Source organism: Nicotiana tabacum, chromosome 18 (genome assembly GCF_000715075.1).
Source record: "Nicotiana tabacum cultivar K326 chromosome 18, ASM71507v2, whole genome shotgun sequence".
NCBI classification, from domain to species: Eukaryota; Viridiplantae; Streptophyta; class Magnoliopsida; order Solanales; family Solanaceae; genus Nicotiana; species Nicotiana tabacum.
This window is the reverse complement of record NC_134097.1, coordinates 721,006-793,094: the sequence shown is the minus strand read 5'-3', so window position 1 is coordinate 793,094 and position 72,089 is coordinate 721,006. Positions and strand designations below refer to the sequence as shown.

The following is a 72,089-nucleotide window of genomic DNA, read 5'->3' as shown; positions in this document are numbered from 1 at the left end:
TCAATTGATGTAAGATAGAAAATGAGATCCTCTTTGAAAGTATATGAAGTAATTTAATGTTGTTACACCCCGTACTTCATACATCACTGTCATTATAGGATTATCTAATGTAAGCTCAAAAAGGACGAAATCTTTCTAGAAGGATAAGAAAGGTTTACCGAAGTCTTAAGTAAGTTGAGATGAATATGAGACTTGTTAATCATGATTTCAATGATTTTAAAGTCATGATATGACTATATATGATGTTTGTATATGAAATATAAAGTTTGAAAAAATTCGGATTTAAGTCACGGAAAAATTGAGCTAAGATTTGCTTTGTAACGAGCCGTTTTGAGAAATTAATTTGTAAGCTTTATGATATTATTTTGGAACATATATCATACAAAAATAAAGGTATTTGAACCTAGTTTCCAACGGTCTAAACCATTTATTCATATGATATCGGGGTAGAGAAATATGAATTTTTAAACTAGGGTCGCCAAGTCACGTTGTCGCACTTCGGAAAAACTGGCAGATTTATAGGCCAGGTTGCAAGGCCGTTTTCTCCCAAAATTTTGAGAGTTACAGGTAGATATTTATATGGAATTAAAGCCCCATGTGTCTATTTTCTAACACTACAAACCGTTCATCAATACAATATCGGTGTAGAGAGATATTTGCGTTTTTGCGAGACTGCGCAGGAGGTCCCTATGCGACCCACTTGGTCGGGGCCCGACCTTCACTTATTCTTATCTCGTTTTTGGGATGAGCTTTGCTCATTTTTTGTCTTACTTCCAGACTCACACTCTCCAAACCCTCCCAAACAGTTCCCCAAAGGCTCCAAACAAATTCCAAAGGAATACACTATAAACAAACATCAAAAGTTAGCCTAAGTGAAGAAGAGACTCTCTATGGTGTCGTGATGTGATTAAGGGTGGTTGTAAGATAAGGGAAGCTTTGATTCGAGTTTTTTCAAATTCTGTAAGGTATGTATAACACCCTATTTCTTGGAATTAATCTTATCTATGTGTTGATTAAGTTATTGGATGAAGATTACAAGATAATACTTGAAAGGGAAAGAGTTGTTGTTATCTTTTGTGGGTTATTTTAATGCTCTTATAGTATTGTGGTGTGATCAAGGGTTGTTGTGAGCTACACCAGCTAGGGATTTCAAGTTGTATGTACTGCCTAAGATATGTAAATCATGTTCTTGGTTGTGCATAAGGTCAATCATGTGTTGGTTGAGTTGTTTGAGTGAAAATTTGCAAGCATAAGGAATCATTATCTTTTTTTTTGTGGGCTGTGTTGAGGCTATATATATGGTTTGTTGTGGCTGAAAATTATTATAAATAGTTTGATTATGTTGTGGCTGCTATTGTTAAGCTTATATATGTGCTAATTCAGTGGATTGAAGAAGATAACATGAAAAATAAGAGGTTGGCGATAAAGGTTAAGGTGTTAGGCGTGTGGACTATTTTGAAGATTATTCTTATGATGTTTTGGGATGAAACTGCTATGGTAAGAATAAGTTAGATGTTATATAAGTTGTAGGCAGATTCATGGAAAAGGAATTGGATTAAATTATATTTTGTTAATTGTAAATCTAGCTTGCCGCTCAAAATAGTTGTTGAAGTAATCAAAGACCTTATTGTGAATTATATTATTGTTGTTTGGGTTGTTTGGTGATTTTTATTAACTTATGGGATGTAATAAAAATAGGGGAGGCGCTGTCCGTTTTCTTGTAGAATATTAGTTTTGAAATATGAGAGTTACAATGCTTATATGATGACGACGAAGTCGGGTTACTCATTGTAGACTTAAGAAGATCATATTGAACTTGGTTGACGATTGGAGAGAAGATCGCAAAGGTATGTTAAGACTATCCCTTCTTTCCTCTTGGAATGATTCATATGATGCAACGAAACGAGCAAGCACGTAATTTTCACAAATGATCCTATTCTTAGAAGTACTAGGGGTGCCTATGTTCTTGATTCCCCATGTGTCCTATTATTCTATCGTCTGTTCACGGGTCTCAGAAAATATGTAAGTTGATAAAGTTTATTTCAAGATATTAACCGAAGGCATATTGATCTTATGATATTCTGAGAGATCTTACTGACTTACTTCATTATGCATTGCATTCATTTATACATGTACATTGACCCATGATCAGATGGCGTTATATACACGTATATTATATGTATATGGGATATGGGAAAAGGTTATGGCGTTATATACGCACCACCACCTGATCAATTGGTCTACGTTGATGATTTCGCCCCAGAGGCTTAGATGATATGATGGAATGCCCTCAGAGGTTTGATGATATTATGTACGCATATACCTATGCATGGTATGACATATATACGCACATGCACGACATTATAATTTTTTTTTATAATTCACAGAGCTATTCAGAATTACAGGTTGAGTTCTTTACTCCATGTTTCTTTCATGTCTTTTATATACTACTTTCATGCCTTACATACTCGGTACTTTATTTGTACTGACGTCCCTTCTGCCTGGAGACGTTGCGTTTCATATCCGCAAGTCCCGATAGACAGGTTGAGAATCCTCCTAGTAAGCTATCAGTTCAGCGGAAGTTGCTTGTGCACTCCACTTGCTCCGGAGTTGCCTATTTGGTCAGTATAATTTAGACATGTATTGATTGGTATGGAGGGACCCTATCCCGACCCTTATGACATTTATGTACTCTTAGAGGTTTGTAAACAAATGTCATGTATATGGGTACTTGTATGGCCTTATCGGCCTATGTTTTGAGTATACAAATGATTATGTCGGCCTTATAGGCCCGTATGTCACGTGTATAAGTTTGTATTACATGTTGGGTCGTCCTATGTCGGGTATTCCCTCATATTTTATTCTAGTTATCTCACGATAGCCTTTCCGGCTCATTTACTTATGATAGTATTATACGAAAGATACGTTACGTTAGTACTCGGTTGCGTAAGGTACCGGGTGCCCGTCACGGCCCATCGGTTTGGGTCGTGACAACAATGTGTGTATCAAAAGAAAAAACCTCCCTTTTATATAGTAGGAGAAATTCATCCCTAGTACAAGTCTAAAAAAGATAAAAATCTTCCTTTCTCCTTAATTACTGATCTGTAACCGACTTCGAACGATATCCGCACCGTGATATCCGGTCATGTACGAATATCACGGCCCTTTATCCGTCGTGTGTAACTGTTTACCATATTTTCCGATGTTTTATAACTCGTTCTGGGTCCAGGGAGCTTCGCTTTATCACGTCCGGTGATGAACACATCGTTCTTATTTCGTGGATCTCGATATGAAAGGTTCCCTGCCTCGATTCCAGTCTCGTGCGTCCATGCCCTTCTTCCGTTTTCTTCACCGGAAAATCGGAGTATGCTCTATCCCCGATTTTATCCGTATACAGTTTGACCCAAAATTTAGATCTAGGTTTAAACAATTAGATTTACTAATAAAGTAGAGTTAATCTTAGCCAATATTATTATTCAAAAAGATATTTTAACCGATTTTGTGGTAAGATAATACGGTATCTAAGTAGCAATAAATTGTGGCAATATAGTTATATTCTATGATCCAAAAATGAAGGAAGTAGCATTAAATAACAATAAGCAGCAGTGAATGGCATTTAATTAAAGAAAATCATGTGAGTCACCCGAAAAGGGTGAGATTCTTTGATATTCTTTCTGACAATGATGAATGATTGATGAACCTTTGAATATTTGGATTCTCCTTGGATCATGGGAGAAAAGTTAGACAAGAATCTCAAGAAAAATGTATATTTTGTATGTGTATAATAAAGCAAGAATCTTCAGAGAATGTCAATGTGTTCTCTTACAAATGAGTGTTCAATGCCCCCTATAACTATGTCTTTTTCTATTTATAAGGGAATATATGCCACGAAACCCTAATAGTATAGATACAGAGAATATTTACTGGAATATTCTCTTTAAAGTCTTATCCTAAAACTAGCCGTTATTATTCTATTTAAGAAGAGTGCTCGTCCTCGACCTTGATCTCTGTTGACTCCTTGACCCCGCCTTTCGTCTCTTATTAGATCACTTCAATCTTGAATATGTCTTGTGTTGAACTCATACTGGTGACACGTGGCAGTCCTCGAAGGCTCTCTTAATACTGATATAGTCTAAACATAACTAAGATAATTTTTAGCCCATACAATAATATCTGTGGAGTAATTATATTATGAAGAGTCCGTAAATAATTATGAAATCTTCCCAATACTTAAGAAAATCAGAGAAAATAATTATGAAATCCCTCCGTTCATTACTGAAACAACTGAATGGGACAATATTCGGAAAGGAGAATCATATTTATGTTATATAATATTGTATACAAAAGATGTGTTTCGTCACTTACGAACTTCAACTCACCAAATAGCTCAAATCTTTATGAGTTTTCAAGCTTTTAAAACCTCAACAATGGAGTTTTTAGTTTTTTACGTTAATTCACCCAATAATATTTAAATATATGATGATAAACTTGAATATCACTCTCAAATCAGCTTCTAATATAGATATTCTTATTACAGATCTTCTTATTATCATGTTGGGGCAGCCCGGTGTACAAAATATTCACATTCACGCAAGGTCTAGGAAAGGGTTACACCCCAAAAAATGTGATATAGACAGTCTACCCTAACGCAAGCATTAGTAGTTGCTTTCACGTTTCGAACCCATATTACACTAAGCTCCCGTTTGACCATAGATTTTGGCTTTATTTTTTCAAATTGTTTTTGAAAATATTGTTTGTTTATATAATATGATCATGTTTATGGAAAAAAAAACTTCAAAAATTTTTAAGTTTCCAAAAACTGGTTTAGGGCAGTTTCTGAGTGAAATTTTTTCTTCCACTCATAAAATTTCAATTTTTCTTCAAATAAAATGGATGTCCAAACACAACTTTAAATTTCAAAAATTATTTTTCAACACAACTTCAAAAACCTTTTTTATCAAGTTTCAATCAAATTTATGTCCAAACGCTAGCTAAGTTCCAATTTCAAAGTGGCAATCCAAACATGACTAGTTTTATTCATAATTTTTTACTTTTTTATATTAAAATTATTAATTTAGTCTGTTTTAAGCACTATTTATGTTTTTTATAAATGTTATTTTGTTATAAATAGTATCTTAGAGTTTGTTCAATCTGTTAAAATTTAAATAAATAATTAGAGTTTAGTATCCTTAAAAAGATAAAGATCCAATCTCATTAACTTCCTAATGCTGTTGGACTTGGAAAGGGAATCTTGTATAAATATCCCAAATAAATCTAACTTACCTACCTTTAGCCATTAATCATAAACTTACTAAAACTAATCAAGCACATATAAAAATTAAAAATTCAAATAGTTAAGTCTTTCTCTCCAAAAATCACACGCAAAAATCTTCTTCCATATTTTTAAGCGTGATCAGCAACATTAGATGCAAGACGGAAAGAAAATCTCATAGATACGGTAGCAAATAAAGAGATGAAATACAAATATATATATATATATATATATATATATATATATATATACAAAATTTCAAAAATCTAAGTAGAAAAGGATATTTTTCAATGGGTATGGTTGAAATTCAATTGGAAACATACAGATGAGTCACTATACAAAATTTGAGGAAGATTGAAGGTGAGTTGGACTAATTTGGTATCAAAATTCGTAGTTAAAATCGAGTTCAAAAAGTTCTTCTGCGACACATGTATCTCACACACAGGTATTCATGGATATACATGTGATACACATTTGATGTAAATACTATACATATGTGATACACAAATGATACACAGTGTGATAAATATTTTTTTTTTATGTTCATCTTCTACTTCAAATTTTCAATTCAAACCACCTCAAAACTCCACCAAATCATCCCAAAATTGAGATTCAAGCTCTTTAAGATGTACTCAATTTATTCTAATAACACCCATTCAAACGAAAGCAAAAAATTGATATTTTTTTGCTACAAATAGTTAATTGGCTAATATTAATAATATTTTATGAATTAACTAATTTTTATAATGAACTACTTATAAATGGACATAGCTGATAATTTCCTAATTAGAAATCCAAACGACTATTTCCTAATCCTATAGGAATAAGAAATGCAATATCCTAATTCCTAATTCTATTGCCTTTGGGAATTACTACTAAGCATAATTATAAAAGGAGACTCCAACTCGGCAAAATTAGGGCTTGCAATCTTCCGTCTTTCTTATATTTTCCAATCGTCTGAATCTCCCTTTCCCTTTCTCGTAGTATTTCTGAATCTCTTTTTAACCATATTGTATTTTTCTGGCTTGGAGATGGAGGGAAGCATAGAGTATCAGAAGAAGAGTTGGATTGCTCTTAAAAAGAGCATAAACGGGCTGCTGAATAAAATCAATAAGGCCAACATAAAACACATAATTCCTGAATTGTTTGGCGAAAATTTAATTCGTGGTAGGGGTTTGTTTTGCAGATCAATTATGAAATCACAATTGAGTTGTCCACTTTTTACTGATGTTTTTGCAGCTCTGGTTGCCGTTGTTAACACGAAATTCCCACAGATTGGTGAACTTGTGTGTAAAAGGATTATTCAGCAACTGCAAAGACCTAATAATAGCAAAGCTCAGACATTAGCAACCGTTAAGTTTATTGCTCATCTTGTGAATCAGCAAGTTGTTAACGAGCTTGTCGCTCTGGAACTAGTTACACTTTTACTGGAGAAACCCACTGATGATAGTGTTGATGTTGCAGTTGGTTTTATTAAGGAATGTGGTTCGATGATTCAGGATTTGTGTCCCTTAGGGATGCACGGTATTTTTGAACGACTAAGAGGAATACTTCATGAAGGAGAAATAGATAAACGGGTTCAGTTCTTAATTGAAGACCTTTTTGCATTGCGAAAGCAAAAGTTTCAGGGTTACCCAGCTGTTCTTCCAGAACTTGACCTTGTCGAGCAGGAAGATCAATTAACCCATGAAATCTCTCTCAGTGATAACGTAGACGTGCAAGTTGAATTAGATGTTTTCAAGCCGGATCCCAATTTCGTGGAAAATGAAAACAAGTATGAAGAATTAAAGAAGAGGATACTAGATCAGGAATTGTCCGAGGACTCTGAGCCTGAGGAGGACTCTGAGTCTGAAGACGAAGAATCTGAGGACAAGCAGCAGTTGAAAATTAAAGACAAGACACAGACAAACTTGATCAATCTTCGAAGGACTATTTACTTAACAATTATGTCAAGTGTTGATTTTGAAGAAGCAGGGCATAAGCTGTTGAAAATCAAACTAGAGCCTGGTCAGGAGATGGAGTTATGCATAATGTTATTGGAGTGCTGCAGTCAGGAGAGGACTTATCTACATTACTATGGACTTTTGGGGCAGCGGTTATGTATGATCAACAAAGTTCACCAGAAGAATTTTGAGACATGTTTTTTGCAGCAGTACTCTATGATCCACCGACTTGAAACTAATAAACTGCGCAATGTGGCTAAATTTTTTGCTCATTTACTCAGTACTGATGCACTGCCTTGGCATGTTTTGGCTTATTTAAGATTGACGGAAGAGGATACTACATCTTCTTCTCGAATATTCATCAAAATCCTATTCCAGGAAGTTGTCAGAGCACTTTGGCATCCGTTTGCTGAATGAGCGACTTAATGACCCCACAATGCAAGAGTCGTTTGAGTCAATGTTTCCAAAGGATAACCCCAAAAATACGAGGTTTGCTATCAACTTCTTCACTTCCATTGGCCTAGGTGGGATAACTGACAATCTGCGAGAGTATCTGAAGAACATGCCAAGGCTTATCTTTCAGAAAGAAAAGCCTGTTTCTGGATCAAGTGAATCAGACAGTGAAAGTGATGCTCATCGAAGGAAGAGGAGGAGGAGAACTTAGGTAGATCACCAAGTTTTGTAATTCTAGCATTCTAGTTTTGACCAAAAGGTGGTTAGTCAATTGATGAAATATATATGTTTTGGAGGTTTGGGTGTTTTTTGTATTCTTATATAGATACACACATTGTCTGTTAATGAGCAAAAATGAGCATGGTAAACAGAAGAAAGATTGTCCCTTTTTCAGTACAACAATGATAAACATGTATTGATATTTTTCTATTGTGTCTTGTTCTTTTAGGAAATGTCTAGTATATTTGCCCATCAATTCTTTTGCCTCTTTTCTTAGAAAAACGCAAAGTGTGACATAGTCGCCCAGGGGAAAAATTGCTAATGACATTACGTTATGAACACAACAAACGGGCAGATAGACATTGCATCAGCAATTCTAATCACAAGTTCTCCAACATTTGATTAGGCAGCGGGAAAATAATTTCTTAACATATAAAAGTAGTTTCCAGCGACCGCTAGACACATCTTTTAATCCATTTAGATAGTTCATACAAGCTCATTATGTGACTGGCAGTAAAATAGAAGAAGATAAGACTTACAGTGGAACCAGAATCCTACACTAACTGGTGTAAGAGAAATTGCAAATATTAGATTGTAACTCATCTCACATCATCCATTTGTGTCTGTAAACTATGAAAAATTACTCTACATCATCATATTTTTCTTTTCTCACCACTAAAAGAAATTCAGCTAGCATATTAGTATCTGGCACTTGAATTCATAAACAAAATATCACACTGAAAAAACATCATGAAACCTGATCCGTTGTTGCATCTTAAGTATATATTTCTTCACAGTTGAAATCAAATACTTGTAAGAATTCAGCTTTTCACATGTTAGCTTATTGGATGTAAATTTTGTGGCTTACTAGAACATCTAAGGTCGGTTGCGGGAGAGTTGAGGTCTCTTAATTGGTGATATGAGATTCCTAAGGGCCGCTGGAGGATTGCTTACTCCAGTTCCAACACCAAACATAGGATGTGAACTTGGCCTTCTGTTTCCAGCATCCACTGGTATTGCTGATTGTCTAGCAGGGGAGTCACTCGAGTAACCGGAAGGGCCAGAGTTGGAACTTTTCTGTCTTGCTGGAGCCATATGTCTTCTCTTGGCCCTGGAGTTTCAAGAGTGACAATGAGTCAACTAATATTTTGCTAAAAGATTAATGCAGTTTTGAGAGCGATATATGAGTATTCAAATACTAAGCTGACTTCATCTTGTAAATGCAAAAGAATTTTGGCAATGAGTATTCATACACAGAAGAAGAAGAAGTCTTGTTTGCCAAACTACAGTACCAGCCTCGCATATGCCACATGATTATTCTAAATACAAAATGATTACCTTTTCTCATATGTGATCTCTGTTGTCCATCACATTAGCAGTACATACTTTTGAAGTTCAGTAGATTTTTTTTTCGGGGGGGGGGGGGGGGCAAATAGACACTGACATGGAGACTGCGAGGAAGAGAAACCTGGATTTCTCAGAATTGAACACTCTTAAATTTCCTGCTTGCCTTTAGATAAGCTCTCAATCTCTTGTTGCATCATTTGGCACCTTTTGCCATCTTCTGGTATGCAGTAGTCACTTGGTCCAACTTTTCACAGATTTTTCCTTACATCAACTCATACTTATGACGACATTGAGCTACTATCCTGTTCATCTTGAGTTGCATTTCCAATCACACTTCTGTAGGCACTCTTCATAAATGGGTATGCCTATGGAGAAAGTAAGGAAACTAATGTAAATACCACATTTCTGTATAAGTAACGTTACGATTCAAGTAACATTACTCAATTGTGTGAAGACAGTCTCGTACTCAATTGTTATAAATGGAGGTTGTCTGAATCTTTTGAGGCTAAGAGAGGCTTTTTTTTATTCTATGTTTTGAAAGTGCAAAGGTTCTCATGGAACCATAATTCATTCAACTGTTAATAAATCAGGAAAAGATTGAATGTGCTGGGAAATCAGGAGAGAACTTGAACATACAAGGCTTGTGAGCATCATTCATCATGCCCTCTCCTAAATTGAGCATTTGAAAGGAACAAGTCTAAGACACCAACTTCATAACAAACAACTAAAAAATAGATATTTATCGGCTGAGCACTGCTATTTCAAACTTAAATATTCCATAATCTGTGGCCTTCATCCAAGATTTTAGTAAAATAAGGCACTAAATAACCTGACATCCCATCACTTCAGAGGAATGAACCTTGATGAGTGAGTAGCACCAATATCGGGTCTCCCGTGCTTGACAGGCTTGTATGAGATTGAGAACTCAGCCAGATAGTGGCCAATCATCTCAGGCTTGACCTCAATCTGATTGAATGTCTTTCCATTGTAAATTCCAATGACACTTCCAATCATCTCAGGAACAATAATCATGTTCGTCAGATTAGTCTTGACAGGCTCTGGCTTCTTCCCTGGTGGAGCCTCACGTTTCGCCTTGCGCAGCTTCTTGATCAAGGCCATTGGCTTCCTCTTCAGACCTCTCTGGAACCTTCTGCGAGGACGAGGATTAAAGAGCTTAACAAGCTCGTCAGTGGACGTGTCAAGTAAAGCATCGAGATCGACCCCTCTGTAACTGAACTTCTTGAACGTCCTCTTTCTTTGGCTGTCCTGCTGTCATATTGGCTTCAACATCCGCCATGATTGTGGAGATGGAATTGGCAACCTAGCAACGAAGCAGCTCGAGCATAGTAGGGGCTAGGGTTTTGTATTGTCTCCCTATTTGTTTGTCTTGGCTATGGAATATTTAAACAGGTTATTAAAGAATCTGAAACAAGCAGATGGATTCAAATTTCATCCAAATAGTGTGATGCTTCAGGTGGTGCAGCTGGGATTTGCGTATGACTCGATGCTATTTTGTAGGGATGACCTCAATTCAGTTAAGGTTGTGCTTGATTGTTTCCAGAAGTTTTCTCAAGCATCTAGTTTGATAGCAAACTTGAGCAAGAAGTGTACTTACTACATTGGAGGGGTAAGTTTCAGCAGCAAATAATTGATGTTCTGGGGTGTCAAAGGTGAATTGCATATCAGGTATTTAGGAGTCCCACTAAGTACTAAGAGATTATCGGCTATTCAATGCCAACCTCTGCTTGAGAAAATGTTGCACAGAGTGAATTCCTGGACAGCTAAGGTCCTGTCCTAATGCTGGCAGCGTTCAATTATTAAAGAGTGTACTGTCCTCCATTCAAGTCTTTTGGTCACAAATGTTCATTCTACCAAAAACGATTGAGCTACTAATAGAAAGGGTATGGGATAAGTTGCGGACTGTGGTGGCATACAACACAACAACAACAAACCCAGCTCAATCCCATACGTGGGGTCTGGGGAGGATAGTGTGTACGCAGCCTTACCCCTACCCTATAAAGACAGAGGGGCTGTTTCCGATAGACCCCTGACTTAAGGAACGGTAAAAATAAAGCAACAAGCAATAACAACAATAATATAATAAGGTAATGAAAACGAGTGGCATAACAAGTAATAAAGAACTAGGAATAAAAGAATACAAGAATAGTATTAGTACTACCGGTAAACCAAGGAGAAATTCACAACTACCTGTCAACCGACCACCATAATCCTCGACCTCCACACCTTCCTATCGCTAGTCATGTCCTCGGTTAGGTGAAGCACCGACATGTGCTGCCTAATCACCTCTCTCCGATACTTCTTTAGCCTACCCTTGCCCTTCCTCAAGCCCGCCATGGTCAACCTCTCACACCTCCTGACCGGAGCATCTTCATCTCTCCTCTTCACATGTCCAAACCATCGTAGCCTAGATTCCCGCAAATTGTCTTCCACGGATGTCACTCTCACCTTGTCCCTGATAACTTCATTCCTAATCTTGTCTTTCTTGATATGTCCGCACATCCTGACTTTGTCATAAGCCTTCTCAAGGTCAATGAACACCATGTGCAAGTCCTTTTTCCTCTCCCTATATTGCTCCACCAATTGTCTCACAAGGTGAATGGCTTCTGTAGTTGACCGTCCCGGCATAAATCTGAACTGGTTCTCAGAGATAGATACACCTGTCCTCACTCTCTTCTCCACCACCCTCTTCGAAACCTTCATAGTGTGACTCAACAGCTTGATACCCCCATAGTTGTTGCAGTTCTGGATATCACCTTTGTTTTTGTACAACGGAATCATCAAACTCCACCGCCAATCTTCGGGCATCTTCCTCGTCCTGAAAATGACGTTAAAAAACTAGTAAGCCACTCCAAGCCTACCCTACCCGCTTCTTTCCAAAATTCCATCCGGATCTCGTCAGGCCCAGTCGCCTTACCCCTGCTTCTCTTCCGTATTGACACATCAATCTCCTCACACTTAACACGCCTACAAAACCCAAAATCTCTCTGACTCTCTGAGTTCTCCAACTCACCCAGCACGATATTCCTATCCCCTTCCTCGTTCAAGTGTCTATGGAAGTACTCCTGCCATCTACGCCTGATACATGACTCTTCCACCAATACCTTACCATCTTCGTCTTTGATGCACCTCACTCGACCCAGGTCCCGAGCCTTCCTCTCCCTAGTCTTGGCTAACTTGTACAGTTTCCTATCCCCTCCTTTACTCCCGAGATCCTCATACAATCTTTCAAAAGCTGCAGTCTTAGCCGCCGTGACTGCGAGCTTCGCCTCCCTCCTTGCCTTCTTATAACACTCCCTATACGTCCTCCACTCTTCCTTGTCCGTGCTCCCCACTAGCTTCAAATATGCCGCTTTCTTAGTTTCCACTATTCCTTGGACCTCCCCATTCCACCACCAGTCCCCTGTCCCCTGTGTAATACTGCCCAGGACAGCATATCCCATCTATTCTTAAGTGTGATGTTGCAGCAGCTATATGGGAAAGGTTACTCCAATGGTAAGGGATAAGAAGACAAGCACTAGACTGGGAAGCAGAATGTAACACATTGCAAAGGGATGGATGTCACTGCTGAAGTATTCAGGATGACACTAGCTGGAAGCATTTACTATATATGGCAGTAAAGAAGTAGTAGAGTCTTCAACAAATTCACCAGGTATACTGCTACTCTTGTGAGGGTAATTGTTCTGGAAGTACACTCTAGAGGAAGTCTTAAACCTAAACTAGCTAGGAAGTTGCAGGGATTAAATTTTTATCCAATTAGCATGGGCTGGTGGAATGGGGAGTTAAATATGGAGAAGTTGATAGTAGCTATTTAGCCAGTCTTTGTATTAGCTAGGCAGTGCTATAAGAATTCTATTGTTTTAAAAAAAAAAAATGAAAATGGTAACATTAAATTCTATTGTTTGTTTCTTTTGAGCTGTAAATACTTCCAGTTGGTAATAAAAGTTTTTAATTACCAAAAAAAACGATGTTACAATTCAAGTAGACACAAGTTCAATATGTTATAAAAGTAAAATTGAATATCACAGGTGTTGCAACACAGGACAGACAATGAAGGATACAAATCTGTGGAGCCATGACCATTTGCGTATTAACATTATTATGGAATCATAGCATTTGTACACCAAAATCATGTCCAAAATTAAGAAACCTGCATATATATACATGACTATATGGAACATACTATTTTTTTTGTGATAACGGGGTATCCATGCTAGCTTGCACGCATATTGACTAATCCATTAGATACTTGCTACCTCCCACCAGGATAGGTATCGGATAACCCCGTCCACCAAAAGTTGGGTAGATGGGAAGAATTCACTTGGTCTCGCCTATGTTGGATGCGAACCCTTAGTTCCCAAGATTGTCGCTCCAGTTCTTCAACACTAACCCACCCCGTTGGGGGCTGGACCACATAAAACAAATCCATGTCTATATGGAACACATACAAAACTAGGACATAGAAAAGGTGGCCACAAGTTGTGGCGATGGCCTGTCCTTCCGATTCTAGCCAGCAAGCATTGCATCTCATCTCGACCTTCAGAAATGATTGTTAATTTCATATCACATCATACAAAGTTCTGGAATCATTCAAAATTCAAAATTCTTATCACATGCACTCTACACCCATAGGCACGTAGGGATAGTCAATAAAAATGACTAATTATCCCTATGACAAAGTTGACAACATTGCTGAACAAACTTTGCATCTCTAATGACACAAAGAGACATCAGCCAATTGTAGCTGGCTAGTCCAATTTCAAACAGATTTTATGTGAAGAAGAACAGTCTAATGTCAGCTAGAATATTGTACTGAAACCTCAAGATGCTTATAAACAGCTCAAATATCAGGGTTCATACTTGGATAGCTGAAGGGTCCTAACTGGAAACACACAAAACTCATTTTGATAACTACCATAGAAAAGTGAGTTAACTATCCCACGAAATTGCTTGGTGCTTATTTGTTGAAAAGTCAGGGTTATCATGTTGACCCATCAGGGTTCAATGAATCTTTATTTTGGTTTGGGTTTAAACTTTATATGCTTAATCATCTCCACTTACTCGACACATCAAAAGCAAAAGTAAAACCCAAACCAAAATAAAGATTCATTGAACTCAACTCCTTGGTAGAGAAATATGTTAAGTTTCTAAGAAATATGTTATAATAGCCCTTTACATCAGTTAAACCAAAATGAAGAGTTTACTAAAATCAACTCTTTTACGCCAGTCTTTTAGCGACAAAAAATAACTCTTTCATTCGCATCAAGCTATCCCAACCGTCTGCTAGGCGTATCAACCTATCCATATAGTCTTCAACAGCAATCCCAACTCTTTTTCACCAATCTTCAGCAGCAAAAAATAACCTCCAACAGCAACAACCAATCCTTTTAAGCAGAAACTTACATATCAAAAAATATATCTCCAGTCACTCTACTTTCTTGAGTTGCTTTCATATAGTCCTGGCAGCTGGCAGATCTTCTTCTTACCTACAATAATTTTTTTTTATCATTACTGTATTATTAATATAATTAAATAAAGTGATATGTGTAATAAACTCATACCTGAAGCTTTACTTGAGCAGAAGATGCAGTAGGAAATGAGGATTCTTGTCGCACTGTCTCATCATCATGAGAATCTGGATACACACGATTTAACTTGCAGGTTCTTTTGTTATGGCCTGGATTATGGCATAAGCTACAATCCAATTTTGTTTGCTTCCTTTTCATTTTTTGTCTACTTGCTCCAACTTCATCAGGCTATTTTTTGCGAAGCTTTTGTTTTCTTCCTTTGGCACTTTGTCTTTCCAATCGTGGAGGTAAAGGAGGAATATTATTCGACTTAGGCCACATTCTTGACCATTCATAGGTAGAATAGAAAATGCATAGATCGTTCTATAAGTTTCTACCTTATAACAATCATCCATATATGAATTAATGTCATCATGTTTAGCCCAAATCGCGGCAATGGCATGCTTGCAAGGAATTCCTGTTAGATCCCATTTCCTACAACTACATTTTTTATTTAGCAAATTTACAGCCCAGTTGTTCATTATGCTTGCTCCTATTATCTTATAATTCCATTCATTTGACTTTCTGGGAATAAATTCAGCTGTTTTAGCTTGATTTTTGTGCAATACATCCTTAATCCTAGGGCAAATATCACCATCATTTCACTTGGTACCTTTATCCATATTTGCTTGCATCCTTGTCATAAGGTGATACCTTAACTTCTCCAATAGAGTGATAATTGGCTTATCTCTAGCCTCAATGATCATGCTATTAAAACATTCACACATATTATTGAGTAAGGTATCACATTTCACAATTTCAGAAAAGTGAGATTTAGACCATTCAGTAGGTGACTTCTTCTTGAGCCAATGAATAACTTCTGAATCTATATCAAAGATGTCAACCATGCAATCCTCAAACCACTTTACTGTTGTAGCCTTTGTAGCCTTCCAAAGGGCATTCCTGAGTGAAATACTACTGAATCTGGCCCTCTTGAAGTTGTTATGGAGGTGTCTCACACAGAATCGATGAGTAACATATGGCAATACCTCATTGAACGCTTCAATCAAACCTTTTTGCTTGTCTGACATGAAGGTCCAAGTACCATCGTCATCAATGTCTAAGTCAAGCTTCAAATAATTCAAAAACCATTCCCACGATTCCTTTCTTTCCTTCTCTACAACTGCATATGCTATCGGAAAGATATTGTTATTCGGATCAAGCCCAACAACAGTTAACAATTGAGTCTCATACATTGGACCCTTAAGCCAACAACCATCCACCCCAATTATTCTTCTACAACCGCTCTTGAACCCCTCTTTACAACCACTAAAACAAATATAGATTCTTTGGAATCTCTTAGGCTTGTCGGGCACCTCATTTTCAACAAACTTCATATAGACTGATGTATTTGGATTTGTCCTCCTAATTTCATTGCAATAGTTCCACAATACCTTGTATTGAGCATTAATATCTCCATCAATCAGTGCAAGTGCTTTTTTCTTTGCCCTTCTGCATTGTGATAATGTCACTTGAACTCTTAGTTCCACACTAACGTGATCTCTGAATGCACCGATTGCCCAAGACCTATTTGAGCTTATGGCCTTAAGATATCTTTGTGCAATATAAGAAGATGTGATTGCTCTGTTACGATGGTTCCAAATCTTACAATCATGAGTGGGATTGTATGTTCTGATCTGAAATGTTCTATCTCGATGCATTCTTGATGCTAGAATCTCCCATTTGCAATCTAGATGACCATAATTTGCTTTAACTCTTGAGTTATCATTCTTACACCACTTAATGTACTTTCCTTCATTAACTTCATGAGTTAATACAGCATATTTGAACTCATGCTTATTTTCAAATGTCAATTCTAATGCCAACACTGGTTTATCCCCGTCTGTTTTAGGATTGAACATCGAAAAGTTGAAGCTCTCACTGTCAGAGTCACACTCTAAACCCTTTGTATCATCCGAGTCAACACAATCTATATCACCTTCTTCAGCAACCATTTTCTTCTTAACTTCTTCACTAACTTCATGTCTATGATTCACATTTTCATTATATTTTGAAAAATCATTTTCTGAGTCTTCAAATTCATCATTAGTCAAAGAATGCTCGCTATTTACTTCTTTCTCTTATTCTGCTCCACCAACTTCATTAGTATGTATAGTTTTTCCAATATATGAATCAAGATGTTCAAAGTATACTTCAACCATCTTATGATCTGGAATATTTTTGGATATAGCAGTGGCTTCTACATCAGTAGAAACAAGTCGCATTCTATTCCCGTACCTCCCGCACTTGTGCCAAAAAGTAATAGAATCTCTCTCACAACCACATAGTTCTGCCATGGATTTGAATTGCGACAGATTCAACTCCGTATAGTTAACATAATCAATAAAATCTACACGTCCCCCAAGATAATATCTGCTAGGTTGATGCTTCATCGTACCACCATGTGTTACTTTTACACTGAAAAAAAAAAGCTTCCTATGCAGGGTCTGCCAAAAAACAATTATGTTAAGGCTATATGATAAGAGCTAATTGAAGTTGTCATGTGTTATATAATAATCATTAGATAAACTAAAGAATTTGAAATTGAATCAACATACAGTAAAAAAAACAATTCACAATTTCTTCAGTTTGATGAAAATTCAAATGGTATTTCTTGCTAAAATCTTACCATAATTGGGTATTTCACTACCATGACATCTAATAATCATTGTTGGAGATCAATAAATAAGATTCTTCACTTTGAGTCCTCTTCTTGTTTCAGTCATCAAAGCTTTTTTGAGAGGCTAGGGTTTTTGATAATGGGTAGATCTGCAGATGGAGTTGGGGAAAAGTGCAAATGGAATTGGTCATCTTTTACTAGTGGGTTTATATTTTATAAATTCACGTGAGTGTCACATGGGTTAGCACCGTTAGTTTTTAAGTTGGTTCTGTTAGTGAGACCAAAGATGCTCTACTTTAGCAAAGTTAAAGGATTAAAGATGCTCTGGTTATATTTGAAGGACAGAAATGAACCTACTCCCATAGATAAGGGATAATTTTAGTCAAAAACACTATAATTGTAGAACACGTTAAGTTACATTAAAGAAAAGAAAACATGAAAGATTTTATAGATTCAATATCTAAAAATAAATTCTATTCACGTCCTTTAGAGACTTATCATTTTTTGCATAATAGTTGACTCTCTCTTGATGTTACAACTCTAACAACTTGGTCAGAGAGTAAGTTTTGTTTTATCTGATGCTTTAGTACCAAGGTTGCTACTCCGTAAGTTGGGAGGTGGGGAATTTTCTAATATGATGCCTATTTTGAGAAACCTTTTGATAACACAGAAGACATTTGCTCAATGGAAGAATTTGTCAATGGAGATTGGGGATTCTAGATGCTTCTTATCAGAGAAAAAAGATAGAAATGAGGCAGTGAAATGAGAGAAAATGGTCGGCCAACTCAATACAGTTGGGCCTCAGACTATTTATATTTCACCAGACCCGGTCCACAATGTTTACAAAACTAATACAATGTATTGAGACTAAGCTATTAAATATGGCTAACTTCAATACAATACAAAGAATGGCTATCTATACAAAACTATTTATTTACAGAATAAATAAATAAATGGGCCAACTTAAGTGTTTGGCTTTGGAGGCCCAACACCCCCTTCAAATTAGAGGGGGAAACCACCTTCAATTTGCCTAGAAATGTATGATGGAGGACCCCAGGCAGTGGTTTAGTGAAGACATCGGCAAGTTGGTTGGAGGTGGGAACATGGGACAACTGGAAGAACCCCTCAGCCAATTTGTTTCTGATGAAGTGACAATCCACTTCGATATGCTTTGTACGCTCATGGAACACCGGGTTCTTCGCAATATGAAGAGTTGCCATGTTATCACAAAGGATAGAAACAGAAAAGAAATAGGGACTGTGAGATCATGTAACATGCGAGACAACCAAACTAATTCAGCCACCACATGTCGGACAGCTCGATACTCAGCTTCAGCGGATGAGAGAGAAACCATAGGCTGCTTTTTGGATTTCCAGCCAACAAGACTGTCTCCCAAAAATATACAATAGGCCGAGACAGATTTGAAAGTGTCGGGGAAAGCAGCCCAATCATTATCGGTATAATCCTTCACAGAGAAATTAAGGTTGTTAGAGTAAAATAAACCAAATTCAAGTGTGCCTTTAAGATACCAGAGCAGGTGGAGAGCAGCAACCATGTAAGGTATCCTAGGAGTGTGCAAGAATTGGCTCAAATGTTGAACCCCAAAACAGATGTCAGGTCGAGTGTGGGTTAAAAAGAGCAACTTGCCAATGAGTCTCCTGTACTTCTCAGGAGAAGGCAATACCTCACCTTCAACAGCCTTGAGCTTTGGGGTTAGCTCTAGTGGACTAGCAACAGAAATGACCGCCAAACAATCAAACTCTTGTAGCATATCAGAAATAAATTTCTTTTGATTTAAAAGAATACCATCAGGGAAAACAGTAACCTCAATGCCTAGAAAATAGTGTAGAAAACCCAAGTCTTTAATTTTAAACTCATCATCCAGAAACTGCTTTAAAGCTGAAATTTCAACCAAATCATCACTCGTGAGGATGATATCATCAACATAGACTGCTAATATCACCAAATGACCTGGAGACCCTTTGATGAAAAGAGAGTAGTCATTGAGAGAATGATGGTACCCTCTAGAATAAAGAGCCTCGGATAACTTGGCATACCATTGTCTAGAGGTTTGGCGCAACCCATAGAGTGATTTTTTCAGCTTACAAGCCAAAGGGACAGAAGAAGGAGAAGAAACAGAGAGGCCAAAAGGTAATCTCATATAAACCTCTTCATCTAAGTCACCATGAAGAAATGCATTATTGACATCAAGTTGAAATAAAGACCAATTCATTTTAATAGCAACAACAATCAAGTACTTAACAATAGACATCTTCACAACAGGTGAGAAAGTCTCATTGAAATCCACTCCCTCAACCTGTGTGTCCTCTCTAATAACAAGTCTAGCCTTGTATCTTTCAACCTCACCATTAACTTTGTATTTGATCTTATAGACCCATTTGCAACTAATAGGCTTCTTACCCTTAGGAAGCTCAACAATATTCCAAGTGTGATTTACTTTCAAAGCCTCAAACTCTTTCCTCATGGCATCTTGCCAAGCTGGGATAGGAGCTGCCTGGGAATATGTATATGGTTCAAATTCTACTAGCTTAGAAGAGAAACAAGAAAGGGAAGTGGGCAGCTTGTAGATGTAATTCTTTAAGTAAGAAGGATGATTATGAGGTCTATCAGATTTTCTAAGGGGAATAGAGGATGGTGCAGGAACACAACATCAGGATTGAAAGAAGGAGAATCAGGGGCAGAATGACGGACTGCAACTGAAGAAGAAGCTGCAGCATCTATGTCAGGAGGAGAAGAGGTGTTAGGAGTAGTAGGAGATGAGGGAACAGGTGTGGAAGTGGGACCGGGAGGTGAAATGGGTGAGGGAGCAACATCAGGGGAAGAAGAAGGCTTAGGACAATCATGGGAAAAAGAAGTTAAAGGATCAGGTGACAAAGGGGACTCAGAAACAATATGAAAGGAGAAATTTGAGGAAAAGGGAAAATGCTCTTCATGGAAAACCACATCTTTGGATATGAAACATTGTTTGGATTGCAAATTATACAACTTATAGCCCTTCTTTGCAAAAGGGATAGCCAAGGAATACACAAAGATTATCTCTAGGTTTCAATTTATCTCGTTGAGGAATTGGAACAGTGGCAAAACAAAGACAGCCAAAAGTTCTTAAGTGAGAATAATTGGGCTTTTTGCCAAATAGCAACTCATAAGGAGACTTATTTTGAAGCAAGATAGAGGGAAGTCTATTTATGATATAAGTGGTTGTGGGGAGACAATCTCCCCAGAATCTAATTGGAACTTGAGACTGAAAAAGCAAGTCTCTAGAAGCTTCAAGAAGAGTTCTATGCTTCCTCTCTACCACACCATTTTGTTGGGATGTGTGAGGACAGCTTGTTTGATGAATTATACCATGTTCAGAAAAGAAGAAAATAGCAGCATTACTAGCTCTTAACTCTAAAGCATTGTCAGACCTTATACACTGAATAGCCACATGAAATTGTGTCTTTACCAGTGCAACAAAAGCCTTAAGAAGAGGGAAAGCATTACTCTTGGAGCCCATTAAGTGAGTCCAAGTGCTTCTAGTGAAATCATCAACAATAGTAAGGAAGTATTTAGAACCTGAGTAAGTAGGTGTGTGATATAGTACCCAAGTGTCAATATGGATAAGTTGGAAAGACTTAGAGCTATGAATTGAGCTATCAGGGAAAAGCAATCTAGTTTGCCTAGCCATTGCACAAACATGACATGAAAAAGACTATGTGGAAGAAATATCAGAGGATACTTTAGAAATACTTTTCATTCTAATAAAAGGAACATGAGCAAGTCTACAATGCCAAACAATGTCTATTTTATTCATAGCAACTTTATTACAGGTGGAAGAAACAATATTTACAATAGAAGAAACAGAAACAGGATTACAAACAGACGACAAGCTGCTACAAGAATTTGACAAAGTAGCTTGGGGCTGAGAAGGCTTTTCCCATACAAACTTGTATAACCCACAGTCCAGTTTACCAAGATCCAGAGGCTTCTTCAGAGAAGGGCCCTGTATGAGACATGAAAGTCTGGTAAACTGAACTATACAGTCAAACTGATCTGTGAGTTTATGTACAGAAATAAGATTGTGTTTAGAAGAAGGTAGATAGAGAACTTCTTAAGAATAATGGAATCAGTTAAGTCAAAGGAACCTGTACAAGTAACTATAATTTTGTACCCATTTGGCAGGAAAACAAGGAAAGGAATAAGTAAAGGTGTAATATTAATAAGGTAATCTTTATTAGAGGTCATGTGATCTGATGCACCAGAGTCAACTATCCAAGTTAATAAATCAGATTGACTTAGCATAGTAGAATTAAAACTATATACTACATTCTTAGGCAGTAAAGTACCAGCAAAATTGGCAGAGCTCATAATGTTGAGTTGAGGTTCAGAATCAGAGATATGAGATTGTTGTAGCAGTGAAATCAGCTGAGAATACTGCTACTTTGTCAACCCAGGCACCCCAGAACTATGTTCATTAGAACTAGCAGCGGGAACAAGGGCTTGGTTGGGAGAAAAACACTCAGGGGTAGAGAAATCAGAGTCCATACCACATTGGCAGCTGCTTTCTTGCCTTTAGTGAACTTGAAATTGTGAGGGAACCCATGAAGCTTGAAACACTTATCAATAGAATGTCCTGATTTCTTACAATACTTACAAAGGAGGTTAGACCTAGATTGGTCAAAATTGACTCTCTGATTAAATTGTCTATGATATCCCTGAACATTAATTTGTGGTTGAAGAAGTTTGTTATTGGGAGAATTGACATTGAAAGATGCTGATTCAAAAGTAAATTGTGTAGCGGGATTGACTTGTCTTTGTTTTTCATCTTGCAGGAGGATGTTGTTGTCAAGAGATGGCAAAGGTTGCATCATTAGCAAATTGCTTCTGACACCCACATATACCTCATTCAGTCCCATGAGGAACTGATGGACTTTATCCTCCTCTTTCTGAAGACCTTCTTTAGCAACAATTGTACAAGTATTTGCATGATTGCTGCACATTATCCCCAACGCATCCCATATTCTTTTAAGTTTGGTGAAATAGGAAGCAATATCAAGGGATCCTTGATAAGTAGATGCTAATTCCCTTTTTAATTCAAATACTTTGGTCCTATTTATAGTTCCATATCTGTTATTTAATTGTTTTCAAATGCTTTCAGCTGTCTCAGAGTATTGAACACTTTCAGCTATTTCTGAAGACAACGGGCTAGCTATCCATGATATAACCATGTTATTACAGCGATCCCATTGCTTATAATAAGGGGAAGTCATAGTAGGTTTGGGATAAGAACCATCAATAAAAGCTATCTTATTCCTAGCGGATAGAGAAACTATCATGCTACGCTTCCATCCCCAAAAACCATTCCCCGAGAAAGGTACAGGAACAAGGGATACTCCGGGAACATCAGAAGATTGGAGATACAGGGGAGATGAAGGCTCAGGAGTATATGCAGAAGATGTACAAGAACCAGTCATGATAGCAGTTAGGCAAATCACGACAACAAGTCACAAATATGAACACAAAACACCACAGACAAGAAATTAGATAAGAGAAGATAATACCAGCCTTCTTCGCAACCTGAAGAAGTAAGGCCCGGAAGACGAGCAAAACTCTGATGAATGCACCAAGCAAAACCCTAATCCGATGAAATCAATTGAGTGAATAATTCGATTCGGGAACAGTAGTGCAGCTAATGAAGTCGGTGACAGAAGAAGGCCACGCCGAAGTAAAATCAACGAGTTTTGACTTGGGATTGGAGGAAAAAATACATAGAGTACTTGAAGACCAGAAAATTGCCTTCGGATCCCAAAGAATCGAGGGCCCTGTGCACCAAGGCTGCCAAATTTAGCTTGGTCGAAGGGGCATTGTTCAGGAGAACCTTCGATGGCCCGCTAGCCAGATGCTTGGGACCAGGAGAGATCGAATACGCCATGAAATAAGTTCACAAAGGCACTTGCGGAAACCATTCAGGGGTAGAATCTTTGGTTCGGAAACTAATTATGGCCGGCTATTACTGGACTGAAATGGAGAAAGATGCGAAGGACTTCGTACGGAAATGCGACGACTGCCAAAGACACGCCCCGGTGATCCATCAACCAGAAGAAATGCTCTACTCGGTCTTGTCCCCTTAGCCATTTATGAAGTGGGGAATGGATATCGTCGGTCCCTGCCATGGGCACCCGATAAAGCTCAATTCATACTATTCATGACCGATTATTATTTTTTAAATGGGTCAAGGCTCAAGCATTCGAAAAGGTCCGGGAGATATAAGTCATTAACTTCATCTGAGACCACATAATATGTCGACTTGGGATACTAGCCGAGATCATTTGCAACAGTGGAAAATAATTTGTCGGCAGCAAGGTAAATTAATTTTTCAAAGATCACAAGATCAAGAAGATACTATCAACGCCTTATCACCCTAGTGGGAATGGGCAGGCAGAATCAATAAATAAAACCATACTTCAAAACCTGAAAAAGAGATTGACCAGTGTGAAAGGGAAATGGAAGGAGATCCTGCCCGAAGTCCTATGGGCATACTGTACGACTTCAAAGTCTAGCACCAGGGCCACCCCGTTTTCCTTGGTCTACGGAGCCGAAGCCTTAATACTAGTCGAGGTGGGAGAATCGAGCCTCATGTTCCAGTATGCGACCAAAGAGCAAAACGGCGAGGCCATAAACATGAGCCTGGAACTATTGGATGAAAGGCGGGAGGCTGCCCTGGTCCGGTTGGCCGCCTAGAAACAGCGGATAGAAAGGTATTACAACCGAAGAGCCAGCCTCCGGCACTTTCAAGTCGGGGACTTGGTGTTTAGAAAAGTAACATTACACACTAGGAACCCAAACGAAGGGAAGTTGGGCCAGAACTGGGAAGGACCGTATCATCGAAATAACCGGCAAAGGCTCATATAAACTCGATGCGGGAAACGGCGTACAATTACCGAACAACTGGAACATGACACACTTAAAGCGGTACTACTGCTAAGGTACGAACTCAAATACTTTTTAATCATGTTATAAATCGAACTAACATATGCAGGTGATCGGCCAAGGACGGATGTAGCTATTAGGTCTGAAAGCACGTGTTGCACTCTTTTTCCCTTGAATCGATTTTGTCCCGAAGTGGGTTTTTCGGCAAGGTTTTTAACGAGGCAACAGTAAAATGTGCTACCTTAGATTTGAAGACCGGTTTCAAACCGGAATCAATGATCGTTTGCTTCAGGTCAACAGTATCTGATCCCTCATGAGTTCGACCTCAAATACTGGGTGCCATTACCCTCGGATTAAGGTCTTTAGCGAGGGAAAAAGAAAACTTTATGTGCTAAAAGCTAAAGCTTGGTGGTTAGGATTCAAGGTAAGGGCCAAACGGTCGTATGAACCGTGCCTACATAGTCCACTCTAGCCATGACACAAGTTTTTATGCGCTTTCGATCGTGTACCTTGCATACTAAGAAATGAAAGAAATTTCCACTTCTGTTACACTTTGTTACTACGCATTTTTGCTTCTTCGATCCCAGATCCTAAAGCCCACGGGCTACCCCTACTCGGGGACTGTTGTTTGGTGAAAATTCGAACGACCCAGGCTACTGAATCCTGGAGGCACCAAACCTATTAAGCGATGCCCGAATATAAAAGGCTACGGCCACCCTAAAAGCGACTCGGAGACTTCCGAAGTCCATAACCTAAAAGTAAGGCCCTTACAAAAATTCAAAACCTACTAAAAGGTTATCCTACGCAAAAATATCGTCTAAAAACACTTAAAGCATCTTGAAAACCTCCGATCTCATCGACAGTTCGAAGCCACAAGCAAACAAAGTTGCATCGAAGTTGGGCTTCGTTCGATCCTCTGAAAAATGAATGCCCCAGAACTACATATGATTCTATGCTAAGGTATCAAAAACAATATGCTAATAGAAATTGCAAGAAGATGCTGGTAAGTAAAGATACGATAGTGCCAGAAAGGAAAAACATTCATATATATTCTAAAATATGTTTACAAAGGCCCGATGGAACGACCTCAAAATAAACCAAAAATACATAAGGAAAAAAAGAAAACTGGAAAAATACTAAGGCATCTACGCTTGGTCTTCACTAGGGCTCGAGTCGTCGACGGTGATGTCGGAGCCCTCGGAACCCTCGGAGCCTTCGGGAGCCTCAGACTCCTAGAGCTCCTTTGCCTCGGCGTCGAGCCTCCTAGCTTATTTAATCTCGGCCGATAGGTCAAAACCTCACGCGTGGATCTTTTTGAGGGTCTCTCTACGGGATAGCCGCTTTATGTATTCAGTCTTCGTCTTTAAGAAGGTCTCGGTTGCTTCCACATCGACCTTGTACTGGGACACCATTTCCTCGGCATCATTAGAGGTTATATCTAATTTGGACCTCAGTGAAGCATATTCTCGTTTGAGGGCATCCCGTTCCGTGATGGCCGAGCTCAGCTGTGCCTGAAGATCATCATTCAGCCGAGACTACTTATCGGCTTTTTCCTTTTCCACCCAAAGTTGGTTCTCGACCGATGCCAGCTCCGCCTTGGCAGCTTCCTTCTCCGAAGCCAATAGGTCCATCCTGCCCTTCCATACTTCCTCCAGTGCGTACATATCCATGCCTTCGAAAAATGTGTCGAGGGCATCATCTGGGCCCTGCACCTACTTGCTCGACTTTTCTTTGCCCGCTTGGGCCTCTTCGAGCATGGACTTGGTATAGGAGGGTGTCTCCACGATGTCAATGACAGCGGTCGCCTCCTTCGGAATAGGAGTGGCTTCCTGGGAGGCCGCGACCTCCATCTCCTCCTCTGGTTCCCGAGTTAGAGGGGATCGACCTTATGGTCCTCTTTCTCAGTCATCACCTGCTCCCCCTCATTGAGGGTCGACCCATGAGAGACAAAGAGGTCTTCATCTTCGGGCTCGTCCCTGAGCCGGTAGAGATAATCAGGGTCTGGTACCCTAGACTTAGTGCTCTTCTTGAGCTTCTGGGCCTGGGTGGCCTCTCTCTTCTTCTTCTTCGCCTCGGGGTCCGGGAAACCTAAGGACTTTCTCTTTTTTTTCTTATTCTCCTCCTTCGCGGAAGCCCTGGTCTGCCCCGAAATGGAGGGCTCGACAAGCAAGGATGGATCCTCATCCTCCTCTAGTGGCCTAAGTTCGGTGGTCTTAGGCAGACCTGTAATAAAAGAGAAAAGGTTAGCACTATGTAAGTTAAGAGAGCGGGGATAACTATTCAGGGAAGAACCTCACCATGAGAACGGGCCTCCCATTTGCCCTTCCAAAGTTGGTGCCATGCACGCTTAGAGTACGACATCTACTTGCAGGTCCCCTCGATCCATTTCTTGAACCGGGGGATTGCATCAGGAAATTGGGCAACAGTTGCACGACCACAAACACAGGCAATGAAATAAAGAATAAAAGGAAAAATACCCAATAAAGGGAATGGTAGAAACTCGGGGGGAATCAGGTCTTCAATTTTCACTCGGACGAACCTCCCCTGCCAGCCTCGGTCTCGGTCCTCATCAACGCTCGAGAAATGAGCCTTGCTTGCTCGGCAAACGAGCTTGGTCAGTCCTCCTCGAAAGATTCAGGGATTGTACAGGTGGAGTAGATGGTTGAGGGTGAAATGAGGGGATTATGTGTTGTTCACAAAATGGCGTAAGAGGATCACGATCCTCCAGAAGTACAAGTGGATTTGCCCAAGGCACACCTCGTAATTTTTGCAGAAAGCAAGGACTATGGGGTCCAACGGGGCGAGCATGAAGGGGTAAGTGTAAATACTCACGTGGGCCTCCACATGAGTGGTAATATCATCATCAGTCCCAGGAACGACCACGCCCTTACCCTCCCATTTACAGTCCACTCGGACTACGGATAGGGTTTCTTCGGTGACAAAGCATATGTATCTCCATGCTCCCTCGCCTCGGTCTTGTTGGCTAGAGGCCTTCTTGACCTTGAAGTTGTCCCCGATAGAACATCCCTCGGGTACGAAGCTCTTCATGGGGGGCTCCTGAGCCACTTCAGAAATGGCCACCTCGGCATCTACGACCGGGTGGGAAGATGAAGGGGCAGCCTGCTGATGCACTGACTTCAAAGTTTTTGCCATTAATATATGAAAAATACAGGTCTGAAGAAAAATATAATGATTTGAAGATGGTATAAAGGTATAAAGGTCTGAGATGAAGGTTGAAAGAAGATGTATGAAGATGCAGATGAAGATATGAAGGCTCAATGAACAATGTATGAAGACATGGAGAAGTTAAAAGCCGTTAGAATGTTGGAAGATAAAGTCTAGAATTAGAAAGTGGAAGAAGTGAAAAGGGTTGAGGCTTTTATAGGGTAAAAAGTAATTAATGCGCGACGTTTCGCATTCGAAGACAGCCAGTCGATGACTGATGCGTGTCCGAAGTCAGAACGACGCGACTGACGGGACGTTTCGATTTACCCGTCATCTCAGCTATAATGTATGAGGGAAGAAACCGGGGTTCATCTCGTCGTTTCGGCAAACCTACTCTCCAAAAAAATGAGGGGACTATCGGTATACGGGTAAAATCGAGAATAGAGCATACCTCGATTTCCCAGTGAATAAAGCGGAAGAAGGGCATGGACGCACGAGACTAGAATCGAGGCCAGGAACCTTTCGTATCGAGATCCACAAAAAAAGAACGATGTGTTGATCACCGGATGTGATAAAGTGATGCTCCCCGGACCCAGAACGAGTTCTAAAACCTTAGAAAACACGATAAATGGTTACACACGACGGATAAAGGACAGTGATATTCATACCTGATCGGATATCACGGTGCGGATCTCGCTCGATGTCGGTTACAGATCAGCAATTAACGAGAAGGAAGATTTTTACCTTTTTAGACTTGTATTAGGGATGAAACTCTCTTACTATATAAAGGGGAGGTTTTTTCGTTTGATACATACGTTGTAACATGCGAATCAAGGCAATACAAATTCATTATCTGCTTTTTAGCTACTGCAAAAGTTCTTACTTAACTGTTTTATTCTTCATCCACGATTGGGATCTAACCAAGGGTGCGATCGAGGGCGAAACTACTGTTCAACCTAGGTTCGGGCTAGGACGTAACATTACAACTGGTTTGATCATTTATTTTGTCTTTAACTCATTTGTCTAATATTCTTGATTATTTGTGTTGAATCAATCCACATATCCTTAAAACCGCGTACAAATTTAATTGTTATCCGATTTAAGGGTCAACACAAATAATTATGAAAATGCTATCTTTATATCCATCATCAATTATAAATCGGGCCAGTGCAAAAAGGTTCTAGATACAAGTGGATAATTGAGTATTTTGATCTTAAGTTGTCATCTTATATTTAAATTCTAAAGTAAATTTACAGTTTATCGGTCATTTTAACGTAAGTTTATTATTTAAGTTTATTGGCCAATCTATATTTATTATTTGGGTGATCAATTCTTCACTAAAAATGTAAAATGGGTCAATCCGTATTTTACCTAACGCGTAGTGTGGGTTTTTCACTCGCTTGACTATGGACGAATTGAATTATGACCCACTTTTACTTGACCTATTTTCAATTTCTTTGATCCAACCCGTCCATTTAGGGGTGGGTATAATATCAACCGAATCAGAAAAATCGACCGATGCCTACCTCCATTTGCCACTACTATTATCAAGCAATGCACATCTTTTTTAAACTTTCTTTTGACTCTCAACCTTCCTCTTAACTTCCTCAAGCTTACCCCCACACCCTCTTTGTCAGTGAAGTCGGTGGGTGTTAGGCGTGATTCTTTGACAATCGGACGTGGCGCGGTTGTGGCAAGGATTGGGGCGTGATGGCCTTGCCGTTGGCCTATGCGGGGGAAAAGCGATCATGCGGGACAATGAATGAGAAACATTGTCATGTGAACAAGTATTGGCCAAGGTCTTGGGACAGGCAAGACAGGCTTGGCAAAGGCTTGATGAGGTAGTGTGGGCAAGTTTGGGCGGCATGAAGCGGTATGCGTGCCAAAGACAAAGGTACGGGCAGTTCAAGTTGTGGGAGCACAAGTACAAGCTAAGCTAAATCACGGAGGCACGGAATGATGGCAAAGGGTTTCAATAGCTAAGGCAAAGCTATGTGAGACAAAAGACAAGCAATGGCACGGGTGAAACAAGTATTGACAAAGACAAGGCAGAAATGCGGCTAAGGCAATGTGCGGCCGACAAGCGTCGGGCCTGTGCGGTAAATTCATGGACAGCAGGTTGCGGACAAGATATTGGCACAGAGCAATGTCAAAATCAGCCAAGGCTGGGTGCAATGCCAGACTTGGGGCGTGCAATAGCTGACCAAGAAAAAGGGCACATGTAGTGCACATGCCAAAGCAGTGGGCCATTGTATTTTTGTAATGACTTGTATCCATGTCGGTTTAGTGCTTGTAGCTAATGTCATTTCGTGTAAGATAATGGCCTATGTAGTTGGGGGATGTCAACTACAAGATAGGATCAGATTTAGCAATGCTGTGTGTAAAGGCTTGGTTCAGTGGGAGGTGGGACCAGTGCTCCACCAGAGGGATAAGTGCTCTACTAGGAAAGCTGAGTGCTCCACAAAACAGAATAAGTGCTGAAGAGGGCCATTTCGTGGGTGAGTGCCCAATTAAATGGTTAAGTGCTTATTTAGTGCTTTGACTGGGCAAAGCACAATGACGAAATTGCCCTTTTGTATGTTGTCCCTTCAAATCTACCAGTGACAGCCCCTATATCTATATATATGGGGGCATTTCGTGAAGAAAAGGCATCAAGGCTAAGTCTTAGATCAAGACTGAGAGTGGTCTTAAAAGAGACGATCAAGACTAAGATTAGTCTTAGATCAAGTGAGGAAGTTCAAAATATGATCCTTCAGATGTGAGGCTTCCACAGAAGGAGAGGGTCTTCAAAAAAGAAGAGGGTCTCCGAGCAGAAGGAGAGGGTCTTCAAATGAAGAAGATGGTCTCCAAGATGAAGACGAAGTGGTACTAAGGTTGGGCATGGGCAGGTCTTAGTGTGTCAAGATCGGCTTATAATCTTGACTAAGTGGTCTATGAATGACTTGTGTTCATAGAAAAGAAACGGAAATAAGTTAGGAAGGTGATTCTTTCTAAGTGTTTCAAAACGGGGGCTAAGGCTAGGCTGGGCAAGTCTTAGTGAGCAAAGATCGACTTGTGATCTTTGCAAAGTGAGAAAACAAGAGAGAAACGTGAGGGTTTCTAAGTGTTTTCAAAAGTGGGCTAAGGCTGGGCGTAGGCAGGTCTTAGCAGCTATGAACGACTTGTGTTCATAGCAAAGTGGGAATCAAGAGGGAAACATGAGGGCTTCTAAGTATTTACGAAAGTGGGCTAAGGCTGGAGCGTTGGCAGGTCTTAGTGTGACAAGATCTATTTGTGATCTTGGCCGGACGAATTGGGCTGTGAACGTATTGTGTTCATGGAAAAGAGAGGTCCTTTGTATATTTTGTGATTAATACAAAGGTTGGGTTTTTCCCGTAACTGATGATGTTTTCTTTATGTTACTGCCGAATCTTGTGGAAAGCCAAAATTGATGAAAAGTTGGCTAAGTGTTGGAAAAGGTTGAGTGACTTGAGTGTTAGGTTGCTGTCGCGTAGTGTCAAGTTCGGTGCGAAAAATTGGCCCAATTTGGCCCTGTGACAACTGGTATCAGAGCAGAGCAAGCTTTGTGGCGGCGGTAAGACGATCAGTAGCAGATGGAATGTTGTTGTTTGAGAACATGGCTTATGGCAAAAATGCTGAACTGCGCCAAGGGTGGAACAGTTCGTGAGAGCAAGAAGTGTCAAAGCCCAGGAAACTCTCTTGTGGAATGGAGCAACAGGGGCGTTGTCTGTCAATAACTCCTTGGGGCAGATCCATTAAGTCGGCTCGAAGAGGACGTCGATTTAAAAGGGTGCGGGTGATTTGTTAGGGCCTGATTCTTTGACAATCGGACGTGGCGCAGCTGTGGCAAGGATTGGGGCGCGATGGCCTTGCCGTTGGCCTATGCGGGAGAAAAATGATCATGCGGGACAATGGATGAGAAACATTGTCATGTGAACAAGTATTGGCCAAGGTCTTGGGACTGGTAAGACGGGCTTGGCAAAGGCTTGATGAGGTAGTGTGGGCAAGTTTGGGCGGCATGAAGCGGTATGTACGCCAAAGACAAAGGTACGGGCAGTTCAAGTTGTGGGAGCGCCAAGTACAAGCTAAGCTAAATCACGGAGGCACGGAATGATGGCAAAGGGTTTCAATATCTAAGAAAAAGCTATGTGAGACAAAAGACAAGTAATGGCACGGGTGAAACAAGTGTTGACAAAGACAAGGTAGAAATACGGCTAAGGCAATGTGCGGCCGACAAGCATCGGGCGTGTGCAGTAAATTCATGGACAGCAAATTGCGGACAAGACATTGGGACGGAGCAACGTCAAAATCAGCCAAGGTTGGGCGCAATGCCAGACTTGGGGCGTGCAATAGCTGACCAAGAAAAAGGGCACATGTAGTGCACATGCCAAAGCAGTGGGCCGTTGTATTTTTATAATGACTTGTATCCATGTCTGTTTAGTGCTTGTAGCTAATGTCATTTCGTGTAAGATAATGGCCTATGTAGTTGGGGGATGTCAACTACAAGATAGGATCAGATTTAGCAATACTGTGTGTAAAGGCTTGGTTCAGTGGGAGGTGGGACCAGTGCTCCACCAGGAAAGCTGAGTGCTCCACAAAATAGAATAAGTGCTTAAGATGTCCATTTCGTGGGTGAGTACCCCATTAAATGGTTAAGTACTTATTTAGTGCTTTGACTCGGCAAAGCACAATGACGGAATTGCCCCTTTGTATGTTGTCCCTTCAAATCTGTTAATGACAGCTCCTATATCTATATATATGGGGGCATTTCGTGAAGAAAAGGCATCAAGGCTAAGTCTTAGATCAAGACTGAGAGTGGTCTTGAAAGAAACGATCAAGACTAAGATTAGTCTTAGATCAAGTGAGGAAGTTCAAAATGTGATCCTTCCAGAGAAAAAGAGAAAAAATAGGGTCAGATGTGAGGCTTCCACAGAAGGAGGGGGTCTTCAAAGAAGAAGAGGGTCTCCGAACGAAGGAGAGGGTCTTCAAAGAAGAAGAGGGTCTCCGAGCAGAAGAAGAGGGTCTTCAAATGAAGAAGAGGGTCTCCGAGCAGAAGGAGAGGGTCTTCAAATGAAGAAGAGGGTCTCCTTAGGTCTTCAAATGAAGAATAGGGTCTCCAAGACGAAGACGAAGACGAACTGGTACTAAGGCTGGGCATGGGCAGGCCTTAGTGTGTCAAGATCCGCTTATGATCTTGACTAAGTGGGCTATGAACGACTTGTGTTCATAGCAAAGAAACGGAAACAAGTTAGGAAGGTGATTCTTTCTAAGTGTTTCAAAACGGGGGCTAAGGCTAGGCATGGGCAGGTCTTAGTGAGCAAAGATCGACTTGTGATCTTTGCAAAGTGGAAAAACAAGAGAGAAACGTGAGGGTTTCTAAGTGTTTTCAAAAGTGGGCTAAGGCTGGGCGTAGGCATGTCTTAGTAGCTATGAACGACTTGTGTTCATAGCAAAGTGAGAACCAAGAGGGAATAGTGAGGGTTTCTAAGTGTTTCCGAAAGTGGGCTAAGGCTGGAGCGTTGGCAGGTCTTAGTGTGACAAGATCTATTTGTGATCTTGGCCGGACGAAGTGGGCTGTGAACGGATTGTGTTCATGGCAAAGAGAGGTCCTTTGTATATTTTGTGATTAATACAAAGGTTGGATTTTTTCCGTAACTGATGGTGTTCTCTTTATATTGCTGCCGAATCTTGTGGGAAGCCAAACTTGATAAAAAGTTGGCTAAGTGTTGGAAAAGGCTGAGTAACTTGAGTGTCAGGTTGCTGCCGCGCAGTATCAAGTTAGGTGCGAAAAATTGACCCAATTTGGCCCTGTGATAGTGGGGGTGGTGGTGTTATAAACCCTTATAAAAGCCCACCTAGTCATCCAATAAAACTCTAGAAATCTTAGGAATTAAAGATGGCTTCTTTTCTCCTAAATTACGAAATAACCTCATTAAAAATAAAATTTAATATTTTTTCTTTTATAATGCACCAAACAACTACTTAAAAACTTATCATTTATTCGATTTCACAAATTCGTTTTTGTCAACTCATCTCCAAGAAAACAGATGAGAAGTAAGACAATTATGGTGTAAACTGAAGCAAGTAGCATAACCAAATCCCCAGAAATTGCAAACTGCAAAAATTTAGTATGTTTTCAAAATTAGGCTTAGAGTGTTAAATTAGTTGAAATTATTTCCTTCTACAAAAACAATTATTGTCACTCTAGGTAAAGTTCAAACATTATAAGTCACAAACTTAGCAGATAAATCTAAAAAAATTTAGTCATGCGCATACAGTTAATAAGCTTCAATCCCATACTATTGAAAAATGTTGATACTAGACCAGGCGAGCTAAAAAGGTCTTTGTGACACTGGCGTCATTTGTTATATGTGTACATTATCTTTATTTTTACATATTAATTAGATATACATGTTTACTAAAATTTTCCAAGGAAAGAATATTGGATGACATTACTTGAACATATATTGTGCAAAACCTTGAGAGTGATGCATTTGTAATCTCTCAAATCTATCACTTCCCCACCTGGATGGTTTATTACTAGTCCACGGCTTTATCCTTAAGCTATCTTGTTATGTAGATCAATCATGAAACCCGAAATGCCTAGTTTGAATAAAACACGGGAATCATTTGAAAGTGAATATTTATAGGCAAAATAGAATAATTTGTGAGAAACTTCAATAGGTTCGGTTTCCTAATTGAAGAGAAAGGATTATTTCTTTGATTGATTAAATATGTAATATGTACCTTTTTTATAAGTATGACTTTTCTTTTTTCTTTTTGGTTAATAGGAGAAGTTACTCATCATTGAGTAATAATATTACAGTGCTTAGATATACTATTACCTACATGTTTTAGTTTTTGGTTAAAAGGAGAGTATGACTTAGTTTATATTGAAATTTTTGCAGTATTTAAATAGGACAAATAAAATAGAAAACGAAAAAGAAATGGTTTGCCTGTTAATAGGAGAATTTTATTCATTACAACAACAACAACAATAACAATCACAGTATATTCGCACAAGTGGGATTTGGGGAGAATAGTATGTACGCATGTTCTACCCCTACCTAGTGAAGGTAGAGAGACTATTTCCAATAGACTATCGAAAGAAAAAAATGAAAAGGAAGAAGAAAAAGGAGAAGAGGAGGAGGGAGGAGGAGGGGGAGAAGAAGAGGAGAACAAGAAAAAGAAAGAAAGAAGGAGAGAAGAAAAGAGAGGAAGACAAGATAAATAGTGCAAAATATTAACAAAAGGAAAATGCGATAACTAAAGCGAACTAAACAGTATGACGTAATATAAATCTAAGAAAATGAAGGTACATGAGTGCTACTAATATTATTGGACAAAAAAAGTAAAACTCTCAACTATCTACTAACCTTCTACCCTAATCCTCGACCTCCACACCCTCTTATCAAGGGTCATGTCCTAAATAAGCTGGAGCAGTGTTATATTCTGTCTAATCACCTCTCCCAGGCCAGTACTTCTTTTGCCTACCTCAACCTCTTCTCAGACCCGCCAAAGAGGGGGGAGGGGGGGAGTGAAGGGAGGAAAGAGAAAGAGAGTGGAGAGACAAAGAAAAGGGGGAGACCTTACCTGCGCATGCGCCAATGAGAGAAGCTGTCGGAAATTGACCGGTGGGTGAGAGAGAGGCGATCGCTAGTTAGAGAGAGAGCATTTTCAAATATTGCACACCAAAAATCGAGAAAAAAATACGTAGGTATCTAAGTAATGTAATGTTGTTACTCGAGAATTTTACTCACTATTGAGTAATAATATTACATTGCTTAGATACCTACATGTTTTTTATTTTTAATATCACTAAGTAATGCTTATGCTAAACAATGGAGAGCTTCTAACTCTATCACTTGAAAAAATCTCAGGCTCAGGATTTCAACCCAAAAATGAATATCTCTTTGGTAAAATTGATATGCAGCGCAAACTTGTCCCTGACAATTCTGCTGGCACAGTCACTACTTACTATGTAAGTGTTTTTTCTTTTTTTTTTCTTTTGGTCTAAATCATCTTTTAGCTAGCTAGATTACATGTGTTGCTTAGATACCAACACATGATGAGATAAATTTTGAATTCTTGGGAAATCTAAATGGTGATCCTTATACACTTCACACTACACTACTAGAAATCCGGTTAAAACCGACCAAAAAAATCGATCAACATTGGTCGGTAATAGCCAAAACCCGACCATTTACGTGTGAACGGTATTTTTGTAATCGGAAAGGCATACCGACCAAAGTTGATCGGAAATTACCGATCAAAGTTGATCGGAAATTATCGACCAACTTTGGTCGGTCAATTAAATTCAAAAAATATATATTGCAAAAAAAATCGACCAAAGTTGGTCGGTATTTTAATTATGTAATAAAAAGATTCACCATCTGGGAATCGAACCGGGGTCTGTACTGTGGCAGGATACTATTCTACCACTAGACCATTGGTACATTTTATTTTAATACTGTCTTTTATTTGATTTATACTCTTTAATTGTATTTTCGCACGAAAATAACCGACCAAAGTTGGTTGATTTTATTAAAAAATAAAATTACCGACCAAAGTTGGTCCTTTTTTTAAATGACCGGCCGAATTAACCGACCAATTTTGCTCGATTTTTTTAATATTAATTTTTATTTATTTTAATTGAAAAATCGACCAAAGTTGGTCGGTTTCTTGAAACATAAATTTTGCGGGACTCAAAAATAGTTTCCCGCATTTTTGCGCCAAAGAAAACCGACCAAAGTTGGTCGGTTTCGTAAAAAAAAAATAAAAAAAAATATTTTGAAAAACCGACCAAAGTTGGTCGGTCGACCTTGGTCGGTTTTTGCCGAATTTCTAGTAGTGCTAATATATTTAGCCAATGCAATGGCAATTGAGAGCAACAATTCCATCTTTGGTAAATTAGGGCGACGGACTCCGAATCGCCTAAATTTTGTAAGCCCATTAGAAAATACCTAATGAACAATAATTCTTGTCTCATCAAGATTAACATTATTTTTGGCAATTTATGATCTTGAAACAGGAATTAATTATTATATCTATTTTTCGTGTGTTTATATACATGATGATTTTCCTAAGTTTGATTGATAAACTTTAATTGGCCTAAAGATTGGTAGATCCATCGAATACGGCCATGTGAGAAATACTCATCATGACTAATACTTATTTTTAGCTTTTCAGGGTCATGAAACATGTATTAATGATTCTGTCCATTTTATCGTGTGTTTATATATATGATCATTTTTTTGAATTTGGATTGGCCTAAAAATTAGCGAAACCATCGGCCATAGTCTTGTGAGCAAGACTCACCATGACTAATGGAGAATTGTCTTTTAGCGTTTTGGAGTTATGAAACATGAATTAGTGATTATATCTGTTTATATACACGATGATTTTTCTAAGTTTGGTTGACGAATTTCGATTAGCCAAAAGATTAGTGGATCAATCGGATACGGCCTTGTGAGCAATATTCACCATGACTAATATTATTTATTGGTGTTCAGGATCATGAAATAGGAATCAGACCCCGATCGTCTAAAATTTTGTCGGCCCATAAAAATGACCTAAGGAACAATATTATCGTCTCGCCATGACTGTTCCTCATTTTATGACATTTTAAGGCCATAAAACTATAATACTGCCCGATTCTCAGATTTTCGTGTGCTATATAGCCTCCGTGATCTGCATAGGTCCGAGCGACCGGACCTTGATCACCTAAAATTTTGTCGGCCCATTAAAAACGACTTAAAAATAATAGTCTTCGCCTCTCCATGATCGCTCCTCATTTTTTGGCATTTTAGGGCTATAAAACTGGAACTCCGCCCGATTCTCAGATTTTCGTGTGCAATATAGCCCACACCATCTACATGGGTCCAGATGATCGGACCCGGATCACCTAAAATTTTGTCGGCCCATATACAAAATGACCTAAAAACAGTAGTCATCGTCATGACCATTCCTCGTTTTTTTGACGTTTTAGGGCCATAAACTTGAATTTCGTCCCATTCCCAAATTTTTGAGTGCTATAGCCCACGCCATTTGCATGAGTCCGGGCGACCGGACCCGAATCGCCTAAAATTTTACCGGCCCATAAAAACGACCTAAGGAACAATAATCATCGCCATGCCATGAACGTTCTTATTTTTTGGCGTTTTAGGATCATAAAACTGGAATTCGGCCCGATTCTTAGATTTTCGTGTGTTATAGCCATGCGATCTGCATGGGTCCGGGTGACCGGACCTAAATCGCCTAAAATTTTACCGGCCCATCAAAAAATAATCTAAGGAACAATAGTCATCGCATCGCCATGACCGTTCTCCTTTTTTGGCGTTTTAGGGCCATAAAAATGGAATTCGACCCGATTCCCAGATTTTTGTGTGCTATAGCACACGCGATCTGCATAGGTCCGGGCGACCAGACCTGGATCGCCCAAAATTTTGTTGGCCCATCAAAAACGACCTAAGGAACAATAGTCATCGCCTCGCCATTACTGTTCCTCATTTTTTTGGCGTGATGAGGCCATAAAATTGAAATTTCACCCGATTTTCAGATTTTCGTGTGCTACAGCCCACACCATCTGTATGGGTTAATGATTATTTTTTGTGTGTGTTTATATACATGATAATTTTCTTGAATTTAGTTGACGGATTCGGATTGGTCTAAAAATTGATGGAACCATCGGATACGGCCTTGTGAGCAAAATTCACCGTGACTAATATCATTTTTTGGTGTTTTGGGATCATGAAAAAGGAATTAATGATTATGTCTATTTTTTGTATATTTATATACGTGGTGATTTTTATGAGTTTGGTTGATTGCCCTAAAAAATTATGGATGCATAAAATATAGCCTTGTGAGCATTTCTCACCATGATTAACAACATTTTTTGAAGTTTTGGGTTAATAAAATAAGAATTAATAATTATATTTTTTTAATATTTATATACATGATGATTTTTTTGAGTTTGGTTGACTCATCCCGAACGTATATATATATATATATATATATATATATATATATATATATATATATATATGTATATATTGCATAAGTCAGCCTTTGAACTTGAAAGCTGAATCTTAGCTAGGTGACAACTTATATGAGGTTTATTAGAACAGGCAGTTCTGGCATTTTGTCGTAGAAAATCACAATTTTCAGAATTATTTAGAAGGAAACGTGTGACTTATTTGCTGGCTTTGGTTTTTACCAACTTTATCGTAACAAGTATGAATTGAATGCAATTTGGAAAGGACAGATGAATAAATGAAAAGGCCAATCAAAATGCACATTTCGAAGGAAAAAATCCAAAAATCACACTTGAATACCAAAAATCCATACACTAAAGTTGAACTTCCAATGAAGATTCTTTGGAAGGACTGACTTTCATCAGTTGAAATATTAAACAAAACTTATTAATATATGGGCTGTCACTTAGCTTTTTTATGGCATCATTTCTTATCAACTGACCTATAACAATCTGTCTCTAAGCAATACACATTTTTTTTCTTTCTTTCTTTTTACTTTGAACTTTCCTCTTTCACTTCCTCTAGCCTAACCCCACACATTCTACTTCTTTGTTGGTGAGGTGGGTTGGATTTTATTTTTTTATTTTTTTGGGGCGAGGGGATGTATAACCCCTTATAAAACCCCACCTAGCTATCCAATTCTAATTCATCAATCAAGCTTGAAAAAACTCACCTCCACATTGAACATACTTTACTCAGCGGTTCGTAATTTGCCAACTGTGCTAACGCTTTGCATAATTTGGCGCCAAATACCTTCCGGCAGTTGCACCAATAGCGGTGATGTCGCCTTTAAACCCTATTATTGCATGAAATTAATGCATTTAATTTAAAATACATTATCAATAATTTATTCTTAGATTAGAGAAATAAGCTTTGATCTGCAGATTAAATCAATGGCTAGTTTGATTAACTCGCAGGAATCATTTGATTGTGAATGTCTATATATAATGCAGAATAAAATTTTTTGTAATTTTTGAATTTCACCAAAAGTAATAATTATGTCTTTGACCGAGCAAATAAATAATTAAAAAGGTACATATTACCTATTTGTTCCATCAAAGAAATAATCATAATTTTTTTGTTCTTTTAAGTTAAAAGAAGAATTCTACTCATTATTGGGTAATAATATTACATTGGGATCATCATTTCTAACGGCAGCAAGATATTAGAGATAATACTATTTGTAGATACTGAAATTTTAACACGTCAAGATAAATCTTAAATTCAAAACGACTTTTGAAATATTAGGAGTCTATTAGGGGTACTTGGTGGCTACTCTACCCAAACCTTAATTCATTCCTATAAATAAGGCTACATATGTCCTTCAAAGACGATCTCAGCAATTTCATAAACACTCGGAATATGCACAAAGAGATCAAACAAGAGATCTCTGAAATTTCATGAAACTCTTGGAATATTCATTAAGAGACCAAAAACATGTCAAATATGTTTTGCTCAAAGTCTTTCGTTCGAGAAATACGCTGCTAAGATTCTCGAATCACGTAGAACAAATCGGAGGGAAAAATCAAGGGATAAACAGAGTTGTAATCCGTAATGATTATCAATAAAAAAAAAATTTCTTTATTGTTGATTGTGATTGCAGTTTTATTTTTCAACAAAAATTTATTGCAAACACTATTACCTATATGTTTTGTTTTTTTGGTTAAAAAGAGAGTATGACTTATTTTACATTGGAATTTTTGCCGTCTTTAAATAAGACAAATAAATTAGAAAACAAAAAAGAAATAGTGAGCATGTTGACAAATAATGGAATTTAATGCACTAGATCATTTTCAACATGTTATTTCTTTGAATAATTTAGTTGAATTTTATCTCATGAAATATTCTATACAAGTGCTTTGATGTTGTTTAATGCTTAGTTATTTCTAACTTTTTCCTTTTCTTCATACAAAGTTTATAGGCCAAAAAATTCATACTTGTCAGTTTGTCAATCATCTTTTTTCAGTCATATTATATTATCCACTCCCAAAAGTAACAATAGCAATCTCTCTCTCTCTCTCTCTCTCTCTCTCTCTCTCTCTCTCTCTCTCTCTCTCTCTCTCTCTCTCTCTCTATATATATATATATATATATATATATATATATATATATATATATATATATATTTTTAGAAAAAAATAAATAATTCATTATATTTTTATTTGAAGTCTATTTTTCTAACTTTTTGAGATGTAAAGTTATTAATAATTTAATCTCTCCTAAGATATTGTTGATCTTAGGTAATAGAACCAGATTCAAGAAGTTGATAACTTGATATCGAAATAATTTTTTGATGTTCTAATATACTTGTTAAAACACTTGAAATCTGAGAGAAAAAAAGGAATGCGCAATATAGTTTTATTCAATAGTACTCTTTATAGAAAAAAAGTAATAATTTTTTTTACAAAACAATATAACTTATCGAAAATTTAAGCTTTTTTGCAAAAATCAAGAAAGAGAATAAAAGAATGTAGTACATATTTTCTGATGAGAAAGATAAATAGTAAGACTTAGACTATTGTAGATATCAAAAACGAACTCTAAAAGTTTATTACATGTTTTTAGTGAGAAATGTAAAAAAGAGAATAATAATATAGGTATTTCACTAATGATGTCAATCGCAAAATTTAAATAATGAAAAATTTTAAATTTGCAGTAAAAGTTTAGGGGAATGATTCTCTTTCTCCTATTTTTGGCTCAAATGGTTACATCAATACTAAACTAAAAGTTATCTTTACTTTTTATAAAATATATTCACTTTTTTATTTTTAAATACTGGATATAATTAGTCTCTACCTCTAAGTATTGTGGTGAGATGAATATGTTCCAACTTACATTAATTAGATGTATCGAGTTCGAGCCCCGTGGATGAAAAAAATTCTATTAAACGTATTCTCTCTTTTACTAGACCTTACGGAGTACAAATTCAGACTAATCGGGATCTCAATACAAATATCGAACATAGGTAAAAAAACAAAAAACAAAAATTGGGAGCTTAATGCCGTTGCTTTAGTTGCTTGACCTTTTGGCCGCCCTGTTTGAAACGTGGAATTATCAAATCAACTCAAAATAACAATTATTCATCTATCCATTTAAGTAAGTCAAATCTCTACTTTATTTATATATCTAATAGATTACCAGAATTATTTAGAAGGAAACGTGTGACTTATTAGCTGGCTTTGGTTTTTACCAACTTCAGAGTAACAAGTATGAATTGAATGCACTTTGGAAAGGACAGATGAATAAATGAAAAGGCCAATCAAAATGCACATCTGGAGTTGAAATAGTAAAAGAGCCAGCTAGTTGGTCCACAGTAATCATTAAAGTCAGTGCATGTATTTTTATTGGATTTTACAGTGAATCACCGACTTACTGGTCTAACTTTAATGTATACCCCTTGTCCACTTTTATTTGTTCACTATTTTAAAAATAAATTTTTAATTTTACTTATTCATTTTTGTATATCAAAAAAAAAAAGAATTTATTTTTTCTGTTTTTCCCTTAACATTAATTACTCATTTCAAATTATTTTTAAAATTTATTAATATTATATATTAATTAATATGGGTATCATAATAAATTATGAGAGGTGTGCAAAGTCAATAGTGGACAAGTAAATATGACCCCTAAGGTTGTACAAGGATCCTGATCTTTGCAATGGTATGTGTTTGAATATTTTTGTAAGTGATGTCAATAATAAAAGACGCTAAATAAATAAATAAATTATGATAATGATAATTATGTTATAAATATATTATTATGGATGTGTATTTAGTACTCTGTTATAAATAAGCTTCCTCAAGAAGCTTATCTATATGAGATCCCGCTATAAATATGTTTATATATTTAGTACTCTATTGGAAATAAGTCTCTTGAAGAAGCTTATCATTTCAGTACCCCATTATGGAAAAATATCACACCCGATAGAAGATTATCTATATTTGGTACAACGAGCTTATCCTTTCGATACCCCGTTATGAATAAACATTACCCCCGATAGAAAATTATCCATATCTGGTATAATGAGCTTATCCTTTCGGTACCCCATTATGGATAAACATTACCCCAGGTAGAAGATTATCCATATCCTGATGCAATGGGTCTGGCAAACACCATTATGGACAGAAATCAAGCATCAAACCAAGACCGTGCCAAAGCAATGATATTCCTAAGCCATCACCTTGATGAAGGCTTGAAAATGGAATATCTCACTATTAAAGATCCAGTCATACTGTGGAATAATTTGAAAGATAGATGTGACCGCCTGAATATGGTCGTTCTTCCACAAACTCGTTATGATTGGACTCATCTAAGGCTACAAGATTTTAAATCTATCAGTAAATATAATTCTGCTATGTTCAGAATTATATCCCAATTGAAACTATGTGATGATAATATTACTGATCATGACATGTTGGAGAAAATTTTCACTACTTTTCATGCCTCGAATATGTTCCTGCAGCAGCAATATCGAGATATGGGATTCAAAAAGTATTCTGAACTTATCTCACATCTTTTTGTAGCCGAGCAACATAATGGACTATTAATAAAAAACCATGAAAGCCGACCTATTGGTTCTTACCCATTCCGTAAAATGAATGAGACGAACTTCCACCAAGCTAAGCGTGGAAGAGGAAATGGCCCCAATCGTGGTCATGGCCGTGGTCAAGGAAGAAACTCTAATCATGGTAATAATAATGCACCAAAGAACCCTGCTCACCACCAGCAGTGGAAAAGGAAGGAACAAAAGCATGAAGCGGTGCAAGCAGCAAAGGCAGAAAATGCATGCTATAGATGTGGAGGAAAAGGGCACTGGTCACGTACATGTCGTACGCCAAAGCACCTGGTTGAGCTGTATCAAGCCTCCCTGAAGAAGATAGAGAAAAATGCTGAAGCAAATTTTATTTCTGAAGATAATTTAAACTTCATGCATTTGGATGTAGCTGATTACTTTGCACTCCCGGAAGGAGAAACAAGTCATGTGATCGGTGATGAATCTATAAAAATGTAAATATTTTAATTTTTGTTATTTATAGTAGATAGTATGGTTATGTAATTATTGTACATAAATAAAAGTTATGCTTTGATAATGATGTTTACTATCATATTTATTTTGTTTATGTCATTTTGAAGAAATATTCTCTCATTATACCATAAGTGTCTGAGAGATATTTGGTAGTACAAAATTTATCAAAAGCTCCTGAAGAGCTAACTGTTTGTCTAGAAGACACATGACACAAGTAGTGCCTGGATAATATTTGATTGTGGACAATAAATTGAAGGCTCCCGAAGAGATTATATGCAAATTTATCATTCATATTATATGATTGTGGTCAAAACATATATTGTAATAAACCAGAAATTTAATAATATGAATGGCTATCATACTGAGACTATAAATAATTGAAAGATTAGAAATCTTCATGTTTCCACAATCATAGGGGATAAAATAATATGTATGTGAGAACTTACCCGCCTTATTATTCAATTTGTACTACATTATGTATCACAGTAAATCAGAAATTTACTAATACAAAAGTTTATGCCATAGTAAACCAGAAGCTTACTAAGAGATAACACATGTCATGATAAACTTGAAGTTTTTATTTGTCATTTTTAAATTAGCTATTTGAGAATTCAGATAAGCATATACTGAAGAACTAGAAGATTTTTCAGGAATTCTCTTGTGTTGCTTATTCCCATAATAAATTGATTATACCAGCTAAAGTTGAGACTAAGACCCCTGAATTCTGAAATATATATAAAAGGTGAATATGGGCCCATTCACCTATCATGTGAACCACTAATAGATGCATATATAAGATGGTTACATGTGTGTTTATTGTCAACCTGCAGTTTGGCATTTGAAGTTGATTTTCTCAATTAAGAACATAATTTTCAGATTATGAAATCAAGATAGTTCATCTTGATGATGTTGGTTTATATCCAAGCTAGTTTAGTATTGAATACCTCCTATTAATGGTTAAACTATTATTTATAAGAACATAGCCTCATGTATTGGTCTAAGATTTTCTAAATTGCATACAACAACACTTGTATGCATCAGACCAACAATATATGATAAGTCCTACCCTCACAATTAGTTTAGGATCAGAAATCAAATATTTTTACTATCTAATAACTTTTGATGTGTGGTATATGATTAAGTTCTTTACCACAATGCACAAAGATAGGTTTTCCAAAAAGGATTGAGGATATGTGTTAGTTTTTCTAACATTTGGGGGATGGAATAAACAGCTGAAAAATATGCTATATGAATTGAATTATTATTAATATAATCCTCACTTAGAATATAATTCAAGTCAAATGCCAGAAGCATTTGCGGATCCAAAATTAAATATCATATTTCATCTGTAAATGCTCCTATTAAAATTAAAGTCCCTGAAGGATAAAGTTTACTGCACGCATGAAGCGTAGCAAACAGATCGGTTCCGAAGGTAACAATACTTGAAAAATAATAGGAGCAAATGATCAAAATGATCATAATGAGGAGGAAATGAGCTCTAAAAGAGCCCACGGCATAACATTTCATGAAACTCCAGAAGAAGTTCAGGTACCTGAAAATAAAGAAAGTGATGAGATCTTAACAAGTTATGTCGCTTAGGAACCGATACAAAATGATCGTCGACGATATATTTGATACAATATAGTTCACAATATTGTAAAAGATTGTGAGAATCGGACTTGTAGTCCAGACACCTGAAGATTTTATGCCATCTAAATGCAAGTCATAACCTATATGACTCATTTGATTAAGTCTACATGAAGATCCCTGAAGGATTTAAAATGCCTAAAGCATATAGCTCAAAGTATCGTGAAACGTATTCAATCAGATTACAAAGATCTTCGTATGGTTTAAAGCAATCTGGGCATATGTGGTATAATCGCCTTAGTAAATATTTGCTTAAAGAGGGTTACATAAATGATGTTATTTGTCCATGTATTTTTAAAAAGAAAATGGCATCGGAATTTGTTATACTTGTTGTTTATGTTGATGGCATAAATCTTGTTGGAACTCTAGAAGAGCTCCAAAAGGCAATTGAATATCTTAAGAAAGAATTTGAGAAGAAAGATCTTGGAAAGACAAAACTTTGTCTTGGTCTGCAAATTGAACATTTAGCAGACGAGATCTTTATCCATCAATCTGCCTATACAGAAAGGGTCTTAAAATGCTTTTACATGGACAAAGTGCACCCATTGAGTACACCAATGGTTGTTCGATCACTTGAAGTGAATAAAGATTTGTTTCGACCTCCAGAAGAGGATGAGGAACTCCTTAGTCCCGAAATACCTTATCTTAGTGCAATTGGTGCACTTATTTATCTTGCTAATGCTACAAGACTTGACATAGTATTTTCTGTTAATTTACTAGCAAGATATAGTTATTCCCCTACACAGAGACATTGGAACGGGATTAAGCATATATTGCGATATTTAAAGGAAACACTTGATATGGGTTTATTTTATTCTAACAAAGGTAGTGTAGATCTTGTTGGTTATGCAGATGTAGGTTATTTATCTGATCCACATAAAGCTCGATCTCAAACCGGGTACATGTTTATATGTGGATGTACTGTCATATTATGGCACTCCACAAAATAATCTATTATTTCTACTTCTTCAAATAATGCTGAGATAATAGCTATTCATGAATCAAGTAGGGAATGCGTATGGTCGGGATGAGTGATTCATTTTATTCAAGGAAAGTGTGGTTTGGAATGTGACAAAAGATCCACAATTTTATACGAAGACAATGTTGCATGCATAACCCAATTAAATAGAAAATTTATAAAAGGAGATAAATGGTGACATTGATGTGCAACAAATTCGTTTAAGTGACAAATCGGCAGATTTATTCACTAAATCTTTGCCAACTTCAACTTTTGAGAAAATGGTATAGAAGATTGGAATGCGGATACTAAAATATTTGAAACATGGTTTTTATCAAGGGGAGTAAAATACGCGCTATACTCTTTTTCCCTTACTAAGGTTTTTCCCATAGGGTTTTCCTTATAAGGTTTTTTTTAGACAACTAGTTATGCGTATTACTAAATATGTGTTCTCTTTTTCCTTCACTAGGATTTTTTTCACGGGTTTTTTTCTAGTAATATTTTAATGAGGCACATTATCTTTTAATGAACATCCAAGGGGGAGTATTATAAATATATTATTATGGATTTTCATTTAGTACTCTGTTGTAAATAAGCTTCCTGAAGAACTTTATCTATATGAGACTCCGCTGTAAATATGTTTATCTATTTAGTACTCTATTGGAAATAAGTCTCCTGAAAAAGCTTATCATTTCAGTACCCCGTTATGGATAAATATCACTCCCGGTAGAAGATTATCTATATCTCGTACAATGAGCTTATCCTTTCGATACCCCGTTATGGATAAACATTATCTCTCATAAAAGATTATTCATATCTGGTATAATGAGCTTATCCTTTCGGTACCTCATTATGGATAAATATTACCCCCAGTAGAAGATTATCCATATATGGTATAATGAGTTTATCCTTTCGGTACCTCGTTATGGATAAATATTACCCCCGATAGAAGATTATTCATATCTGGTATAATGAGCTTATCCTTTCGGTACCCCGTTATGGATAAACATTACCCCCGGTGGAAGATTATTCATATATAGTATAATGAGCTTATCATTTTGGTACCCCATTATGGATAAACATTACCCCCGGTAGAAGATTATCTATATCTGATATAATGAGCTTATTCTTTCGGTACCCCGTTATGGATAAACATTACCCCCGGTAGAAGATTATCTATATCTGGTAAAGTAGCAGCTTACAACAGTTTGCAGAAGTAGCTTACACAGTAGTTTGCTTTCTTCTATAAATAGAGGAAATTTCAGTTCATTATGTACATAAGTTTGAAGTTTGAATAATATATCAGTTTCTCTCTATACTTGTCTTTACTTTATAGTCTTTATTATATAACAAATTAATATTATTTGTATATTTATAGTTAAAATTTTATTTTCTATATTATATGTATATAGAGAGAGAGTAAGAGAATTGACGAAATACTATTCCGTATATATAGAGCCGCACCTGGACCTATGATAATGCTTTTCAAAAATTTAGGGCTTCGTTAGTCAATCGTTTTAGAGAAAATGACCCTTTATAGCCCCTCAAAATTTTAATAGCCCATATTTTTCTTCATTGACATGAAATGTCCCTCCGTCCCAAACATATTACATCTAATAACCCGAAATATCTATTTTATATATTTTTGGTATAGTGACAATCTATTTTGTATATTTTTTATATAGTGATAGTCTATTTTGTAAATATTTTGTATAGTACAGTCTATTGTATATAAATTGCATAGTGACAACCTATTTTATATATTTTTTATATAGTGAGAGTCTATTTTGTATAGTGACAGTCTATTGTATATAAATTATATAGTGTCAGTCTATTTAGTATATTTTTTGTACAGTGACAGTTTATTTTGTATAGTGACAGTCTATTTTATATAAATTGTATAGTGACACTCTATTTTGTATACTGTTTGTATAGTGACAATCTATTTTTGTATATATTTTGTATAGGAGAATTTGGTTAGGTAAGATGAATTTTTTTATAAAATAAGAATGGAAGTGACAGAATAAAAAAAAGTTTTGGCCTGAAAGGAGTGCTGAGAGTTTGTATTGTTGATTTTTACTACAATTTCTTTTTCTCTTTGGTGAATGATTTATTTTCCAAAAGAAGATACGAGAGCGAAGATTGGTAGAGCTGTAATAATGCAAGAAAATTTTGGACTTTGGCGACTAGGGGAGGACAGGGTGGCACGAGAAATTTTATCATGTGTGAGATATGATACGTAATACTTGTGTGAGAATAATTTATTTTGTGTGAGAAAAAAAGAAGTTTGGTGGCGAAGTTGACGGAGTAGTGACAAATTTTTGTAATGGAAGATGAAATGGTTTGAACTTTGAAGTACAAGGAAGAAAGAAGGTTTTTAAATTTTTTTCAAAGAGAAGTTTATTTTTTTTAAAACGAAGGTAGGAGATTGCAAAAAGTTAATAAAGTGACATCGTAGGACTCACTTTTTTATTTGTCAAAATTTAAGAGGAGTCTATACATAGACCCAACATAAAAATTTTCGTACAGCATAAATAAGCTGGTTAACATATTTTATTTATTTTTGACTACAAGTTATAATATGAAATTGTAGGCTAGACGGCTGTCTGTGAGTGAGTAACTTTGTCAAAAGCTCTATCTTTTTAATAAATAAAGCTAACATATGACCCTACAATTTTTTTCTGACAAAAAGTCATTGATCCTGATAATATATATATTTATATTAATTTATCATTTAATCGTAATAGACTATTATAATTTGATGTAAATGCATATACTTTCAATTAGTGGTGTCACTTTCCAGTCTTGACTTTTCCCTCCATCTTTATTTATAGAAAGCAGGGGCGGATGTAATATATACTCTGCGGGTTCAACTGAATCCATAACTTTCGACGCGGAGTAAAAATTTATATGTAAAAAATCATTAAAATTATAAAAATAGTAGAGATGAACCCATAACTTTAAAAATATAATAGGTTTAATGCTAAAATTTTTAAAAGTTGAACCCATAGAGTTTAAATCTTGGATCCCGCTCTTATTAGAAAGTACAAATAGGCAAATTGCAACAAAATGAAGGAAATACTAATATAGTACATACTTACATAGGCACATGACTTGAATACACTAAAGTTGAACCTCATGAAGATGATTTGGAAAGAGTGATTTTCATCAGTTGAATAATAAACAATAATATATGGGCTGTCATTTAGCTTTTTTATGGCATCATTTCCTATCCACTTACCTATAACTATCTGTCTCCAGCAATACACATCTTGTTTCTAGCTTTCTTTTTATTTTACTTTGAACTTTCCTCTTCACTTCCTTTAGCCTAACCCCACACGCTCTACTTCTTTGTTGGTGAGGTGGGTTGGATTTTTTAATTTTTTTTTTTTTTTGGGGGGGGGGGGGGGGTATAAACCCCTTATAAAAACCTACCTAGTTATCCATTCTAACTCATCCAAACAAACTTGAAAATTCTTGAAATATTAGGAATTAAAGATGTCTTCTTTTTCTTCTAAATTAGTACTAGCTCTTATTGTTAGTGCTTTCGCTATTGCAATTGCGGGTACTATTGACGAAAATTTTGAAATTACATGGGGTGAAGGCAGAGCAAAGATGCTAAATAATGGAGAGCTTCTAACTCTATCACTTGACAAAATCTCAGGCTCAGGATTTCAATCCAAGAATGAATATCTCTTTGGTAAAATAGACATGCAACTCAAACTTGTCCCTGGAAATTCTGCTGGCACTGTCACTGCTTACTATGTAAGTGTTTTTCCTTCTTTTTTTGTCTAAATCATTTTTTAGCTAGCTAGATTATATGCTTATTAAGTTGAAATGAAATTGATTTTTTGAATATATTGCAGTTGTCATCACAAGGACCAACACATGATGAAATAGATTTTGAATTCTTGGGAAATCTAAGTGGTGATCCTTATACACTTCACACTAATGTATTTAGCCAAGGCAAAGGCAACAGAGAGCAACAATTCCATCTTTGGTTTGACCCTACTGCTGATTTCCACACTTATTCCATCCTCTGGAATCCACAACGCATCATGTAAGTTAAAGAACTTGACCTTTTTTCTTCTTTTTTTCAAAATCTTTGACTTTTAGGGTCAATGTTGACTTGGGATTTTCTTGTTATTTTGATTGAACAGATTTTATGTAGATGGAACACCAATTAGAGAATACAAGAATGCAGAATCAATTGGAGTATCATATCCAAAGAAGCAACCAATGAGAATATACTCAAGTCTATGGAATGCAGATGATTGGGCTACAAGAGGAGGACTTATTAAAACTGATTGGAGTAAAGCACCCTTTAGTGCTTCCTACAGAAACTTCAAATCTGCAACTTCAACCTCTGCAGCCACTAGCAATTCATGGTTGAATGAAGAGTTGGATAATACAAGTCAAGAAAGGCTGAAATGGGTGCAGAAAAATTATATGGTTTACAATTACTGCAATGATTCCAAGAGATTTCCACAGGGATTTCCTGCAGATTGTGCTATGTAACAGCTGAGATCTTGAAAAAGTATTATAGGATATATTCTTTATTTATTTATTAGCTCTATAAACTATTGTAATGATTCTTTTATTATATTGTTTTTTACCATGTAGAATAAAAAAAAAAAATTTCCTCCTTGTCATTCTCATTTTTCATGCCTCATTTCCTTCTAAGTTTAAATTTTATACATTGATAACTAACATGTTAAATTATAGGTTAAGAATTATCAATGCTTATTAAATAAATTCTTTTGCAATTATCGTTTAAGTGACTTGATGTGTAAGTCATTCTTAATTTTGTGCATACAAGTTCGGGTAGAGACTAAACAAAACCGCAAGCTAAGATTTAAATATATATGGATTATGAGCTTACCACGGAACCATAACTCGTCTTAATTACTGAATTCATAATTAAGTATTTATACATATTTAATGAATGTTCTATTACAAATACAAAATCTAATAAAAATTTACTAGGTCCGGTCAATCCCGTAACTAATACTCTAGCTTCAGGTAGAGGCGTGAGGACCTGGTAAAAAAACTAAACACAGTAACTTTTTTCCAACTCATCTCAATTGTTCCTAAAGAGGAACTTCAAAACAAAAGCATGGAGGTCGATATTCGTGAGCTCTTCTTTGAAAAAGCTTACTCGAATCTTAAGCATGCACATAACTATACTAATTTATTATAATTATGATCAAGTGATTTAAGAGAATATATATTATTTAACAATAATTGAATAATAAACATTTTGTAAGAAAAAAATACTATATATTTATATTCATAAAAATAGCACGGGTTGGCCAATTTTGCTCAAACACAAAAAGTTTCAGCATAATATGCCGGATTATGGAGCTCATGCGTATAAACTTACAGCTTATTATGTTGGAACTCCAGCACACGAAAAGTTCCACCATAATATGTTGGATTATGGAGCTCCTCTATATAAACTTCCAAACATATTATGTTGGAACTCCAACCCATTATGCTGGAATCTCACATGTAAAAATTCGAACTCCAGCATATTACGCAGAAATTTTTTCGGATTTTTAAAGATGTTTTTGTTCAAATTTTATCCTTACATGAAAAAGTGACTAATTTTGATTACTTTTGAAAATGTGGCCATTTTTCAATTAACAATTATAAATCTGGTGTGATTTTTTTCCCCTTTATATTCTTGATGCATGGATCCAATGTAGTAGAAATGACATCAGGTAGCCACTTTAAAGGCCTATTATTTAATAATTAGCTAATGCGTCCTGAATTTTAATTTTTAGTTTAAATTTTCAGGATAAAAATGTTCTGAATTGTCTTGAAGTTAAACTTTTTAGTTTAAAAATTCTGGACAAAATAAATACTGATTAATTTCTAAATAGCATCCCTAAAAATGACTATATCTGCAATTGCCCCTCCAATGTAGGTAAGTATTTCCATTCCCTTGACGATGATTAATTGGAGATGAGCTGGCACAAAATATATGGATGCTTATATAATGTTTGATATTTTTGGATTCAGGTTTATCTATTAGTTTGGAAGTATATAAAGCCTGGTTAAATTGAATATTGGAGTATTTGTTTTAAGACATTTTTGCTAAAAGAAATTGGGAAATACGGAAAAGGACGATTTGTTTCAAATCGATCAAAATCCTTAAAATATGTAACTCGTTTGCAAATAAACCCTTCATTAAAAAATTTAAAACTTAAGCCCCTCACATAATGAACATTCTACAAGGGAACTTTTCCTTTTTAAATTTATCATTTTGCATCAGTTTTTGTAGTTATATTTGTGTAATATGCCCATAATGTAAGGAGTTAAGTGTTTGATTTGTAAATATAAGGGGTAATTACTCCTATATTCCAAAGATATTTTGATTAATTTTCTAACATTAAATTAAACGGATTTTAGATTGGCTACCAAATTCCATCTAATCAGCAACAAAATTTATCGGAAATACATGAGGAAGTAGTAGTTATCTTGTTGAAGTAAAATACTCACTGGCCACTCCTTTTCTAATAGAAATACATAAAAACCCCATTTTTTATAATTATAAAACTCTAATCTTAGACTTTTAATTGACATTTTTCATCTAATCTAAGGTTTAGGGTTTTCATAATTTCTTTGAGAGTCCCTTATACGATGGAAAACCATCACTCGTCATCTCGTCCTACAAACAATGCTAATATTTCTAAAGGAAATTTAACTGATCAAAGACCTATAAATGAGCTTCCAGTTACTGCAGTTCTTAGCAACAATAACAACAATGGTGAAATTACTTCTGCTGAAGAAATTGAAGCTTATATCAATAGTTTCCCTCCCGGTTATCGTTTTAAACCTACGGATTCTGAGCTCGTTACGTATTATCTGAAGAGGAAGTTGGATAAGTTGCCTTTGTATCCAAACAGGATTTATGAAATCAATATTTATAAGTACAGCCCTGAGTTGATTGCTGGTATGTATGTAAATAATTTTTAATAACATGTTGGAACATTTGGTTTAATATTTTGGTTTAAGATGACTAGGGTTTAAGGGTTTAAGATTTTTATGTGTTTTTTCTTCTTGTATATAGGTATACAGTGTGTTTTATTGTCATGTGATTGTTTAATTATATTCAATATCTTGTTTTAGGGTTTTGTGAATTGGTGTAAGTTGATTTAGGGTTTAGGGTTCTAACATTGGTATAGGCTTTCAAGTGATCGAGTTTTGTTCTACATAATATCTCAGGTTAATAAAATCCTCTCTAAGTGATGGTTTAACCCTAAAATTGCTTTCCTTTTGTATAGCTGTCCGTATTAATTAATACCTTTACCTATTTTAGATCATTTTGACTGTGATGGTTATATCGTTACCTATATATAGTTATATATATATCTTAGGTGATGTGATAGTATAAAATTCTTTTACATTGATAGTATATACTAAAAGTTAAGCTCACATCTAAAACTAAGAAAATTGAATGTTACATTACTTGTTGACATGTTAATCTACATTCTAACTAGAGGTGTAACGTTCTACAAGAAGTGTAAATGTTTAATGTTCTATTATATTGTCAATAGACATTTTTCTTTTGCATACCTCTACACTTGACCTTGCCCTCAAAAATTACAAAACTGTTACAGTTGGCTTTTCAGATCACTTAAGAAATAACTATAAATAACCGTCCTAAAAAATGAGATTAGTAACCTCGAAAATAAATCTATGATCCATTACAATAGTTTAAACTATATTGATAGCGTAACTAGTGTATATAAGTTAAATCCGTTTCAATCTTTTTTGCAGCACATGTTAAGCCCACTACTGAAGAAAAAGAATGGTATGTCTTAACACCAAGAGATCGTAAGTACAAAAATGGGAACCGACCAAACAGAGCTGCTGGTGATGGATATTGGAAAGCTACTGGAGCTGATAAAGAAATCAAGGATAATAAAAACGTTATTATTGGATTAAAAAAGTCTTTAGTTTACTACATTGGAAAGCCTCCAAAAGGAGACAAGACTAATTGGATTATGCACGAGTATAGAGTCCCTGACGCTCCAAATTTAGTTGAAAGAGACATTAATGACTGGAAGGTAACTAACTATTCTTACTTTCTATATTTGTCCTAATCTAATTATTTGGTTTATCAAAAGTGTCATCTAAGTGGAGCCTTGAAGCAATGGAAAAGTTGTCTCCGTGTAACCTGTAGGTCACGGGTTCGAACCGTAGAAGCAGCCACTAATACTTGCATTAGGGTAGGTTGTCTACCCCACGCCCTTTGGGGTGCGGCCCTTCCACGGATACCAGGCTACCAAAGAATGGTGTTCTTCCCATGCTTTGGTTTTAATACTTGTATAAAGAGTTATTTAAGTTATATACACTGAAACATGCATCAACTCAATTTAACCAGTTATAACAGGTTATTATTCATTTTTTTTAAAGTTATCATATCATGCCGGAAACGAAGAGGTATTAGTTTCCATAGGTCAATCAGATGACTACAATGTCAGCGCAGAAAACTTAAAACTCTACCTTTATTATTCCATTTTTTCTTTTTGATTTTGTTTGCATAATAATTCTTGATTTCTTTTTTTCCTTATGTATTATTTTGTATTCTAATTAACATTGTTATGTCATTGCTTTCCTCTTCTTCTTTTTTTCTTCAAATTTTGTAGTTGGATGAATGGGTAATGTGCAGGATCTACAAGAAATCAGATAGGGATAACCCCATGTTCACTCAAAGAAAGAGAATTAGGGATGCATATGAAACTAAGACAGGAAGAGGAAATAGTAATGATTCTGATCAAGACTTTAATAATGATGTGCAAGTTGGTGAGTCCTCCGATGGAAATTTAAGCAATGATTTTGCTAATATAACTTTCGAAGCAGCAAGTCAAGACTCTACCAGACACGACTCCATAAACTGTATCCAGGACACATTACATTCCAACAACCGCGTACCAATATTTCACCCACAAGTTCCCACTAGATTTGGTAACTTCCCTAAAAGTTGTGTGCCTGAATTTTGTGACATGCCATGGTCAACAACAACTAGTGCATATGACTACCAACGTTGTGTACCAGGATTCAATGAAGGTTTTGTGACATATGATAAATTTCACTACCCCCCTTCACCTATGAAGATTGAACCAATCTCTTCTATGATGGCTATTAGCAATTTAATGGAACAAGATATGAAAAGCAATGGATTTGGTGATATTCCTTGCTTTAGTTCATGTATTGGTGGCTATATGGGGCAAGATTATGAGTATATGGGACTTGAAAAATTGGGCAGTGGTGAGTACATTGACCACTATCTTGTGAATTGTGAGATGGAAAATTCTACTATGTACTTACCAGAATATAACATGAAGAATTTGGTGAATGGTGAGAGTAGTCAATCAAAGACAAGCAGTATTTCTGGAAAGTAGGGCTACTAACATGTGGTCTTTTTACTTAAAAGTACCACGATTAGATTTTAATGGATTTTACTAGTAGACTTATATAATATTCGTATATATTAGTTAGATCTAGATTTTAGCAATTATATTAGTTCGTTTAGTTGGTAGTTAATATAAATTTTTAAGGATGCTTTTCGTTTTACCCTCTGACTCTTGATATTCTGTATATTCTATCCTAGTGCTGCCTCTTTGGAAATTCACCTCTCCAGAATTGCTTTGGAAATCATCTCCAAATTTGATAAGGTATCTATATATTATCTATTCATATTACTGTGATGATTTATTTCTTTGTTTACGTTTATGTACTTTTCACTATGTATATATAGTCATAGAACGTTTAGCTGTATAAAACTAATATCTGTTTGTTTATAGATTTGTTTCTTGCACGAGCCTATATTTGTTTCTAATTGGTAAAATATAGGCCAGTTTCTCCTTTGTCTTTCCGTATCTTATTTGCCCTTTCTACCTTATTGAGGTAGAGGTAAAATCTGCGCACATTACCCTCCCCAGACTCTACTTATAATATTATACTGGGTATGTTGTTGTTGTTGGTAAAATATAGGCTAGTGTATATCTTTATTTTTAGATAAGTAGTGCAAACTTGGCTGATGCACTGGAGGGCCAAACTAATTTTGGAGATTTTAATTGATTAATACTTTAATAGTACTAATTTGTTTGAAGATATTCGATCATATTCATTTTAAAAAGATATGAGTTCATCTCAAAACATTTTGTGGTAACAGAAAATAGAATGAACATCCACAAGCTGTCTCAATTGATTATCTTGTTTAACTTTTATCACAAAAACGAATAGAAGAGTTTGGTTCGAATTGGACTAAAAGGTTAAAAACTTATCAGACTTTCAAACAAAGGGCGCTTTTGCCCAAATGGCCTTTTCTTGGTCTCTATTTAAATTATGTCCATTCTTAGCTTAATGGATTACATTTATCTGAAAAAGAAAAAGAAATCATGAAACTACTTTTAAAGGCGGATAGAATTTAAAGATTGGCCTCAGAAAAGGTTACTCGGTGCAAACAATTCCCAAACAAAGATTTATATAACTTGCAACACCAGTTTCCATTTTCAGTTTCTAATTTGGACGTTTTAAACTTTAAATTCAAATTGACTTTTGATGAATGAAATAAGCAATTACATGGCCAACAACGTCTTAAATTGATGCAGTTATAAGAAAAATTAAATTATGGTGGATGTCTACTCTTTATTCATGATCTTTTCAAATGCTTAATGACCTATTCAATGACATATTTTTATGCTTAATGACATATTCAATGACATATTTTTCTTCACTTTTCATGCATATATAAAGGCCTTGTAATAGATAGGAAAATACACACAATTGAAGAAGAAATAAGAATCTCTCCTCTCTTTCTCTCTGTATCTCTTAGCTTGTTTTTCTTTATTCTATATTGTTACTTTGAACTATATTTTATAATACGTTATCAGCACGAAGTCTCTAACCTCAAGGTTGAATTCCACTTCTGGTAAGGTATATCTCGATGATCTATTGTCAAAATTATCCAGATATTATTCAAAAAGGTATGTAGTGTTACAGACACATCTTTCTGCTACAACAACAAGTCCGAGCTTTAAACCAGATAAGTTTGTACCACTATTTAGAATAAGCAATTGTCTGGTTATTAGAAAATTAGTATTTATGTGGCTGCTAAGGATGTCACCTTGTTAAATTTTCACGAACTAAATAATAGGTGGCATGCGGTATACTAAATAATAAAATTATACTTTATTATGTATGCTTATGATTTTACCTTATAATACGATTTTAGTATGCCTAGTAATGATTATACCTTAGTTTATTGTCAAATATAATAATAATAATAATAATAATAATAATAATAATAATAATAATAATAATATTCGTAACTATTTTATTTTGATAAGATAAAATATTAGTACAAGAAGTATGTATTACACCAAATTTTTCATTGATGATAGTTCTTATCAAATTAACATGTTGAATCATTTCTATATAGAAAAGATATAGTAGTAGATAGTAGACAGAGATTTGTCCACTATTTTTTTGATTCCCTGATTGGCTTATAGGTTCTGCTATATCTTTTTGTTTTTCTAGAGAGCATAATACTTAGTTTCCACAAAAGTGCATGGTAACTAGTAGTACTATTATTCTGTTTGATACATAATTTTTTCTTAATGTTCTAGTCATATCACTTTCATCTTGAAGTAAGCTTATTGCATCAAAGACCACATGTGAATTTTCAATATTATTTTATATTTTCATATATCTGTTTGACACTAATTACTTCACTGATTTGAGTAAACGAAAGTCTATTGTTGAGAATTATATCCAAATGACATTATGAATAGTTTAACCCAAGAGGTAAGCATTTCATTCATATTTGAAATTATTTTTGTCCTTTGCTATTAATGATATCAACTTCAGTGAGTTCAAGTCGCAATGCATCATGAGGGTAAGACATCAAGATCAAGTCCTGATGTTCCATGATGATAAGAGTTGGGTTTGAGTCCCAATTCATTATGGCCTAACATACCTTTATATTTGTAAGACATTGGGTTTGAGTATACCATATTGATGATATAATGATAACTAAAGAAAAATAATATATTTGTCATGAAAATGCATGAATATTGTCCCACTTGATTTGCTCCATTCTTGAAGTGAATATGGTAGCGACGCATAATAAGTCTAAATGAAGACAAGTGGTTGAACAATGAACGTGGACGTTCCAAATATCAAAATAATAATAATCATCACTATGATTATAAAAGGAGAACAATAAGGGTTCTCAAAATAGTCCTTCAAAATGTGAAGGCGATGTTTACCATCAAATTGGTATGAAAAATAATAAAGCACACCGCTGACTATGATTCATTCCTTGAAGAGAATGTGACTTGTGATAAGCATTGAGAATGCAGACACATTCTTAAAGGTGAATGTGGCAATATGTGATAAAAGTAATGAATAAAGACATGCAATGCATGATTAGATGAATACCACACAACTCACCTCTAAGGGAGGTTTGAGTGAAATAACGAGAATAAATATTATTGTGTGGTTACATGAATATGTCATTGGTCGCGTACATGTGATACGCCATTTTGTTTTTGTTCTGCCTTATAAAAGGTTATTAAAGGCAAATATTAAAGCAAGAAATAATTTTGCTTATGATGATTTTGACCATGATAATTTATTATGATATAATTTTCTCCGTGAAGGAGATATTTACCATATGAATCGAGTGACAAAAGATCTTGTAGTACAAAAGTTGTTAAGAGATCCAGAAAAATTAATTTGTTACTACCTGGATGAATTAAATTATTCACGACATTGATATTGTAAAGTCTCAAAAGAAACTTTTTGAGTTTCAAATGTATAAATCAAAGTGGTTGGCATATTGAGACTATAAATGAAAGGAATATTGAATATCTTCATATTTCTATAATCATAACGGGTAAATATGAAAGGTTACCTGATTTTCTTTCTATTTGTACTACACAAATACAAGCATGATGATGGAATCATATGTCACAAGTAAACTAGAGTTTTACGGAAACAAATATTAATTGGCATAACCAGTTGACCATCCTGGTTCAATTATGATGCGAAAAATTAATTGAGAATTACATTGGCATATATTGAAGAAATAGAAGATTCTTCAAGAATTCTCTTGTGCTGCTTATTCTCATGATATACCAGTTAAGGTTGGGATTGAATCTCTTGATTTCTGAAATAAATAAAAGGTGATAAATATATGGGCCCAGTCACCTGCCATGTGGACCGTTTACTATTATATGATTTTAATAGATGTATCTATTATATGGTCACATGTGCATTTGTTATCAACTTGTAGTTTGGCTTTTGCAAGATTGATTGCTCAAATTATTAGAGCACAGTTCCAGAATATAAATTATGATGATTTATCATGATAATATTGGTTTAAATCCAAGTTTGTTTAGCAGAAAATGTATGCCTCCAATTATATCTAAACCATTGGTTATGAAAACAAAACTGCCAAAATAAAATTTGATATGTGATATATTATTTAATATACAACAGCACTTGCACGCATCTAGCCAAGTTATGATAAGTTCTCCTTATCACAATCGGTTCAAGGTCAGGAACCAAATAATTTTCATCTAGAAATATGAATGTGCTATATAATTTAATTATTCCACCACAATGCACAAAGATGGATGCCCAAATAAGGCTAGGGATATGTGTTGGTGATCCCAATAATAGGGGGAGAAAATGGACAGCTGAAAAAGTAATACATGTAATGAATTATTATGAGTACATCTAGATCCTCGTACGAGAAAATGTGAACTTGAAGTTCAAGTGATCATTCATTTGTAAAATATTGCCAGGCGTATTTGCTGACCCAAAGCTAAATGTCATATTCAATTGCTAATACTCCAAATAAAATAAAGTTCATAATGAATAGAGTCTATGGCATGCATGAAGCATAATAGACCAATCGGTTCCAAAGATAAAATTCCTTGAAGAAGGAGAGGAGCAAATGTTCAAGATGGTCATAATAAGGAAACAAGTGCTTTAGAAGAGCACCACGACATAACACTTTATAAAACCTCATGGGAGAGGCTCAGGTACCTGAAAATAATAAGATAAAGAGATCTCAATAAGTTATGTCTTTATTGGGTAATAGTAAAACCGATATAAAATGATCGTCGACGATATTGTTAATATAATGTAGCGCTCAATATTATTAATATTGACGAGGATCTTGAGCTCAAATCTGTCATGAAATTTAGACAGATAAATGATTGGCCAAATGAAAACTACGCAATGAAAATTGATTTCACCTGAAAAATATGAAGTTAAAACGGAAAGTCCCAGCACCTGAAAGTATAAAGGCAGTGCAGGTATAAATGTGTTTTTGTGCGAAAAAAAAAGGTCAAGTCGATAGACATAAATACGACTTGTGTCACACGAAGATTTATAAATATCCTGGCATTAATTATATAGAGATATGTTCTCGTGTGGTGGATGTCGTCATTTCAGGTTTTAATCTGGCAATACAAGAAAAATGTGATATGTGTATAATGGAAATTATTGAAGGATTTAAATTGTTCGGAAGCATATTAAGGTTTTCAAGAAATTTATTAAATAAAGCTTCAAAAATCCTTATACAGATTGAAACAATCAGGGCGCATGTGGTATAATCACTTGAGTGAGTACCTGTTGAAAGAAGGGTACAAAAATAATTCAATTTGTCCTTGTGTCTTTATAAAAAGATCTGGATCTAAATTTGTTATAATCGCCATGTATATTGATGATTTAAATATCATTGAAACTCCTACGGAGCTTCCTAAAGCAATAGACTATTTAAAGAATGAATTTGAAATGAAAGATCTTGAAAAGATAAAATTTTGTCTTGGTCTATAAATTGAGTATATGAAAAATAGAATTTTTGTCCATCAATCAGCATATACTAAAACGATTTTAAAGCTATTCTATATGGATAAAGCACATTCATTGAATACCCCAATGGTTGTAATATCACTCGATATAAATAAAGATCCATTCCAACCTTATAAAAATAATAAAGAGCTTCTTGGTCCCGATGTACCATATCTTAGTGCAATTGGTGCACTAATGTATCTTTCTAACATTACAAGGTCTGACATAACTTTTTCAGTTAATGTCTTAACAAGATATAGCTCTACAACTACAAGGAAATATTTGAATGGAATCAAACACATATTGCGGTATTTAAAAGGGACTACCGATATGGAATTATTTTATGGAAATGATTGCAGTCCCGATCTTGTTGGTTATGCCGATGCTGGGTATTTATCTGACCCACACAAGGCTCGATCTCAAACTGCTATATGTTTACATATGGAGGCACTGCTATATCTTGGAGATCGACTTACCAATCAATCATGGCTACTTCATCTAATCATGTTGAGATAATTGCTATTCATGAAGCAAGTCGAGAATGTGTATGTTGAGGTCTTAATACACATTATTCGAGACAAATATGATTTGAAGTGTGACAAACTACCCACAATTTTGTATGAAAACAATGCAGCATGCATAGCCCAATTGAAGGGAGGATTCATAAAAGGGGATAGGACAAAGCACATTTCACCAAATCTCTACCGACGTCAACCTTCAAGTGATAATATGGTTGATTTCTTCACCAAATCTCTACCGACGTCAACCTTCAAGAAATTAGTGTACAAGATTGGGATGCGAAGGCTCAAGGATATGAATTGATGCTCTCATCAGGGGGAGTTAATACGCGTTGTACTCTTTTTCCTTACAATATTTTGTTCCACTGAGTTTTCCTTGTAAGGTTTTTAACGAGGCAACCAAACGGCGTATTTCTAAACATGTGTACTCGTTTTCCTTCACTAGAATTTTTTCCTAATAAGGTTTTAACGAGGCACATTATCTATGGACATCGAAGGGGGAGTGTTATAAGAAAAATTAAATTATGGTGAATGTCTACTCTTCCTACATGATCTTCTCAAATGCTTAATGACCTATTCAATGACATATTTCTATGCTTAATGACATATTCAATAACATATATTTCTTTACTTTTCATGCCTATATAAAGGCCTTATAATAGATAGAAAAATACACACAATTGAAGAAGAAATAAGAATCTTTCCTTTTTTTTCTCTCTCTATATTTCTTAGTTTGTTTTTCTTTGTTCTATATTGTTACTTTGAGCTATATTTTATAACATATGCAAAATTCTATACATTTTGGAACTTATTTGTAGCTATCAAAATAGACTCTCCAACTTCAAATATCATCTTTTTCAACGTGTGTGTATGAGAGAGAGAGAGAACTTTTTTAAGTCAAATACGATTATAAAATGATATTCAGCCTGTTAAAGTGATAAAAGAAAGAGGTTGAGCTCTCACACTCACCGACAATAACAAAACAAGAAAATAAAAAAAAATAAAAAAGTGATGCAGTGCAATTAATTATTGTAAATATCACAACTAGCATGTCTATTCCATATTGTAGAGAAAAGAATAATAAAGAAATGAGACCAAATTATTAAAGCACAAGAGAAGATGCTATTCCCTTTATTCCAATTTAAACCTTTTAACTTTTTCAGATTTAAACCTAATAATTTTAACCATGCATTTGGACATAAAAGATTTTAATTTCTCTAAATAAAATTTATATATTTGAAAATTACGTAAAAAGTTCTATATGTGACAATAATTAATAATTCAAAATATTTAAAAATATATATATAAAAAATTAAAATCAAAATATAATATATTTGACTCTTGAAATCCGAACAATTTCACATAAATTGGGACACACTTTATTTTACGTCTAAATACGAAGATTTGACCACAAAATTAGGTGATGATGATTGGAGCCAGCAAGAAAAAAGGAACGAACGTAGTTGGTAGCCAATATGAAGCCACTACGATGAAAAAAATTACTAATTAATCAATGAACACCGAAGTTCCATTTGTATACAATAATTATGAGTAATACAAAAAGAATGCAATATGAGGTTTCAAAGAATCATATTATCAAATTATTTCAATGGCAAGGTTTTCGTCTTCTTCATCTAGGTCCAGGTCTTCTCTTCCATACATTGTATTGCTCTTCGTTGCTGCCCTTTTTGTCTTTAAGGTAAGAATTTTAATAAATATTCTTAATTATTTCTCTAATTATCTTCTTAAAGATTGTATAATCATCCTTCATTTGCATCTTTAGCTCACACTGACATGAAAATTAAATTGATATGATAATTCTGATTTTGTTTTTGTACGATTGTGTAAAGTGCATATTTTCTCATTGTGTTTTTCTTATAATCGTTTCAATTTATGGAATGTCCAAACTATGTTTTCTTTTCGATTATAAAACACACACATCTCATTTCCTCTTCTTCTTTTTTATCCTTGAAAATAAAGATCCCAATAGATGAAGATTATGCTTAAAACTAGGGATATGATTTCACTGTCTCCTATCTCTATCTGCATAGTCATGTTCGTATGAAGTTGGGATTTTGAGTTTATGAATTTTGAATTATTGAAACGGATCATTGAATGTCAGATCAATTATTATATACTAAGTGAATTTGTTAACACAAATTAAGATCTTGGTCGAATTGTAGCTCCGCCATGGGTCTTGTCATTTTTTTCTTCTCAAGAGTTAAAAATTAATTTGTGGAATTAATTACATGAGCAGATAGATGTTATCATATCTCAGACATTTAGTTCAGCCCGTCGCAACCTGGAGAACACTCCTAACCGTATCTTAGTGAAGTCTAAATCCCAAGAAACTGATGACAGGTATACAAATTCTTTCCTTCTTCCTATTTTTATTTTTATTTTCTTTCAATATTTTTTCTTGGTGAGTAAATTTTTTATTTTACAAACCAAATATAACATTACAGCACTTGTTTTACAAGGAACTTGGACATCATGCCCCAAGTCTTATACTCATCAGACTCTATCATTGAGTACAAGAATGAAAACAACTAAGGCTATCCTCAATCTCTAGGGTACCACTTCATAGCTTGCAACTTTCTAGTTAGCTTCTTATACTGATTTCCTCGACTATGGACTTCCTGTGCTATCAATCGTAAGATGATCTCCTTTGTCCTGGACTTGCCTTGAAATATCCTCAAGTTCCATCCATATATGGTAGACACACGCTGCCATGCATAGTCTATACATATTAGCCATTGCTGACTGTCCATTTGCATGAACCTCTGCCCATTAAACTTCTTCAGACCATCCTTGAGCTCTCTTTTTGATTCCCTGCTATTTCAATAATCTCTTCCACATTTGCGATGTCATTTCACATTTAAAGAATAGATGCTCAGCTGTTTCTGGTTCTCTAGCACACAGTGGGCATGTCAAGTCTTCAATCTGACTCTATTTAGCTATTCTATCTCTTGTTTGCAATCTCCCTTGTAAGTTTAAATACAGTATAAACACCCATCTAGGAGCCTCGTAGTTGTTACATATCAGTCTTCCCCAAGAGCATTTAGGGAACTCACCTCGAAGCTTCATGTACATTCTTTGAATAGAAAAGGTCCTTATCAGTATGAATTCCTTCTCTTGTAGTCCCACTTCTTCTAGGTATTTTGCTGCTTTTAAGATCTTCTGTACAATTCAAGATGCTTGCTTAGGTTGACTCATACACCGTGTGGTTCTTCTCCCATAGTAGCAATGTATCCACTTCACCCATAGCCTTTTCTTTTTGGTACAAACATTCCACAGTAGTTTGCATATAGCAGCCTTGTTCCAAGCTTGAATATCTATGATATTTAGTCCCCCTACAACTTTTGGAATACAGAATTTATCCCACGCAATTAGTGCCCTTTTTGAATTATCTACTCCTCTTGTCCATAAGAATCTTTTGCATACACTTTCGACCAATTGAATCAGATTCTTTAGTAGGGTAAATATTTGAGACCAGAATGTTTGGATGGAGAAGAGAACACTCTTGATTAGCTGAAGCCTCCCTGCATAAGACAGTAGCTTTGATGTCCAGCTTGTGACCCTGCCTATTATCTTATCAATTAGGGGCTTACATTGAGCCAAGGACAGTCTTTTTGTGCTAAGAGGTACCCCTAAGTATCTTATAGGAAGTTCTCCTTTTAAGAAATCAAGGTGGTCAAGTATGTCAAGCTGTAATTGCTGATTAACTCCACCAAAGTAAATACTGCTTTTCTCCACATTTGCCTCCAGGCCTGACACTATTCAGAACATCTGAAAACAAACATACAAAGCTTTCACAGAAGCCATATCACCTTTACAAAACAGCAGAAGGTCATCTGCAAAACCAAGTTGTACTATATTCAACTTTGCACACTTCGGATGCAATTTAAACTCCTTATTCTCCTTCAACCCCTTTAGAACTCTTGTGAAATATTCCATGGCTAGTACAAATAGGAAAGGGGACATAGGGTCCCCCTGTCTGAGTCCTTTCTTTGATGGGAATGGCTTCATACGATTCCCATTAATGATAATGGAATAGGAGACTGTAGTGACACACTTCATGACCCATTGAATGAAGATCTCTGGGAAATTCAGTTGAATTAGAATCTGTTCTAGAAAGCACCACTCCACAGAATTATATGCCTTCCTCATATCAATCTTCATACAGCATCTTGGAGAGATAGACTTCCTGTTATACCCTTTAACTAGTTCATGACTTCGTATAATATTATCTGATATTACCCTTCCAGGAACAAATGCAGACTGACTATCATCTACCAGATAATCCATTACCTCTTGTAGTCTGCTAGTAATGAGTTTGGAAATGATCTTATATATGGTGGTGCAACAGGATATTGGTCTGAACTCAGCTATTCTGGATGGATTATGCACTTTTGGTATCAAAGTCACTGTGGTGCAATTAATTGGCTTGTAAACCTTAGTTGTTCTGAAAAACTCTTGTACTACCTCAACTACTTCATCTCCTATGATTTCCCATATCTTCTTAAAAAATACAGCATTATATCCATCACACCCTGGGGCTTTAGAATCTTCTATACTTTGTAGAGCCTGGTAGATCTGTTCCTTAGTCATAGGAGCTATTAGCTTCAATTGCTGATCTCTTATCAACACATTCCCTCTCTTCATTACTTCAAGTTCAATAGCTGGAATTTTCACTGCTGTTGATCCTAGAAGCTGTTTGTAGAATTGAATAATTTTCTGTTGCACCTCCTCTTGATTTTGGGTATGCATCCCTGTCTGAGTGAGCAGCCTAGTGATTTTCTTTTGGGCATTTCTATTCTTGATACTAGCATGGAAGAAAGCAGAGTTTGAGTCACCCAGCTTTAGCCACTGAATTCTAGACTTCTGATTGAGAATACTTTCCTCTATCATAATCCACTTCTCCAGCTTCTCTTTCAGATCTTTTTCACTGTTCTTCAATCCCTCTGAGTGATTAGGTATTCTCATTTCCAATTGTACTTGTTGTAGTTTCTCTCGAATAGCTTGGATCTTTTCAGGAATTCTACTATACTCCTCAACATTTAACTGCTTCAATCCTTTTTTCAGCCTCTTTAACTTCATCCAAATTTTTTGCATAGCATGCCTCAGCATGCTAACTTCCCAGGTATCTTTGACTAGCCTTTGAAACTCCTTATACTCAGCTAGGTTATTGAAGAACTTGAATGGTTTAGGCATAGGTTGGTGATCATGTTCAAAGTAAACACAAATAGGGGTATCATCAGAGAAGAGAGGATCCTGCAGTACCACCTCTAACTGTGTCATATTCATCATCCATCTAGTATTAACTAAAGCTCTGTCTATTCTGCTATATACATGATTGTTTGTCCACATAAATTCTCTGCCAACTATTTTAAGTTCTGTCATTCTTGTGTTCTCTAGAAAATCAAAGAAGTCTCTAGTTTCTGCCTCCATAACAGGGTTACCATTATACCTATCTTCAAAACTTTGAATGGCATTATAGTCTCCCATAGCAATCCAAGGTCTATGTAGCTCATTATGCAGCTGTTCCAACTCTTCCCACATGGCATTTCTATATTCAATGGTATGCAAACCATATACTGCTGTCATCCAGAATTCTTTATGACTTTGGTGTATGATAATCTTCCCAGTGATTAACTGTTCTAAACAACTATGAATGGAAAAGTCCAGTACTCCAGGATCCCACAAGATCCATATTCTCCCTCTGTTACTAGCCACATAATTATCTGTCCACTTCCAATTCCTAGAGATATTTTGGATAGTTTTCTCTGCCTAGGTTGTTTCACCTTGTGCTCAATTATTGCTATCAACACTACTTTATTGTCTCTAAGATACTGCTTTATTTCTCTTTGTTTATAGACTTTATTCAAGCCTCTAACATTTCATGATACTATATTCATCTTGGTATAAAAGGATCATTTGTCTCCTACATCAATTCCCACCTATTTATGCTGCTAGGCCCCAAGCTTACTTGTGCAGTCACCTGAGAACTTGATGGATCAAGGGTATTGAAACCATTGGATATTCTCACCCCATGTTCTTTTCCATATTTCTTGAGCCCTTTGACACAGACTTGTTCTTAACAGTCTTCCAACCTTCATCATCTGCATTCATTGCTGGACTTTGTGAAGAGTTCTGTGGCTCCAATTTCCTCTGAGCTCTAGGCTCTCCCGTTCCCCTGTCACCTCCTGTTTGTTTAGGTCCTTTAATTATGACAGTTGCACTCTTACTCTGCACAGATTGTACGGAATTTGAACTTCCAGCTATTATCGGCGGGGTCTTAAGCCCTTTTGTTAGGGCTGGCCACTGTTCCATTGGTTTTTCCTCAGCTATAACTGTAATTGCCTTATCTAATTTCTCTACTGGCTTCGTGATTGAACCCTTCGATGGTAACTCCTTCAATTCCACACTGATTGCATGTCTCCGAGGTCGACCTCGTGGCATTTTCCGGTGAAGGTGGCGCACAATAGCACTAGCACTCTATCATACGCCGAGAGCGTATATTCTTCTGAGATCTTACAATACTTAATTGGACCTTATTTTCACATTCCCAATATTGACTAGTATGTGAACCTTTTTTTCTAAAAGCTTTGAAATAAATTGCAGCTGTAAAGTACTAATAGTAAACACTAGAAAAAGGTTATGCATTAATTTTTGCATTACACAAAATAATATGTGAGAACTGCTCTGCCATGAGTTAGACATCAAAAAATTAGAACAAACCAAAGGATTTAACTTATATACACTGATAATGTATTTTAACGTTATAAGTTTATCTTAATATGATGTAGCAGTTTTATTTTTCAGGTTACTAACCTCATAATCTATGGAAAATTATTTATAATTATCTTTTAAATGATACGATAATTATTTGTTTCTCTTGTTTTCTGCATATTCTTTTAGGTGACGTGACAGTCTTTTGTTTCTCTTGGCCCGTTTACTTTGGCAAGCAACTAAATTAATTTTGGTGAATTATGTATATATGCAGTATACCTGTAGTATTAGTAAATGGTACATTTCACCGGCATTTTATATTATCATGGGGAGACGATAGAGGAAAGATACATGAAAATGGAGAACTTTTAACACTCTCCTTAGATAAGCAATCTGGATCAGGATTTCAGTCCAAGAAAGAGTATCTCTTTGCCAAAATTGATATGCAAATTAAGCTCGTCCCTGGAAATTCAGCTGGCACTGTTACTACTTTTTACGTAAGTGCTCTCTAATATCACGTTTTTACTGTGATTATCTTTCACTTCCTTTGTTCTCTAGGGTTCAACATTTTTTTACTGAAGCATTCGTATCACTAACGAGGGGCGGATCCACCTTGCAACTTACGGGTTCACATGAACCAGTAGCTTTTGTCCAAACAATGTAAATGTGTTCGAAAAATTCACTAAATATGTATAAATGTTTGAATGTGAACCTAGTTACTATTGAAGATTTACTCGAGATCGTTGCAGGAACCCATAAACATTAAATCTTAGATCCGCCTCTGTGCGTATCTCACTATCCTCCCCAAACCTCACTTATAAAATTACACTAAATTTGTTGTTGTTGTTGCTCTCTCTAATATAACGTTTAATTGGTTGAAAATAAATTCAAAAGAAAATTGACAAAAATATTTTATGAATAATGTCACCTTAATATTTTTTTTGTCTTTGCTGCAGCTGTCATCACAAGGCAACAAGCATGATGAAATAGATTTTGAATTCTTGGGAAATTCCACAGGAAATCCTTATACTCTTCATACTAATATTTTCAGTCTAGGCCAAGGCAATAGAGAACAACAATTTTTCTTGTGGTTCGATCCTACTGCAGATTACCATACCTATTCAATCCTTTGGAATCCAAAATGTATTATGTAAGTTATTATCAGTAACTTTTTTGCTTCTGATTTCTTTTATAGCCTGTTTGGTCAATTTTTTTTTTCTTTTGCGCTCAAAAATGTTTTTTTTAAAGTTAAGGTATTTGGCTAAATTTTTGGTAGGGAAAAAAGGTGTTTTTGAGTAGAAGCAGAAAATGTTTCTCAGAAGCAGAAAAAATAGCTTCTTCCCAAAAGCACTTTTTTAAAAAGTACTTTTGAAAAAATTAACTTAATAACTCGTCTGGCCAAACTTATAAAATAAACTTATTTTGAAAAGTATTTTTGATGATAAGCAGTTTGTGTTTGGCTTATTAAGTTGAAAAACACTTCTGAACAACAGTTAGTGTTTGACCAAACTTTTAAAAAGTGTTTCTAAGTGTATCTTTTTCAAAAATGATTTTCAGAAAAGTGTGCTTCTCCAGAACTACTTCTGTTTCAATTCAAAAATACTTTTTTTTTCTATAAAAACTTGGCCAAACACTTCAACTTTGAAAAAAATATCTTTTTTTAAGAAAAAAAGTGATTTTGGTCTTGGAAAAGCTTGGCCAAACAGGCTATTAGAAACACTTTTTAAGAACTTGGTCAAATACTAATTGTAATTCAAAAGTATTTTTCAAATTAATTAGTCAAACACAAACTATTTCTCACTAAAAGTACTTTTCAAAATAAATTGATTTTAAAAGTTTGGCTAAACAGACTATTAAATATGTTGAGTACTTTGCTTTAGAAATTTTGATCTTGACCCCCTTTTTTGAGTACTTTGGTAATTACATTGCAATTAGTAACTTAATTTCCAAGATTCTTTAATGGGATCTTTCCTCATTTATTCTACTTTTTTTTTTCCAATGTAGATTCTATGTTGATGGTACACCAATTAGGGAGTTCAAAAATGCAGAAAAAATTGGTGTTCCATTTCTAAAATACCAACCAATGAGACTATACTCAAGTCTATGGAATGCAGATGATTGGGCTACACAAGGTGGTCGTGTTAAAACTAACTGGAAATTAGCACCTTTTATTGCTTCTTACAAAAATTTTACTTATGAAGCCTGCATTTATTCAAGATTAACTAGTTCGTCTTCGTGCAATATCAACTCTCCTCCTTTTGGTAACAACGCGTGGCTAACACACGAATTGGATCGAAGAAGTCGAGCAAAAATGAAAATTTTGCAGAAAAAACATATGATTTATGATTATTGTAAGGATAAATGGAGGTTTCCTAAAGGACCTGCTCCTGAATGCAAGCTTCAATAACAATATAGGAAAATTATAACTTGTTTATTATGTATAAGATTTCACATATCTTGTATTTTGGGATTTTCTACTTGTTTTTTTTAAAGTTCTTTTTAAGTTATGATTTTGTAGTTTTCTATGATGAATCCTACAGGAGGCTGTTGTATATTGTCATTAATTAATTGAGACTTATATTTTAAATTTTATTAGTCAAGAGTCTGTCGTATAATAATCGACTTTTTTTTATTGCATTTGCTTTAATGGTTCTAAAATAGTTTGACTCAAGAAATAGATTAAATCAAATTATGTATCCATTATGATCAGATTAGATTATGCATTAATCATACATATGTATCAACCTTCGAACCTAATTATAATTTTTTTTCCTTTTTTGTGATATATTTTTACCCCTTAATTCAAATTCGTGGGAGGAGGAGGAGGGAATATTTTGGTAAAAATAGCACGGGCTAGCCAATTTTCGGACCGGTAATTGAAAAATAGCCAGCGTTTGCAAAGTCATTAAAAAATATCCACTATTTTGCTGCAACACGAAAAGTTTCAGCATAATATACTGGAGATTGATGCACATGTGTATGAACTTCCAGCATATTATGCTGGAACTTCAGCACACGAAAAGTTCCAACATAATATACTAGAGATTGGAGCACCTCTAAGCACCTAATTTTTGACTATATTTGAATTTTTTTATCACCTTCTACTGTGTAAATATTTTTAGAAATTTAATATATATTTTTTAGCTTTGTTATATTTTTTTATATAGGGTAAAAATTAAAAATAATTTAAAAGGTCAATTATTACTAATAATATTATTTTTATTTTTATCTTTATTTTAAAATAAATTAAATTTAAAAACTGGAAAAAAAAATATTTTTTTAAAATTTTTGGATGGGAATAAAAAAATAGGAAAAGTATAAGTATGGAATTAAAAAGTAAAAGTAAAAGTAAAAGTAGGTGGAAATTATTTAATAAAAAAGTAAAAGAAAGTGGAAAATTAAAAAAAAATAAAAGTAAAAGAATGTGAAAATTTAAAAATAAAAAGTAAAGGTAGGTGAAATTTTTTTTAAAAAAAGTAAAAGAAAGTGGAAATTAAAAAAAAGAAAAATAAAAAAAGTGAGAATTTAAATATAATAAAAATAAAAAATGGAAAATTAAAAAATAAAAGTTGTTATAAAATAAAGACTGTTAAATAAAGATAAGTATAGAGAGAAACTGATATATTATTCAAACTTCAAACATATATTTATAATGAATTAAAATCTCCTCTATTTATAGAAGAAAGCAAGTTGTTGTGTAAGCTGCTTCTGCAAGTTGCTACTGTATCAGATATAGATAATCTTCTACCGGAGGTAATGTT

The 72,089-nt window shown here is 35.7% G+C and overlaps 6 protein-coding genes and 2 pseudogenes across 6 annotated transcripts; 4 read left to right on the top strand and 4 right to left on the bottom strand.

Moving 5' to 3' along the window:
* Positions 1 to 6,144: 6,144 nt before the first annotated feature.
* LOC107813927 (uncharacterized) lies at positions 6,145 to 8,097 on the top strand (annotated as a pseudogene).
* A 268-nt stretch (positions 8,098 to 8,365) lies between these two features.
* LOC107813932 (small ribosomal subunit protein uS19-like) lies at positions 8,366 to 11,061 on the bottom strand (annotated as a pseudogene).
* A 384-nt stretch (positions 11,062 to 11,445) lies between these two features.
* LOC107813928 (uncharacterized) lies at positions 11,446 to 12,695 on the bottom strand. Its single transcript, XM_016639251.2, has 2 exons — positions 12,119 to 12,695; positions 11,446 to 12,008 (listed from the first exon to the last, which is right to left on the bottom strand). Exons 1-2 carry the CDS (start codon positions 12,693 to 12,695, stop codon positions 11,446 to 11,448), a joined length of 1,140 nt encoding a protein of 379 aa, XP_016494737.2.
* A 2,726-nt stretch (positions 12,696 to 15,421) lies between these two features.
* LOC142173017 (uncharacterized) lies at positions 15,422 to 16,774 on the bottom strand. The gene has a single exon (XM_075237596.1). It carries the CDS (start codon positions 16,772 to 16,774, stop codon positions 15,422 to 15,424), a length of 1,353 nt encoding a protein of 450 aa, XP_075093697.1.
* A 5,809-nt stretch (positions 16,775 to 22,583) lies between these two features.
* LOC107813929 (uncharacterized) lies at positions 22,584 to 22,913 on the bottom strand. The gene has a single exon (XM_016639252.1). The coding sequence runs from the start codon at positions 22,911 to 22,913 to the stop codon at positions 22,584 to 22,586; it is 330 nt and encodes a 109-aa protein (XP_016494738.1).
* Positions 22,914 to 49,560: 26,647 nt separating this feature from the next.
* On the top strand, positions 49,561 to 50,856 carry LOC107813934 (xyloglucan endotransglucosylase protein 1-like). Its single transcript, XM_016639259.2, has 3 exons — positions 49,561 to 49,963; positions 50,065 to 50,258; positions 50,359 to 50,856. The coding sequence occupies exons 1-3, from the start codon at positions 49,697 to 49,699 to the stop codon at positions 50,714 to 50,716; spliced, it is 819 nt and encodes a 272-aa protein (XP_016494745.1). The 5' UTR covers positions 49,561 to 49,696; the 3' UTR covers positions 50,717 to 50,856.
* Positions 50,857 to 52,807: 1,951 nt separating this feature from the next.
* Positions 52,808 to 55,677, top strand: LOC142173028 (uncharacterized). Its single transcript, XM_075237616.1, has 3 exons — positions 52,808 to 53,156; positions 53,984 to 54,273; positions 54,856 to 55,677. The coding sequence occupies exons 1-3, from the start codon at positions 52,844 to 52,846 to the stop codon at positions 55,609 to 55,611; spliced, it is 1,359 nt and encodes a 452-aa protein (XP_075093717.1). The 5' UTR covers positions 52,808 to 52,843; the 3' UTR covers positions 55,612 to 55,677.
* Positions 55,678 to 63,065: 7,388 nt separating this feature from the next.
* LOC107813935 (xyloglucan endotransglucosylase protein 7-like) lies at positions 63,066 to 70,920 on the top strand. Its single transcript, XM_016639260.2, has 5 exons — positions 63,066 to 63,295; positions 63,854 to 63,957; positions 68,603 to 68,825; positions 69,285 to 69,478; positions 70,333 to 70,920. Exons 1-5 carry the CDS (start codon positions 63,206 to 63,208, stop codon positions 70,733 to 70,735), a joined length of 1,014 nt encoding a protein of 337 aa, XP_016494746.1. The 5' UTR covers positions 63,066 to 63,205; the 3' UTR covers positions 70,736 to 70,920.
* Positions 70,921 to 72,089: the final 1,169 nt, after the last annotated feature.

Excerpts from the sequence above, each read along its gene's own strand:
- LOC107813928 (XM_016639251.2), bottom strand. The coding sequence starts at position 12,695 with ATGGGATATGCTGTCCTGGGCAGTATTACACAGGGGACAGGGGACTGG. Across the intron at positions 12,009-12,118 it reads GGAATTTTGGAAAGAAGCGG|GTGATATCCAGAACTGCAAC; the intron begins GTAGGGTAGGCT and ends ACAAAAACAAAG.
- LOC142173017 (XM_075237596.1), bottom strand. The coding sequence starts at position 16,774 with ATGGTTGCTGAAGAAGGTGATATAGATTGTGTTGACTCGGATGATACA.
- LOC107813929 (XM_016639252.1), bottom strand. The coding sequence starts at position 22,913 with ATGACTGGTTCTTGTACATCTTCTGCATATACTCCTGAGCCTTCATCT.
- LOC107813934 (XM_016639259.2), top strand. The coding sequence starts at position 49,697 with ATGTCTTCTTTTTCTTCTAAATTAGTACTAGCTCTTATTGTTAGTGCT. Across the intron at positions 49,964-50,064 it reads GCACTGTCACTGCTTACTAT|TTGTCATCACAAGGACCAAC; the intron begins GTAAGTGTTTTT and ends AATATATTGCAG. Across the intron at positions 50,259-50,358 it reads TGGAATCCACAACGCATCAT|ATTTTATGTAGATGGAACAC; the intron begins GTAAGTTAAAGA and ends TTGATTGAACAG.
- LOC142173028 (XM_075237616.1), top strand. The coding sequence starts at position 52,844 with ATGGAAAACCATCACTCGTCATCTCGTCCTACAAACAATGCTAATATT. Across the intron at positions 53,157-53,983 it reads CAGCCCTGAGTTGATTGCTG|CACATGTTAAGCCCACTACT; the intron begins GTATGTATGTAA and ends TCTTTTTTGCAG. Across the intron at positions 54,274-54,855 it reads GAGACATTAATGACTGGAAG|TTGGATGAATGGGTAATGTG; the intron begins GTAACTAACTAT and ends CAAATTTTGTAG.
- LOC107813935 (XM_016639260.2), top strand. The coding sequence starts at position 63,206 with ATGGCAAGGTTTTCGTCTTCTTCATCTAGGTCCAGGTCTTCTCTTCCA. Across the intron at positions 63,296-63,853 it reads CTGCCCTTTTTGTCTTTAAG|ATAGATGTTATCATATCTCA; the intron begins GTAAGAATTTTA and ends TTACATGAGCAG. Across the intron at positions 68,826-69,284 it reads GCACTGTTACTACTTTTTAC|CTGTCATCACAAGGCAACAA; the intron begins GTAAGTGCTCTC and ends TCTTTGCTGCAG.